Genomic DNA, 65,685 nt, shown 5'->3' with positions numbered 1-65,685 from the left:
ACTGCTCCAGGTCCCTGAGATTTGAAGGGTGCCTTCTCCAAACTGCCATTTTGAGATCTCTCCACAGGTGTTCTATGGGATTCAGGTCTGGACTCATCGCTGGCCACTTTAGAAGTCTCCATTGCTTTCTCTCAAACCATTTTCTAGTGCTTTTTGAAGACTGTTTTGGGTCATTGTCCTGCTGGAAGACCCATGACCTCTGAGGGAGACCCAGCTTTCTCACACTGGGCCCTACATTATGCTGCATTATGCTTTGTTGGTAGTCTTCAGACTTCATAATGCCATGCACATGGTCAAGCAATCTAGTGCCAGAGGCAGCAAAGCAACCCCAAAACATCAGGGAACCTCCGCCGTGTTTGACTGTAGGGACCGTGTTCTTTTCTTTGAAGGCCTCGTTTTTTTTCCTGTAAACTCTATGTTGATGCCTTTTCCCAAAAAGCTCTACTTTTGTCTCATCTGACCAGAGAACATTCTTCCAAAATGTTTTTGGCTTTCTCAGGTAAGTTTTGGCAAACTCCAGCCTGGCTTTTTTATGTCTCTGGGTCAGATGTGGGGTCTTCCTGGGTATCCTACCATAGAGTCCCTTTTCATTCAGACGCCGACGGATAGTACGGGTTGACACTGTTGTACCCTCGGACTGCAGGGCAGCTTGAACTTGTTTGGATGTTAGTCGAGGTTCTTTATCCACCATCCGCACAATCTTTTGTTGAAATCTCTCGTCAATTTTTCTTTCCCGTCCACATCTAGGGAGGTTAGCCACAGTGCCATGGGCTTTAAACTTCGTGAGGGCACTGCGCACGGTAGACACAGGAACATTCAGGTCTTTGGAGATGGACTTGTAGCCTTGAGATTGCCCATGCTTCCTCACAATTTTGCTTCTCAAGTCCTCAGACAGTTCTTTGGTCTTCTTTCTTTTCTCCATGCTCAATGTGGTACACACAAGGACACAGGACAGAGGTTGAGTCAGCTTTAATCCATTTTAACTGGCTGCAAGTGTGATTTAGTTATTGCCACCACCTGTTATGTGCCACAGGTAAGTAACAGGTGCTGTTAATTACATAAATTAGAGAAGCATCACATGATTTTTCAAAGGGTGCCAATACTTTTGTCCACCCTCTTTTTTATGTTTGGTGTGGAATTATATCCAATTTGGCTTTTTGGCAATTCTTTTTGTGGTTTTCCATTGAAGACAAATTAAATGAACATTTTAATATCAAAGCATTTGTGACTGCAATCATTCTCTGGGAGAAATTGAGAATTATCTGACAGAATTGCAGGGGTGTCAATACTTTTGGCCAGCACTGTAGGTTTGAAACTAAAGGGGAGGGGGGCAGAAACCCAATATAATGACAAAATTGAACACTGGGTCCTGTGTTATTTCCCTGCATAAACGTTCATAAACTACTGCCATCGCTTGGTGATCAGGTGGTTGGTGAGTGTAGTGGTTAACACCTCTGCCTTCTATGCTGTAGACTGGGGTTCAATCCCTGCTCGGGCAAGCACCCTACACTATACCAATAAGAGTCCTTGGGCAAGACTCCTAACACCACCTTCACCTATCTGTGTAAAATGATCAAATTTTAAGTCATTCTGGATAAGAGTGTCTGCCAAATGCCATAAATGTGTTTTCTATATTGTCATCATGTTCAACTTTCCTCAGCCTGAATAAACTGTAAAGCTTTGCAGTAATAGAAGAAATAATAAGTATGAAATTAATTTCTTAGAAGAGCTTGACTGTCTTATAAAAGGTGGAATTGAATCCCCCAGTTTAGAAGCAGAATAATATGATATAAAGAGTCACTCTTAAAATACATTTTCTATCATTTAAGGAAGGTGTTTGCAGAAGGTCATTATCTATAAGAAGTCCAGTAAGAAGACCATTACAGTGGTCAACTCTGCTTGTAATAAATGCATGAACGTAAGCCTGTCAACAGAGTCTTCATTTTCAGAGCATATGAAAATGTATGTTTTCTAATGACATCAGCTAGAGGTAACAAGAGAAAAGAAAAGGCCCTAACACTGAACCCTGCAGGACTCTTGTGGAACCGAGCTTAGTTTGGTCTGCTTACATCATCCAGTGGATATTCTATAATTTTTCACAGGTCACAGCTCAGAAAGTTTGCAAACCAGGTAGAAGTGCTTCACATTTACCTTAGCTGTTTAGGGGATTTTATGGAACTGAAAAATATTATGACTTTAAAACAATAATAAAATATGATAATTATGAGTTAGTCCAATGTCTTACAATAATGAGATTTTGTAATATGAAGTTTCTTCTAAATTTGACTTGAATCTCATAACATTATGACCACCTCCTTGTTTCTACACTCATTGTCCATTTTATCAGCTCCACTTACTGTATAGCTGCACTTTGTAGTTCTACAGTTACAGACTGTAGTCCATCTGTTTCTCTGATACTGATAGCCCCTTTTACCCTGTTCTTTAGTGGTCAGGACCCCCATGGACCCTCACAAAGCAGGTATTATTTGGGTATGGGTCACTTAATCTTAATCTTTAAATTGAGATCAGAAGAAAAGCCCTGGTTATTGTCTCACCCAAAGCTCAAAAAGTCTCTGAAGAATTACTAATAAATCTGTGTGACTTTGGCTCCATCTAGTGGAGAGCACCCTTAAAACATCAAAGGAACATCAAAGTCGTAATAATGAATAGTATCAGGTTAACTAACAATTAACTTAACCGATCATGTTGAATATATATGAATCAACAGAAAAATAAATAAATAAATGATTGCAAAAGAGAATTGAAGAGAGGTGAGAACATATCATTTACATATATCAGTTTTAAATGCACAGTAACAAAAACAATTTGGTTCATTCCAAGAGACAAAGAGAAGTTTATAGTTGGTCAGGTGGAAATGTATCCTTTATACTTTTCATGCTTTGTATGTGTCTTCTAAACAAATGTCATAACAGGAAATAAAATATAGGGCCCTTAGGAGTTTTAAGTTAGTTTCAAGTCTTTGCATCATAAGTAATGTAGAAATGATCAATTATGAATTAAACCTTGAAACTATAAATGAAACAAAAAATACAGCTAATGTTGCCTGTAACTGTTGAGGCGTGGAGGCAGGAGGCAAATGCGAGTTGCTGTTATTGAATTTAGGGTCCAAAGTAACAGAGGCTTGGAAAAAAGACGTCAATGACAAAAGCAAACTATAAACTGCAAGAAACCACAAGACAAGGTAACATCCACAATGCAAGACAAAGACTGAACAAACACAGGGGTATAAATACACTGAGGGAAAACAAGAAACAACTGGGACTAATGAGGGGCGGAGCACAGACAGGTGGAGCAGATAACAAGGGGGCGGGACCAGGGAGGAGACACAGAACAACAACAAAAGCACATGGCTACCACAGAGGGGAAGAAACTCTGAGGCACTCAGAGGGACAAAGGATAACCCTTAACAATATGTGTAATCTTACATCTATCACCCAAAATGTTTGATATTTTTCACATTGAATAATGCATTTGGCCAAGATGTATGACGGTATTATATTATATCATTATATCCACAGTTCCACATCAGCAAATTTGTGACACCAACAAACGTGACACGAGAGCCGGCGCTCAGAGTAAAATTAAAGCCAAGTGAACTCCGCGAGATCCATGAATGAGCCGAAGAGTCCGGTGTTCCAGTATCTCCACGCTGGTTGAAATGAGATGCCCCTATTCTTCCTGCAGCAGCTCCGCGTTCTAATTGGCTCGGTGATGTAAGCAACCTATGAGGCGAAATATGGGCAAATAGGTATTAAATACAGCACTTATACTAAAGTGTACATAAGGTTAAATCACACCTACATACGCATGCCATTACAACTGATGTGCCTGTTTTCACAGAGGTTGCTTCATTAAAATAAACTGTCACAGGTTTTTGCCGACACAAGGTTGTATCTTAACCTTTCACAGGGTGTAAAGTTCTGGTACTTGACAATGAACTATGTAGCTCAGTATACTGTTGTGTCAGAATAACATAATGGTGATGGTGTGAGACTGTAAAACTGAACAAATCTGAGCACTTTTGAAAGACACTTTGGCACATAATGGGAACATTGAAATTTACTGTAAAATTTAATGTTGAATACATGAAACTCGATACGAAATACAATATGAATGGTTTAAGATATGAAAAAACACTTCAAATAAAGTGTTACCATTATCATTCATGTAAGTTGTGAAAAGTACTACACGTGGCCAAAAGTATGTGGACATCACTCCTAATTACTGAGCCCAGGTGTTTTAGCCACACCCACTATATCAGGTGTATAAAATCAAGCACATGGCCATGCAATCTCCACAAAAAACTGCCAACAGATTGGGTCATACTGAAGAGCTCAGTGACACTGTCACAGAATGCCACCTTTGCTATAAGTCAGTTCATGAAATTTCTTCCTCGTCAGGCATACCCTGGTCAGCTGTAAGTGTTTTATACTCTGGGCTCGGGAGTAGTGAAAGCATGTTCTCTTGAGTGATCAAGCTGTGCTATTCTGGGTTTGGCAGATGTAAGGAGAATGTTACCTGTCAGAATGCATAATGCCAACAGTAAAGTTTGGTCGAGGAGGGATAATAAGCTGGGGCTGGTTTTTAGGGTTTGAGCCCTTTAGTACCAGTGAAGGGTGATGTTAATGCTACAGCATACAAAGATATTTAAGACAACTATATGTTTCCATGTAGGAATGGTGATTGCAAGCCAGGTCTTCTCATCCAACATCTCACAAATGCTCTTTTGACTGAATGGAGCAAAAATTCCCAGACAGACACTCCAAAATCTTGTGGAAAGTTTTCCCAGAAGAGTGCTGCAACTAGGGGGTCAATTCCAAATGGTTTTGGAACAGGATGTTCAACATTATCATATAGGTGTGATGGTCAGATGTTCACATACTTTTGGCCATATATAGTGTATGAAGAGGAAAATATTACAGAGTTACATTATCTGATTTAATTTATAGGTAATAAGAGAAGCACATGCTATAGCTCCAAAATAAAATTGACATGCAACAATCAAATCTCCAACAACACGACTGACCACCAAGCAATATAAAACATTATAGTGTACCAACTTACACCCCCATACAAACACTAAGGGGTAGTGCAAGGCTGATTCCTGCTTTTACATAGATAAAATAAACTACAGGACAGAAGCACACACACTCACGGAAGAAAGACTGCAGCAATACCTTCATTTTATGTTCAACATGTGCCTTGTGCTTTGTTGTAAAAGTGCCAGAGTTGAAATACAACGATCAGGCATAACCACCTCCTTGTTTCTATGCTCACTGTCCACTTTATCAGCTCCAATTTCTATATACTCTTGCCGGCCACTTTATTAGGTACTGTTCAGTTGCTTGTTAACACAAATAGCTAATCAGCCAATCACAATGCATTTAGGCCTGTAGAGGTGGTCAAGACAACTTGCTGAAGTGCAGACCGAGCATCAGAACGGGGAAGAAAGGGGATTTAAGGGACTTTGAACGTGGCGTGGTTGTTGGTGCCAGACGGGCTGGTCTGAGTATTTCAAAACTGCTGATCTACTGGGATTTTCACGCACAACCATCTCTAGGGTTTACAGAGAACGGTCCGAAAAAGAGGAAATATCCAGTGAGCGGTCAGTTGTGTGGACGAAAATACCTTGTTGATGTGAGAGGTCAGAGGAGAATGGGCAGACTGGTTCCAGATGATAGAAAGGCAACAGGAACTCAAATAACCAACCAGAATCTCTGAGGAACGTTTCCAACATCTTGTTGAAAGTCTGCCACGAAGAATTAAGGCAGTTCTGAAGGCAAAAGGGGGTCCAACCTTTTACTAGTGTACCTAATAAAGTGGCCAGTGAGTGTAGGTGCACTTTGTAGTTCTACAGTTACAGACTGTAGTCCATCTGTTTCTCTGATACTTTGTTAGCCCCCTTTTACCCTGTTCTTCACTGGTCAGGACCCCCATGGACCCTCGCAGAGCAGGTACTATTTGGGTGGTGGGTCATTCTCAGCACTGCAGTAACACTGACATGGTGGTGGTGTGTTAGTGTGTGTTGATACGAGTGGATCAGACACAGCAGTGCTGCTGGAGTTTTTAAACACTGTGTCCACTCACTGTCCACTGTATTAGACACTCCTACCTTGTCAGTCCACTGGGTAGAAGTCAGAGACAGCAGCTCATGTTTGTCAGCACAGTTTGTGTTGGTCATCCTCTACTCCTTCATCCGTGGTCATAGGACGCTGTTGGCTGGAAATTTTCGGTTGGTGGACTACACCATGTCAGTGTTAGCGTAGAAACAAGGAGGTGGTCATAATGTTATGCCTGATTGGTGTATATGGTTAGAAATAGCATCCGTGACCCCGCCCAACTTCAAAAACTGTTTTCAAGGGAGGTCAAGTCTCTATCGGGGAGTTAAAACTCTTCCTGACTCCATAAGATCACCCACCGTTTCAGCCACTGTGTTTGGCGAAACAGAGTCATGAAGGAATTCAACAATGTCTGGGGGGCAAGACCATCAGACCATAGCCCTTGTATTTAGATCACACAAAGACCCAATCACTATGCATGCTTGACTACCTTGGAATCAGGACAACTAGACGCCAACACATTCAAAACACAAAGGCAGAGCTATACTTTAGTCATTTAAATGCATATACAGAAATGTTCAGAATGTACTTTAATACTAATAAAAAAGTATAAACAAGACCCGTGTTTGGTGCATGCAATGTTACCAAGGGGATGGAGTCTGCTTGCTTAATGAAAATCAAAGGCATTTTAGATTTCATGCTATGTAAGAGCAAATATAGTCATGTATGTAGGTTATACATACAGAGTGCACAAGAACAGACCACGACAAAAGCCATTTCAGAAGGTAGGAGAATCAGTCGCAGATCTTCCACTGGGCGTTCACCTTCTCCTAATGAGAGAGAAGAACACAAAAAAACAGAATCACTTGGTCACTACTCAAGATGTGTTTACATGCAAAGATTTCTGCCAATCTTATGGAATACATTTGATAACAGATTAAGACTGAGGTGTTTATTTGCTCACTGTATTCGACAATTTGATGGAAAATCTTTGTTTACATGCTCTCACTATAAGTAAATGACGCATATGCGTGGAGTACTACCTAGAGTAAAGGTCCAGTCAGAGTGAGAGACGTCGTGTTCTGAGACACACAAGCTGGACGTCCGTCCAACTACAGGCTTTTAAAGCTCAGAGTATAAACCTTGTCTCCTCTGTAGACCAGTTTCTCCTCCAGCCATGTTGAACATTATAAACCTTTCGCTATGACGCGACGCGCATGTGCAGAGCGTTCTTACACCTTCAGATTGAAGTGTATTCGGATTCAGGCGTTTACATGGATATTATTCTTCTATTTAACGGATTATTTAGAGGTTTACCCACCTCGTTCAATCGGACAGAAATTGTATTCCGAATGGCCTCCATCGGACTAGTCTATTCCTATTGAGGTACACTTCATCTCCTCTGCAGTCCAGTTTCTGCTCCCGCCATGTTGAACATTATAAATTTTCGCTATCACATGACACGTCATGTTTGAAGCATTTTTACAGGCTGATAGTTCAGAGGAGAGTCGTTTTTCACCTGTTCAGGTGTGTTTGGTTTGTAACTGATGGTTCTGCTGAATGGTTAAGTTACTTGCTCTCCATGCAGGAAAGCAGTGTTCAAGCCCAGTGCTAAGAAGCTCTCTTTAGGCTTCTAACACTGCTTTCCTGCCTATGTAATAATTTTACTTTGACACTGTGCAAGTTCATTTCATCCATTCTGTCATCACAGCCTTTGATAATGTGTTTACTGTGAAAACTTATTCACAATAACAATAAAAATACCATTTATGGTGCAGCCCTAGTGAGCTAGTGGTTACTTGCCTGCTTGGCCGATTAGGCTTACTGTCAGTGTTATAGATTTAATAATGAACAGCACTGCTACTCCAAGTGTAAATGGTTTGTGGTAGTGAAAACATTCTCTGGAGTGATCATGCTTCACTATCTGGCAGTCTGATGGGTCAATCTGAGTTTGGCAGATGTCAGCAGAACATTACCTATCAGAATGCATAGTGTCAACCCTGAAGTTTGGTGGAGGAGAGATAATGGGCTTGGGCTGCTTTTCAGAGTTTGGGCCCTGTAGTTCCAGTGAAGGTTTCAGCATCTTCAAAGATATTTAAGACAATTATATGCTTCCAAGTTTGTGGCAACAGTTTGTTAAAGGCCCTTTCCTGTTCCAATATGACTGCGCCCCCTGTGCACAATGTGAGGTTCATAAAGACATAGTTTGACAAGTCTGGTGTGGAGGAATTTCAGTGGTCTGCACAGAGCCCTGACCTCAACCTCATTGAACACCTTGAGATAATTTGGAATGCTGGATCCAGGTCTTCTTGTGGTTAGTGGTTACTTGCCTGCTTGACTGAGTAGGTCTACTGCCAGTGTCACAGAGTTCACAATAAACAGCACTGCTGCTCCAAGTGTAAATGGTTTGTTGATCTGTTCTGTGATACAAAACCAAGAAAACATTCAAATGCATTGTTTTTTGCTTTATATTTGGCTTTCACATCAAAGCAGTGTCAGGAATCAATCTAAAACTACATTACACAAATGCAGTTCTGCTACCTAACATGGCAAAGCATCATTTTTTACATTTACAGATGTCTGACCAACATGGCAGAGATGAAGATGTTTAGGTGTGTGTAAAAATGCATTTGTCACTGTGATTACATTTAGGAGTCTTGCCCAAGGAGGACTCTTATTGGTGTAATGTAGGGTGCTTTCCCAGGCAGGGAATTGAACCCCACTCTACAGTGTAGAAGGGTTGAGGTGTTACCCGCTACACTATACCAAGCTGCATTATGCTTGTAATTTGAATTTGGATACTGTAGGTAAGCTATTTAGCTAATTTAAAAAGAAAGTAAGATTAAGACCTCTTGTTATCTGTAGTCTAATACCATAAGTTTGCTGTGGTTAAAGTTTTCTTTTGCAAATAAACAGAGCCGTTTCACTCATTTTTGTTCATTTCTGACTTTCTAACAACATAATGAACTTCAGTTTTTAATACTTAATACTGAGTTTTTTACTTACCTGGTCTGTGGTAATTGTCTAAACCTTCTTTGGAAGGAAAACAACTTGTTAGATCATAAACATTCATACTATTCATACACACATATATTCTGTCACTGGATTTACTGAATGGAATGTTAGAATCTGGCCTTTCACATTAGGAAGACATGCAGTGGGAAGATTCAGTTCAAGAGCAGGTAAAGGAATACTTAGAGCTTATATTAGTGAGGACTAATATATTTTCCTACTGTGCAAGCTTTAGGAAATGAAAATTTAGTTTTAAGCAGTGATGGACTAACGAAGTAAATGTAATTTGCTACTGTACAGTAGTTTTTTTGTGTATTTGTACTTTACTGAAGTATTTGCATTTTCATTTGATAGTAAATTTGTTTCAGCTAGTTTATGTTTATGAACAGAGACCTACACACCAATATAGTAAAGGAAAACACATTTGTGAATTTGTGATTAAAGCAAGTTTTTATTAAACCTAAACTTGTAACTAAGTTGCAAATAAATCTTAAATTGAAACTTTGATTGTTTGTAAAAAGTTATTTCAGAACCACTCAGTTCTACCTAATGGACATTGTTTGCCTTCACTGTTTTGTGCTTATGTTCATTTTAATAGATGTCAGACTAATTAATGGCATTCTATTAAAAGACTCTTGTATTAAGAGCGACACTGGAGTATTTTCACCTAAAATGTGTCACGATTGGCCCCTCCCAGTCACCCATATGCTTTTGTTTTGGTTTTGGTCTTGTCTATGTGCTTTTGTTTTGCTTGTTTCCCGGTCCTGCCCCCTTGTTTCCAGACCCTGTCCTTGATTGATGTCACCTGTGACCCTCTTGTTAACCACCTGTGTTTCGTTACCTGTTCCTGTATTTAAGCCCTGTGTTTTCCCTAGTCTCTCGCTGGTCTTTGTTTGAAGTGTTGGATATTGTTTGGTGTTTGTTTCTTCCGGCCTCCGTTGTGTTTATACTGTGTTCCTTGTCATGTCTGTCTCCCGATCTATCTGTATTGGCTCCCTGACCCTGAAAATGGATTTGCCCCCAATAAATCTCTCTTTTCTACACATATGCGTCCGCCTCATCATCGCTCCCCAACGTTGCAAAATGAGTAAATGAAATGAGAGTCTTGTTACAAAAATGATAACAGGACATTAGAGTCATAATTCATCTTTTAGTACTTTTACTTTCGATAGTTAAGTACATTTGAAGGCAAATACTTTTTTATTTTTACTCAAGTAGAGGTCTTAAGGGAGGAACTTCGACTTTTACTGGAGTAATATTTTACCTTGGGGAGCTCTACTTTAACTCAAGTACTTTGTCCACCACTGGTTTTAAGTAATCCTTCCGTTTAAGAGTTGAAAAAGAACACACGGGCCTGTTTTCACAAAGCCTCTAAGAGTAGGAGTGCAGATTTACCATCAGATTCTGTTCTTATTTACTTTGACTTTTCTGTCTGGAACAGATCCTAGATCAGCACTCCTTATCCAAGAACCTTCAGGAATACAGGCCAGTATGTGACAATTTCTCACTACATTGAAGCAGTTTGAAGGAAAATTGTAATTTGATAAGATCAGGATCAAAAGGAACTAAGAGGAAACTTATTCTCTTATTCTAAATGATAAGATCTTACAAAAGAACATAGTAAACAATGAATACTGTACCAGAACATCCAAAGACAATGAACAACAGGATCAGAATGCACATCGAGAGTATAATCAAAAGGATTAGTCCTACATTACCTGTAAAAAGGAACAAGTATATGAACGTCTACGAAAACCCAGAGTAAAACTGCAATTTACAAAAATGGTCATGATCTAAATAATAAAATAATAAATCAGAATTTTCCAGCAGAGGGTATCCGATAGCAAAGAGTACAACTACAGTACAACTACACTAGAAAGATATGCATGTTCAAATGATATTTATATTGAAGAATATAATATACAATAGTCAGTGCAATAGCCCCACAGCACGTCAGTCACATTTTTGTTTGTTGCCTTTTTATGTGATGTTGTAATGTTGATATTTTCCACTTTGTTTCCATATAGCAAGCTGTGCTATGAAAAAGGCTCTATGTAAATGACGAAACTCCTTACATACCATTGGCTTCGAACATTTCAGGAGTTAAAAAAAGGATCAGAAGAACAACAAAACTTGTGAGAACATGAAGAACACCCAGACCACCTGTGAATGGCAAAATGATGAGTTATTTCATATAACAGTGGCAAGGATAACCTTAAACATTCAAACTCTATCAGCAATGAATAACAGAGCCAAGACTAAGTGCATACATTCTATAGTGAGGGTGTTAATACTTTAGGAATTTTATAGGTCATTTTTAAATCTGCTTTAATAAATATTTTACACTGCCTTTGGTTTTGTCAAACACTGGTGTATATTTATCAAAATTAAAGGTGAAATACAAATTTCCCCATGATACTTAAAATTTACTTTTATTGTTACTATGATCTTTGGTCAATGCTTTATTTACTGATGATTTCTAGACACAACTCAAATTGTTACATGAAATAAACCTACTCAGATAGTGATACTGATAATACACAATATTTAGGATTCATTAAGGGTGATTGGCAGAAAAAGCTCCAGATATATTAAACAGATTGTGGATTTCTGCTATATAGATTAGTTAATTAATTAACTAATTAACAGTAGTAACAGAATTTAAATGAAAATTTTTCTAATTCGAAGTTTTTTTGTTTCAGGACACTTTAAAATCTACCTGTTCTGAAAATATATATTGTTCAATTACAGCCATGTTAAATCTATATACATATATTTGGCATCTCTCTGAACATGCCAATTTGACATTAAGATGGTGACATTCAGATGGTCACATGATTAACATAAATATATGAGAATCTGCAGCATTCCAAGAGGTACTTACTCTCGCAGCACAAAATGAGTTTAGAGTCAGTCAATTCCAAAAAAATGTCACCTGAAATTAAGAGAATGAGGAATATCAGTGTAGTTCTGTAGTTCTTATGTCACCAACACACTGGTTTGGTTTTGCTGGATCAGATTCTGTAAACATTCTCCAAAAACTATTTAAGATGATCATCAGGACTGGAATGTAACGGAACAGAAACATTGAGGATATGTATTCAGAATACAGTAATTAAGTATTTGTATTCAATCCATGTTATATTTTGTAAAGCCAGATTTAAAAAGGAGTATACTTTTCAAATACTTAACCACTAAATTCAAAAGCATGCCATTTTCAAAAAATACACCATCAATGCTTGTTTATTAACTATATTTCAATAAGTGCACAGCACTTAGCGAAAACATTCATTAGACATGCTTTTTTTTAAGTCCTTGGTAGACTGATACATCAACGTGATGGTCAGTTATTAATCTCAGTGTTACTGAGCTCTGCTAAAGCCTGAGTAGACTGATAAATCAATGTGATGATTAGTTATTAATGTTAAGTTATTAAGTTATTAATCATGACACAGCAATCAATTTTTACACCGCTGATCTAAACCCAAAGACACCAGCAAACATTTGCACATCATGGAAGGGATTTGGAAAGAAGAAAAATGACCATACTAAATCAAGTTGTTATGGTATAATAACTCAGGGCAATAAAAATTAATTCCTACCTAAAAAGCAGAGAAAATTCATCATCAATGCACATCCAGCATAAACCATCCATCTGTTATTCTGCGTTCGCCAGCCATGCAGTCCTAATACTAGAGGCAAAAAGAAAAAAGAGGGCATAAACACAACTGCATAAACATCAGCTCAGGTGTCAGGAGGCACTTTGACTCAGTCACCCCCAGAGCTCCTTCAGAAGCTCTTCCCCCCCACAAATTGATGGATGCACAGTGCCAAGGCAAATGACCTTCGGCCTAGCAAACTTGTTTTTTTAGGTCTTCATGGCCATGAAACCCTTCGCAAACATTGGACAGAAATTGCACAGTATACCATGACACAAAACATTATAGGGAACAACGGCACAGCAAGTAATGCAACTAACATTAGCTAGGATATGGGTTAGCAAACTGCCTCTACAATTGCTGCTGCAAGAATAACCAGTTATCACAAACATTAGCAAACGAGACAAAACGATACTGACCTGTTGGTTCTGTGAAACAGCAAAAATAAGTTAATGTTACCCACTTGTCAAGAAGAAACAGAGCCACCTCCTCATCCCTTTTCAAGCCTTTCAACTCTCACTTAAACTGGTTTTTCGCCAGCTTCTTGTTCAAATTTTCCCGCTTCACCGTAAATGGTGCAGCAGTTGCAGTGCCTATGGAAACTTTTCAGACCTTTTCACATTTTTCACAATTTGTTATGTTTCAGGCTCATCTTAAAATGGATTCATTTCATTTATTTCCTCATCAGTCGATACAGTAGTCCAGAATGACTAAGCAAAAACATTTAGGGTGAAATGGGAAAACTCTAACCCTAACCCTAACCCTATTTTTAAGTGTTTGACAGCTTCATATAAACTGAATTGAAAAAATAAACTGAATAGACATCTAAAATTACTTTTTGACAAACAGTCTGCAATATTTAAATTTGCACTATGTAAGTTACAACTGTGTATAAGATACTGTTATTTATAGCAGCTTTGGTAGTGGTTTTCCTCTGGTTTCATGTCTTTTATGATGCAATAGAAACTTGTTTTGTTATGTTTGCTATGCATATATGCAAATGTAATCTTGTGTTAATTTGTGTCAATCAGGGGTACTTACCTAAATCAGCAATTACAGACAACGCAAGGTATTCTAATACAGGTGAAGCTGTAATGAGGGAGCGGAGGTTGTCTGTAAAAAATAATGCAGTGAACCTTAATAAATGTGTTTTATGGGAAACTAGCACCTATCATATCTAAAAGTTCTGTCCTACAGAGCTTACACTGGAACACTTACAAACAACACCCCCCCGCCCCCCCCCCCCCACACACACACACACACAAAGACAGAAAATGTAGGTATTACATTAGCTTTATATTTACTACTAAATTACTGAAGTGAAATCTGATGATTGTTTCCTTTTATACAAAAAAGAATCTTTTTCATTTGAAGGCAGCAATGTCCCGCCGCACACAACCACCTTTTAACGTCAATTAGAGGATTTGCACTGATTGGGTATCTCTGCAGCACACCTCACATTGCCTGTTGATAATGTATTCAGTCTAATTCCACCAGTACTTAAAACTATGCCACTATATAATACCAAACACTGCCACACTTACATGTGATTTTGCGCCTTATTTTTATACTTGCACCACAAACCTGAAAAAAGGGCCCTAAATATTGTTTAGTGTATTATCTAGTACAGGGGTCACTATCCAAATGTTAAGAAGAGCTGTTTCGTCCCTTCAACAGAAATCAAACCACCCTGAGGCACATTTTACTTCTGACTGTAAATATGTTCCTGTATGTGCTAATGGACTAGTATAGGCTAAAACGTATAATAGTAAAACAACAACACAAACTTCCTCTGCTCTGCTTTAAGCTTCAGCTCAGCTTTAGCTGCTTTTCTCACATCTCCAGCAGGAAACCTTTCCACAAAAGCAGAATAGTTTCTTCTAAAAGTTTCTGTCACGATTGGCCCCTCCCAGTCCTGTCCATGTGCTCCTGTTTTGTTTACTTCCCAGTCCTGTCCATGTGCTTCTTTGTTTTGGTTTTCAGTCCTGACCTCTTGTTTCGTGACTCCACCCCTGATTGTCTCCACCTGTCCCTCATTGACCCTCATGTATTTAAGCCCTGTTTTCCGCTTTGTTTGGATGTATGTTTGATGTTAGATGTACTGAATGTTTGAATTGTTTGTATGTCCTGTTGGAAGCGTTTGGGTTTCTGTTTTTGTGAGTGTATTCCGTCATGTCGGCCTATTGATCTCTCAGTGTTGGTTATATAAACCTGGACTGTCATGACCACGACCCTGGATTTGCCCTCAGTAAAAGTTGCTTATCTCAGCACATGCGTTCGCATCCTCGCTCTGCGTTACAGTTTCTTGTAAAATGCTCCTGTTCCACCTTAAATGGTGCCTGTGTTTTCAAAATTTATAACCGCTGCACCATTTAAGGTAGAACGGGACAATTCAAACAGTGTTTGACAGTTTCTCTGCAGATTAAACTCAGGAAATCCAGCTGGAGGGACTAGAAATGCAAATAAGTCCCTCCCGAAATTACACAGTGTAATTGAGATTATGACAAGGCACAGTGTCTGAAGTGACTGGCTTTTGTGTTCAGCTACCACAGAGTCTCAGTAAGAGCAGACCCTCGATCACTGCCAGCTTGAGTCGTTTGTTCATTAGCACGGCAGGGTGCACTCAACTTACGTCACATTGTATCAGCTGGTATCAGGTGCACAGTAGGAGTAAATGAGCCCGGTATTGGGCTGATACCTAACACTATTATCAATATGAGTATCAGTCAGAGTGAGTCATCAGTTACTGCGCTGAAATGAATTTAAAACCCAACAAAACCTGTAGAGACGGTCCTTAAATTTAGCCTACAAGAATGCAGCTTTATATTTCACTTTTATAGCGCACTGTGTATAAAGACCCTTACAGAAGTCAGGGGTTAACATAATATAGTAGACACGACAATAAAAATGTATATCACATACAGTGGGTTGCAAAAGTATTCATACCCCTTGAACTTTTCCATATTTTGTCACATTACAACCACAAACATAAATATATTTCACTGGAATTTAATGTGAAAGACCAACACAAAGTGGTATACAATTGTGAAGTGGAAAGAAAATTATACATGAATCAAAACATTTTTTACAAATAAAAAACTAATAAGTGCGACGTGCAAAAGTATTCAGCCCCCCTGAGTCAATACTTTGTGGAGCCACCTTTTGCTGCAATTACAGCTGCAAGTCTTTTAGGGTATGTCTCCACCAGTTTTGCACATCTAGTGACTGAAATTCTTGCCCATTCCTCCTTGCAAAACAGCTCAAGCTCAGTCAGATTGGATGGAGAGCGTTTGTGAACAGCAGTTTTGAGATCTTGCCACAAATTCTCAATTGGGTTTAGGTCTGGACTCTGACTGGGCCATTCTAACACATGAATATTCTTTTTTTTAAACCACTCCATTGTAGCTCTGGCTTTATGTTTAGGGTCGTTGTCCTGCTGGAAGGTGAACCTCCGCCCCAGTCTCAAATCTTTTGCTGACTCCAACAGGTTTTCTTCCAAGATTGCCCTGTATTTGGCTCCATCCATCTTCCCATCAACTTTGACCAACTTCCCGGTCCCTGCTGAAGAGAAGCACCCCCAGAGCATGATGCTGCCACCACCATATTTGACAGTGGGGATGGTGTTTTCAGAGTGATGTGCAGTGTTATTTCTCCGCCACGCATAGCGTTTTGCATTGTGGCCAAAAAGTTCTATTTTGGTCTCGTCTGACCAAAGCACCTTCTTCCACATGTTTGCTGTGTCCTCAACATGGCTTCTGGCAAACTGCAAACGGGACTTCTTATGGTTTTCTTTTAACAATGGCTTTCTCCTTGCCACTCTTCCATAAAGACCACATTTGTGTAGTGCACGACTAATTGTTGTCCTGTGGACAGTTTCCCCCACCTGAGCTGTGGCTCTCTGCATTTCATCCAGAGTCACCATGGGCCTCTTGGCTGCCTCTCTGATCAGTGATCTCCTTGTTCGGCCTGTAAGTTTAGGTGGACGGCCTTGTCTTGGCAGGTTTACTGTGGTGCCATACTCTTTCCATTTCCGGATGATGGATTGAACAGTGCTCCGTGAGATGTTCAAAGCTTGGGAAATCTTTTTATAACCTAAGCCTGCTTTAAACTTCTCCAAAACCATATTCCTAACCTGTCTGGTGTGTTCTTTGGACTTCATGATGCTGTTTGCTCCCCAATATTCTCTTAACCAACATCTGAGGCCGTCACGGAGCAGCTGTATTTGTACTGAGATTAGATTACACACAGGTGGACCCTTTTGAGTCATTAGCAGTCATCAGGCAACTTCTGAATGCAATTGGTTGCACTCAGGGAAAAGGGGGCTGAATACTTTTGCACGTCGCACTTATTAGTTTTTTATTTGTAAAAAATGTTTTGATTCATGTATAATTTTCTTTCCACTTCACAATTGTATACCACTTTGTGTTGGTCTTTCACATTAAATTCCAGTGAAATATATTTATGTTTGTGGTTGTAATGTGACAAAATATGGAAAAGTTCAAGGGGTATGAATACTTTTGCAACCCACTGTATGTATATCAAACATTGTAATATAAAGTTTTTGCCATTGTTTACATACCTTTACAACGATAAACGCATGGACACAAAGGAACCAGGCGAAGAGTCCTTAGAAGATTAATGGTCAAACAAGTGGCAGCTTCACTGAGAAATCCTGAAGAAACATGCATCAGTTTTAATGATGATTCTTCTTACATGAAGTAAACACAGAAAATACAAGTCTCTTTTTTTGGAAAACGTCACTGCAATATGTGTCCTTGAATGGTTTTATTGTTTTTTTCTTGGGTGTGCAATGGTATCACGACCTCTAAGGAAAGCTTCTCTTAACTAATTTCTTAACTTTTTCACAGAATGTATAGAATTTTTTGTTTACTCAAAATTTTGAAATGTAAATACAGTGTATGTGATTGTGGTCAAGTCTCAGGTTCTAAACAAGCCAGTCTGTATTCTTCAGCAAATTTAAGTATACAGAAAATGAGGGTACCAGTAATATAGACTATTGAATGACTGATTAACACGTTATGTGTACATGTCAGGAAAACTATGTTGGATGGTAAATCCCATGGTCTTCATGTGTGTGGCGTATGGGTCATTTCTCTCTCTCTGGTATGGATGCAATCTAAAAGAAGAGCTAAATGAAAAATACTATTGTTGCTACTAATAATAGTTCATAGGATCATTATTGTTATTGCTGAAGGAATCCCATTTGATCAGTGTTTTTGGGCCATAGTGACGGCATTCATGGTTCCAAAACATTGTCATGCTTACACCAGTATTTTATATTAAAATCCAATAACTTTGTTTAGTTGATGCAGAGAGCCACTGAAGAACAGGGTAAAAGGGGGCTAACAAAGTATCAGAGAAACAGATGGACTACAGTCTGTAACTGTAGAACTACAAAGTGCAGCTATACAGTAAGTGGAGCTGATAAAATGGACAATGAGTTTTGAAAGGTGGCCATAATGTTATGCCTGATCGGTGTACACTGAATGACATGTGAACCAAAAAAAGGCTTTTAGGGAATTTTAATGTTTTTTTTTTTGTCTTTGACCCATTTATATCACATGTATTAATCATTTTAAATTTATTCGGCCAAATAAAAGCTAAAGAAAAATGAAAGAATATTATACTCTTAGTTGCAAAAAAAACAACAACCATAAAATACTTACCATTAAGCACACCCCAAAGGACGAAGGCCACAAACATAAGGATGTTTGGACAAAAGACAAGACAGCACTGTGTGATTACTGTGCAGCTGCCTAAAAACATGAAGAACAACTGCATTGGAGTGCTCCACAATTCAAAGAATCCTTAATAACAAAGTCCCAAGCCATAAATTTGTCATTAAAATATTCAAACGAAACTTCACATACCAGGCATTTTACAAATAGTGTAGGGGATGCAGCCAAGCAAAAGTACAGATCCACACACACACGTGAAACCACAGAGGACCAGTATCGCATGATGTATGTAAGAAAAACCTGGAGAGAAAATACAGACGTTGTATCGCTATATATGAAATGCACATACTGAAGATGTCATATTATAAAACAATGGTATGGAGCCACCAGAAGAACAGTGGAGAAAAAGTGCATTTGACCCTGAACTTTTCAAAGCGCTGGGGTGATGCCCGACCACTTCTTCGTTGAGTTCAGGCTACTTATTTGAAGAAAACAAAACATAAAAACAGTCCACTTTCCCAGCTGCACTATAACAATGAAACACCACAGGCCAGACTTATAGAACTTGGCAGTAACAGCGTTATGCCATGTAAAATGTGTGGTACAGTTAATAAGAGCTACTCATACAGTCACCGTGGTGGAGATTAGTGTGCCAGTGTTTTAAGGCAATAGATACGATGAGAGAAGTGAAAACAAAGACACCAAAAAAGACACCAAAATTAAATTAAAATGTGCCAACATGTACATGTCAACTCACTTAAATGTATTTTCACTGTTGTTTGAGCTGAAACCTCCCAATGGCGCACTTCACATCTATACAGGCCTTTGTCCTCCATTCGAAGAGCCTTTAATCTAAGTGGGAAGTTTCCTTTGGAGATTTCTTCTGGACCAAAGAACTCGACTCTGTCTTTGAATCTCTCGTGGGTAAAATCTGTCTGGATCACACCCTTTTGGAGGACCAGCACTGTAATGTTTTGATCCATTTTTGTCCATGAAACTTCTTCAAGCACTTCAGGGGGGATATGGGAGTCAACAGAACAATTCAGAGTGACGTCTTCACGTGCATACGCAGAAACTGCATGGCCTCCGGTCACGATCAAATACTCTGAAAGCAGAATTAGTTGAAATATTACTGTGCAGAAGTCTCAAATCAAATTATACAATATATATCTCATATAAAACTTGTTTGCCAATTGATTCAGCTAATGTTTTTAAAATAGCAAGGCAAGCAGATGTTGGCATGATTATGCCAATATCAAGAGAAAGCAGTGAATTGTAAATTCTGCTTGATCTGTATAAAATTGATAACAGTACAATAAGCACAATGTTGGATGTTTGAACTTATTTTATTTTTTAACTATAAATATATATTAATTCCCAATTTGATGCCTCTAACACGCTTCTAAAAGTTGGAACAGGAGCTTGTCTATCACTGTGTTACATGACCTTTCCTTTAAACAGCACTTAATAAACATTCTGTTTATAACAGAACAAATGTTGGCTGATATTTTTAATACTGTCATTTGCCAATGCTTGAGAATATTTTTTTGTAATTGAATATCAAATGTGAAATGCCTTTCCTTAAGCAAAACTATGTTGTGGTTAACTGAATTTCTGGGCTTTATGTTTGTGGTAATGTAAGTCACTCTCCACATTCTTGACATTGATCATCACCCAGTGTAGAGTAGTAGAAAATAGCAGGAATGGAAACGGGGGGGTTGGTGGAACCAGAATGTGAAATTCCTGAAACTTTTCACATTGATTTATATGAAAAATCTCCTTTTAAGGACTTTACAATCAAAAGTGATTTTTCTGCAGAACACTAAAAAATGAATGCCAAATTTCACCTACCAATGTCAACTGAAGCTTGACCAGTTTCCTGTTGTCTGTAAACGGTACACTTGTAAATTCCTGCATCTTCAGTGGTCAGATTTGTGAGGAGGAGAGAAAAGTTTCCACGTTCGACCTCCTCAGTAAAGAATCTGGCTCTTCCACTGTAGGCCTGGTTCTGAGACTCTGGATGGCTTGCTCTGTCTAGGAACAAATGCACTAAAGTTCCAGAGTCTGCTCTCTTCCACTCCACTTTCAGTGCTTCCAGTGGTATGGGGGCTTCAACATAACAGGGCAGCATCACTGAGCCCCCCAGCTCGACAATCAGAGGACCAGAGTGGCCGAGCACATGGAGCTCTGAAAGAAGTGTAAACACGTTTAGATGAGTAATATTTTTTTACCTTTTCATTTCACAATATACACCACCAGAAAAAAACGTACCCTCGGAAGTAAAATATGGTCCTTAAGGTCCAACTGTTTACATGAACACTACATTCACAATCCCAGGCAAGAGAGGCATGTTTATATTGTTTTATAACAATATTTGTAAGCAGAAAAATAAAAAAGTCTGAAGTTAATACAGGATATAAAGCAGCTTAGTCCTTTAGCTTTAAAATACAGGGCTCACTAGAGTAATGACAGCTCTAGGTCTACTAAAGACACACCCCCATTTTACATTTACGGCATTTGGCAGACGCTCTTATCTAGAGCGACTAACAATTCGATAATTTTTTACACAGGTAGGCAAAGGTGGTGTTAGGAGTCTTGCCCAAGGACTCTTATTGGTGTAGTGTAGGGTGCTTACCCAGGTGGGGACTGAAGCCCAGTCTACAGCATAGAAGGCAGGGGTGTTACCCACTACACTAACCAACCACAGTGTGTATGTTAACTTACCCAAATTTATTTCCATAGTTGTTTGAGCTGAAAACTCCCCAAAGAGCACTTCACATCTATACAGGCCTTTGTCCTCCAATCGAAGATCCTTTAATCTCAGTGAGAAGTTTCCTCTGTGGATTTCTTCTGGACCAAAGAACTCGACTCTCTCTCTGAATCTCTCATGGGTAAAATCCTCCTGGACCTCACCCTCTTGTAAGACCTGCACTATAATGTCTTGATCCACTTTTGTCCATGAGACCTCTTCAAGCAGTTCAGGGGGGATATGGGAGTCTACAGAGCAATTCAGAGTGACGTCTTCACGCGCATACGCAGAAACTGCGTGACCGCCAGTCACGATCAAATACTCTGAAAGAAGAATCAGTCGAAATATTACAGTGTTACCGTTTTCAGCCGGACACATGAAGGGGTACGGGGGTCTGCAACCGGAAGTTGCAAACGGTTGATTAACTGCATTTGTAGGTTTTAAGTGTGTAATAATGTAAGCCACTCAAAGTCATGGGTCACAACAAGAATGCTAGCATGTGCAATGCATTCTTCATATTGATAATCACCCAGAATAGAGTGGGACATGGTGGAAATGGAAACAGGAGGTGGAGCCAGAATGTGAAATTCCTGACACCTAGAAATTCGTAGGAAGTCAGAGTTATTTTTCTGCAGAATACTGGGAAAAAAACAAGGATAAACTTCCACCTACCAATATCGACCGAAGTTTGACCAGTTTCCTGTTGACCGTAAACAAAACAGTTGTAAATTCCTGCATCTTCAGTGGTCAGATTTGTGAGCAGGAGAGAGAAGTTTCCACGCTCGACCTCCTCAGTAAAGAAACTGGCTCTTCCACTGTAGGCCGGATCCCGAGCCTCTGGTTTACCCTCTCCGTCTCGGAACAAATGTACTAAAGCTTCAGAGTCTGCTCTCTTCCACTCCACTTCCAGCACTTCCAGCGGTAAGGGGGCTTGAATATAACAGGGCAGCATCATTGAGCCCCCAAGCTTTGCAATCAGAGGACCAGAGGGGCCTAGAACACGGAGCCCTGGAAGAAGGGCAAACATGTTGAAATGAATAATAGCTCAAAGTGCAAACAATGTAAACGTATAAGGTCCAACTGCTTAAATATACACTACATTCACATTCCCAGTGCAGAGGGACTCAACATTGTTAAGCAGAAAAATAAAACAAAAATCCCAGAGTCCATATGGGATGTATGGAGTCGATGTAACTTAAAAATACAACTGCAACAGAATATGGGACATATTCTCTAACCAAAGGAAACTAAAAACACTTTGGAAATATAAAACACACCTGCAAATGACCTCACTGCTTTCTGTGTTCACAGTATAGACAAATTCACAGGGCACTCGTTTCTCTTTCTAACCTTCTTTAGCACTGAAGAGATCTCAGACCAGTTGTTGTTCACACCACAGCTCCTCTAGAACTCGCACCACATCTAAGAAATGTCTAATTATGGGTTGTTTTTCTGCAGGTTTATGATCTACATTTGACCCCACAGTGAAACTCTCCAGCTTCAATAGTGCTAAACGGGTAAAAAATCATTAAATGATGACCAGCAGTGAGACTAGACTGTACCAACATCTGGGGCTCAGCCCACAGCCCATTTTATATGGTTACATGGTGGTTAAAGAGCCTGTCCTGTAGATTCCAGAGCACCTCCACCGTAGACTGGAAAAAAAAAACAATGTGGCCAGTTACAACGAAATAAATGGCAATACATATATTGCTAGACAATCCTCAACGATGCATCATGATATCAGTGTAGCTTAATATAACTAACATCTGTCAGTAGAGTCACAGAATCAGATTACTGTTATGAATAATACACTATTTTATCTAACTCTATCCCTTACTGCCAGCACCTCCCAATGCTGTGATGCTGACCACATTACCGCAAAACCATGGTCATGTGATGCCTACAGTGGGGTTGAGCTCATTACCATCACGACTGTAGTTTTTCTGGTAAAAGTTGATTCGCCATCGTTAATCACGCCTGGCATCAGTTTACTACCTTACTAACAAAAAAGAGATCTGTTCATCTAATAGACCGACTGCCGTACCCTGTGCAAACCATAAGCCACGTTATCTACTGTGACTTTCTGTGGTTTCAGCGTGGCTTTAACACGTGGCTGGGAATCACAGGGCATCTCACAATATTATTGCAATACGTTGCCCAAGATAATGATATCACAATACTGCGATTCTGTGATACTCAATATATTGCTAGACAATCCTCAACGATGCATCATGATATCAGTGTAGCTTAATAAAATACTACTCATTATGTAATCATTAGACTGCATAGCTTAGCTGCATTAGAATACCCATAAACTGGGAGAAAGGAGAACAGTTTTGGGGTTAAAATATCTAAAGGTGCGTCACAACTGCGCCTCACACTCTTCTATGTCAACTTACAGAAAAAATAAATACATAAATGTAAACAAGAAATATATATTAATGTAAAAATGCTCTCTCAAAATATTGGTAGTTTTTGTGGACGTAAAAGGAAGATTTTCTCTTTAAGAACTGTATTAAATGTAGTTTGACTTTGAGTTGTGGCAACAACTTTTTTGTCAACATCGAGATCAGGGTGATGATGATGATGATGATGATGATGATGATGATGGAGTTGGCTGTGCATGTTCGTTGTCCTTGTATTTTAACAAGACAGTTCCTGCAAAGCGCAGAGTCTTTGTCTATTTTATTTAACCCTTCAAATGCTGAAAAAGCTGTAGTGGGCAAAGACCTTCGACTTGACATGTGCGAAAACAGACCGTGGTACCAGAAATAAGCGAGCAGCATTGCTGCGAGACGGCAGCAAAACACTTTTGGAGTGACAATGAAACCAACTACATGCTAGACCAAATGAAGGATTTAAATGTTCTTCATCTTCTAGATGAAGTATGTTCATAGTTTCAGGTGAAAAAAAGGAAAAGCTGTGGCATGAAGTTTGAGTTTTACATTAGTTACATGTCACGTCTTCTTCTGTGAGCTTATTGTCACGTTGCAAATCAGAAATCGGTTCATTCTCCGACTCATTTAGACGCCAATATCTGATTTCTCAACTGTATGTAAACACGCTGATCAGGCAACTGACAAAATCGGATTTTCTGCAGTTATTGGAATATTAGGTGCATGTAAACGCTCTCAATGAGGAAATGCAATTGCAAATCAGGGCGTGTTACTGTGCATGTAATACGGCAGATGAGTCGGACCATTAAGACAATGAAAACGAAACGTCAAAAGCACTTTACTGTTCCATAAAAACGTCCAGCCATCATGCACAGAAATGCAATTGTAAATACACAACTGAGTCTCCATCAACCAAATCTGCACTTGAATTTGAAAAACAAAAGACTGGAATTATGCTGTCATACATTACAATGGAAATAACTAACTAATGATCCCATACGGTGCCAACATTAAGTTTTCTTCCCTATATTCAGCTTTTCATGCTGGTGTTTTCTTTCTTTCGCCTTTACTTAAAAAGAGACTGACCTGAAACTGCATACAGTAACGTTAGTACAATGAATTCTTACTGACGCCAGAATAAGTTGAAGCTGAATTTGGCTTCTTTTTCAACAGCTTCTTCCCTGTTCCGCCTTTCTGCAGCACCATTTAAGGTGGAATAGATCATTCAAAGAAGCCAACTTCAGCCCTGATAACATAAGCTAGCTAACCAAGCTAACTAACTAGCCTTAGGTACTGTATAGATCTTTTTTTATGGCCAAAAATGAATGAGCTTATGTTCCAACGGTGTATTAACATTAGCGTGTAGCAACATTATGAGTAAAATAATAATTAAGGTTGGTGTCATTTGGGCTTTTTCTACCATAAACAAACGTTAACTTTAGTGAGCCTAACATTAAACCCATCCAAGTTTAATTAGCCTGTGCACCGTTAGTGCTGGTGTAACAAGCTAAGCTAACATTGGCAACTGAGGTCTGACATGGATTTCAGTTCAATTACCTAGCTAAATAAGTTAAGTGATACTTCTTTAATCCCACAAACGGGGAAATTCCACCTCTGCATTTAACCCATCCGTGAAGTGAAACATCACATACACACTAGTGAATACACACACACTAGGGGGCAGTGAGCACACTTGCCCGGAGCGGTGGGCAGCCCTATCCATGGCGCCCAGGGAGCAGTTGGGGGTTAGGTGTCTTGCTCAAGGACACCTCAGTCATGGACTGTCGGCACTGGGGATCAAACTGGCAACCTTCCGGTCACACGGCCAGTTCCCTAACCTCCAGCCCACGACTGCCCCTTAATGTATCTATATCTTTGAATTAAGCTGTAAAACACCACATAAGCATTTAAAAAACACCCAGGGAGAATATCTGGCTTATTTTTTTCATTTCTTTTCAAGCTTTCATCACAACAGCTCTCGGTTGTGCTGTGCTGCCTTGGACTTCATAACTGCGGAACACTTTATAGCACCACATTACTCACCGACAAATAAGGGTTTCATCTAGCTATAAGATATGTATCCATATATCTTCATCCATGCCCCCTGCTGTAATTGTGCCCCCCATAATTTTGGCTCACATGACAACCCCGCTCTTGACCATTACAGAGGATCATATCCGGGTCATACCCAGTGCCAATGTTCTGACGAAGTGTGCTACCTTGTCGAAATGTCCAACCGTACCGCATGTTTGTAGGTATCGCTCTGCATAAAACTGTATGTGGCTAAATTACCCCATGCTACCAGCCCTGAAATCAATAGGTAGGACAATGTTACTGCGCTAGAGTAATGATATGTGTATGCTCAGTAGGACCACTCAATAGAACACGGACCCCATCGTCCTCTGCACTTGTCGCTGAACTCCACGCAGCACAGAAAACACCCTTGTCCCCAGAATGACCAATTGACCTGTAAAATGTGTAGCTGGTACTTTTAATATAGTATGATGATTTATACACCAAGAACATGCAGCGAATCAGAAAGGTTTATTGTGTCATATAAGCAAAATTTTTAAAAAGAAGAAAACACAACAGATTTATATATATATATATATATATATATATATATTTCCAAGAGTATTTGTTCATTTGCTTTCATATGCATATTAAATTAAGTGAGATCCTATTCTTAATCCATAGGGTTTATATGTTGGCCCACCCTTTGCAGCTATAACAGCTCCAACTCTTCTGGGAAGGCTTTTCACAAGGGTTAGGAGTGTGCTGGGAATTTTTGACCGCTCTTCCAGAAGCGCATTAGTGAGGTCAGACAGTGATGTTGGACGAGAAGGCCTGGCTCACAGTCTCCACTCTAATTCATCCCAAAGGTGTTCCATCAGGTTGAGGTCAGGACTCCGGCCAGTCAAGTTCTTCTACACCAAACTCCCTCATCCATGTCTTTATGGACCTGCTTTGTGCACTGGTGCGCAGTCATGTTGGAACAGGAAGGGGCCGTCCCCAAACTGTTCCCACAAAGTTGGGAGCATGAAATCCAAAAACTTTCTTTCTCTTGATGTGAAGTATGAGCGAATGTGAAATGGATGATGAGAATGATGTTCTCATGAATAACATCATGGCTGTGACGATCTACGGGCTGTTATTTCTATTCTATTAGTTCTATTGCTTTTATTCAACAGTTAAATAAATAAAGTAAGAAATTAGTTAACTGGGCCGTGAATGTGGCGTTTAATATGTTTTAATGTCAGCAATTCCTAATCCAAATTATAGTTCCTTAATGAGCAGCCTGTCACTATGTCAGAGTAATTAGCTCTGCCCACTCACTGCACAGCCGGCAGTTCGTTCTCCAGCTCCTTGCACTAAATTCCCAAACTGTCATCACCACTGAGCAGCTTTTCAGCTGGCAGCTGTGACAGAAGAACAACTAAACAACTTGGAATCAGCCAGAAATGAACTGAATACCATTCAACAAACATGTTGTCTGATCTTCAGTGTCTGACCAAATCAGACTGAGCCATAAAACTGCAGCAATATCAAGTTCAGCTCAGTTTTGTCATTTTTGCCAGATCATGGCGAAATCTTGGCGAATGGTATTGGGTTAATTTCTGGCTGATTCCAGGTTGTTTAGCTGTTCTTCTGTCACAGGTGCCGACTGAAAAGCTGCTCAGTGGTGATGACCGTTTGGGATTTTAGCTGGGAAATGTTCTGTTATTGCGAAATAACAGCACAGTTAGAACACTTCTCAACCAATCAGCTTGTGTGGCCCAAACTAACTGCTGTATTTGCTGTAAATTTGAACATCAAATCATGAGTGAACAAAATGACACACACACACCAATGTGTTAACTCACTGTTACATCCTCAGTCAACCTCATCCAGTTTACTCACATTTACACAGTAAAATGATTAAAAGATTATTGGTTTACTGTGGAGTAGATTTGCTTATACTGAGGTTTCAGAAACTCAGGCACTTTTCCCTTGCACTCTTTCTCTCTCTCTCTCTTTTCACCCACTAATCCTGTCTCTATCACGCCGCTTTCTCTCTCTTGCTCTCTCTCTCTCTCTCTCTCTCTCTCTCTCTCTCTATGTGAAGAGTGAGTGAATGTGAAATTAATGACAAGAGTGATATGAATGATATTCAGGTCTACAAGCCCCCGAAGCCCAAGCCAGGAGACGCCCTGCTCACCAGTCTTAGTCCACTACACGGTCAGAATAAAAAGGTACAGCACTTCATTCATCAAGGTACAAACAATGTAAGTGCAAAAAAAGTAAAAGTACATATCCTAACATTTTACATGGGGTGTGGGGAGTCAATACTACTTAGAAAAACATAACTGCAATGGATTATGGTACATTTATGTTCCCTGACAAAAGGAACTGAGGACAGACCCTTGAGAGAACCACCCCAGAGACAAGAGGGGCACCACCCAGTTACAGTTACTACCTTTTTGTCTGAGAGTATAGGGATGCTGAAATGGTCCAACTGTGAAAACAGCCAATAAATCACCCCCCCAGTCTTCTAGCTTTAATATACAGGTTAGTACTGAGTCAGGATGTATTGAATGTGACACATTAATGACCGTTTGCCGTTTACTCACAGGTTATAATGGCTGAAAATTAGCGTTTTGCAGTTAAACCCCTTTTTTTTCTTCAAATATTTGACTCATACACAATTACTGGATTACTTTGTCTTGCATAGAGCATTTAAAATTATGTAAAATAATTTAATATGATAACTGTGTCTCAGAGAGAGCAGGTAAAGCCATGTTTTCAGGAGAGTAGAAGGCACATCATTTATTCATTCATTCATTCATTTAGCATGAATTCTACATTAGACTCTATTCACTGAAGCAGCTCAACAGTAAATATAATCGAAAATGAACAGTATTTAAATCACTGCTTACCGTCACAGATGAACAGAACTCCTGACAGAAAAAGGAAAATAATGAATCCCATCTTCACATCTGAGAGGATTACCTGCGGTTCTGTGTGAAACCATTTCACTTTCACTTCTCAAGCTCTGGCGGTGGGCAGGACAAAGGGTTGCTGTCAATCACATGGCGACTCGAACCAATCACGTAACAGCTACCAAACTCTAATGAGCCAATCACCAACAGGAATACAGCACTAAAGCTGGAGTAGAACAGTTCTATTAGCACAGGAATTGCTTAGTTATGTTGATTTTAGATAAACACTGAACTGCATTTCTACAGCTATACTCAAACTGCAGTGCTGCACATATTTAGATGTATCAGTGCTTAGTTTTTTTGTGCTGCAATATTCTGTTCTATACAATCTATTCCTTTTCAAATCACGTTTATTGTCACATCACATTTACACAGGTGGAAAGTGAGTGAAAATCTTCTATCTTGTTACTTGAAGCTGCATTATTATTGTTTTAGTTGCGGCATCAGTTCAATTTGCATCAAGTGCATAAATTAACAACCATTTTAGTTCTTTATGAATGGAGCTGGTTGTGCCAGGAGTTTGGATGTTCTGTGTAGAACTAATAGGGCAGCAGGGGCTCTGTAGCACACTGTGTATTGTATACTGCCCATGTGTCAAACACAAGGCCTGCAGGCCAGATCAAGCCCACAACACAATCCTATCTGGCCCATCAAAGTATAATTTTCTATTACAACCCCATTTCCAAAAAAGGTTTGGACCCTGTGTAGAATGCAAATAAAAACAAAATACAATGATATGCAAATCACATAAACCATATTCTTGAAGGAAAATACTACAGACAACATATCAAGTGTTAAAAGTTAGAAATTTTATTGTTTTGAAAAATATATGCCCATTTTGAATTTGATGCTAACAACACATTCTAAAAAGGTTTGAAACTGTGTTTCATCACATCTGTAAGGGTTTGGGAATTGAGGAGAACCAATTGCTGTAATTTTGAAAGTGAAATGTTTTCCTGTTCTTGTTTGATACAGGATTTCAGCTGCTCAACGGTTCGGAGTTTCCTTATTAATATTTTTCATTTCATAATGCACCAAATGTTATCAGTGGTGACAGGTCTGGACTACAGGCAGGTCAGTTTAGCACCCAAACTCTTTATACACAGACCAGTGTTGTTGTAATACATGCAGAATGTGGTTTGACATTGTCTTGCTGAAATAAACAAGTTCTTCCCCGAAAAAGACGTCATCTGGATGGCAACAAATGTTGCCAAAACATCTTTCAGCATTAATGATGCCTTCACAGATGTGCATGTCTCACATGCCATGTGCACTAATGCACCCCTATACCATGAATACTGGCTTTTGAACTATGCACTAATACCAAGTGGAGTGGTCTTTATCCTGCAGGACACAGTGGCCATGATTTCCAAAAAGAATTTCAAATGTTTATTTGATCGGACCATAAGACAGTTTTCCACTTCCCCTCAGTCCATTTTAAATGAGCTCAGGCCCAGAGAAGGTGGCAGTGTTTCTGAATCCTGTTTATGTACAGTTTCTTCGTTGTGTTTTAGAGTTTTAACTTGCATTTGTGGATGCAGCGCCAAACTGTTTTCACAGACAGTGTTTTTCAGAAGTGTTCCTGAGCCCCTGCAATGATTTCCACTACAGAATCAGGTCTGTTTTTAATGCAGTGTCACATGAGGGCCCAAGACCATGGCCAGAAACTACTGGTTTTCAGCTTTGTCCCTTACATACAGAAATTTCTCCAGATTCTCTGAATCTTTTAATGTTATTATGTACCATAGATGATGAAAAGCAAATGTTCTTTGCTATTTTATGTAGAGAAACATTATTTTAAATGATTGCACTATTTGATCATGTAGTCATTCACAGAGTGATGACCTCCTCCTCATCTTTACTATATAAACTATGATTTTGCTCAAATGTTCCATATTAACCCATTCATTTGGGACTTGCTCAAGAATGTCCTCTAGCATTTGAGAAACCTGGAAGACAAGTGTGGTCTTTTTTTTTTTTTGGTCTTTTTATTTATAAAGAATTTAACAAAACTAACTCTGTGTTTGCGTCTTCTATTTTTTTTGTAAATAGCGTCTTTTTACCCACTGAACCAAGGGTGCTGAAACTGTGTGCAGAGCAGGTTTGTGGAATTCTTCAGCACATCCACAATCTGAGCTGCAGTCTGAAGAAAGTCCCAGTTATGTGGAAAACATCTTGTGTGGTTCCTGTCCCCAAGAAAAGGCAACCAATAGGACTGAATGATTATCGAATGGTTGCACTGACATCCCACTTTATGAAGACACTTGAAAGGCTGATGCTAGCTCATCTGAGACCTCTGGTAAAAAACAGTTCTTGACTCTCTGCAGTTTGCATAACAGGACAGCATTGGAGTGGATGGTGCAGTTATTTATCTGCTGGACAGAACATCCTCTCACCTGGACACATCAGGCAGCACTGTGAGGATAATGTTCTTCGATTTCTCCAGTGCATTCAACATCATACAGCCTGTACTGTTAGGGGAGAAACTACGGTTGATTCAGGTGGATGAATCCATCATCTCATGGACAATGGACGACCTCAGTATGTGTGAATGCAGGGCTGGGTCTCAGACAAGGCTGGGTGCAGTGTTGGGGTACACGATGGGACTGTGTTAGCTCAATGCCTGTTCAACCTGTACACCTCTGGCTTCAGGTACTATGCAGAATCGTGTCATCTGCAGAAATTCTCAGATAACACGGCCATTGTGGGGTGCACAAGGAATGGACAGGAGGAGGAACACAAGAAGCTGGTGAAGGAGTTTGTTGACTGGTGTAAGCAGAACCAGCTACAGCTAAACATCAGTAAGACTAAGGAGATGGTGTTGGACTTTAGGAAGTCCAAACCTGTCTTGTCAGTAGTCACTATTGATGGTGTTGATGTGGAGGTGGTTGGGACATACACATATCTGGGTGTGCACTTTAACAACAAGCTTGACAGGAGCTGTAACACTCTCGCGGTGTACAAGAGAGGCCAAAGCTGTCTCTTCTTCCTGAGGAGGCTGAGGTCTTTTGGTGTGTGCACTAGGCTCCTATGGACATTCTACCAGTCTGTTGTAGCAAGTGCTCTATTCGAGGCTGTTATGTTCTGGGGCGGCAGCATTAACAAAAGTGCTCTGAACAAAATTAACAAACTTATTAGGAAGGCTGGCTCTGTTGTAGAAGTCAAGCTGGACTCTTTGGAGGTTGTAGCAGAACAGAGGACGCTCAACAAGCTGCTAGCCATCTTGGACAACACCTCACACCCTTTGCATGCTACACTGGATGAACAGAGAAGCACATTCAGTGGCGTCTGTTACAGCTGCACTGTGTTAAACAGCGCTGTATGAGATCTTTCTTACCTATTGCTATAAGGTTCTACAATCACAAGTGAAGTTGGGACGTTGTGTAAAACATAAATAAAAACAGAATGCAATGATTTGCAAATCTTTTTCAATCTATATTCAATTGAATACACTACAAAGACAAGATATTTAATGTTCAAACAGATAAACTTTATTGTTTTTTGCAAATATTCACTCATTTTGAATTTGATGCCTGCAACACGTTGCAAAGAAGTTGGGACAGGGGCAACAAATGACTGGGAAAGTTGAGGAATGCTCAAAAAACACCTGTTTGGAACATTCCACAGGTGAGCAGGTTAATTGGAAACAGGTGAGTGTCATGATTGGGTATAAAGGGAGCATCCCTGAAAGGCTCAGTCGTTCACAAGCAAGGACGGGGCGAGGTTCACCACTTTGTGAACAACATTGTTGAGAACAATGTTTCTCAACATGCAATTGCAAGGAATCTAGGGGTTTCATCATCTACAGTCCATAATATCATCAAAAGATTCAGAGAATCTGAAGAAAAAGAAGTAAGCAGCAAGGCAGAAAACCAACATTGAATGCCTGTGACCTTCGATCCCTCAGGCGTCACTGCTTTAAAAACCGACATCGTTCTGTAATGGATATTCCCACATGGGCTCAGGAACACTTCAGAAAACCACTGTCAGTGAACACAGTTCGTCTACAAGTGCAAGTTAAAACTCTGCCATGCAAAGCGAAAGCCATATATCAACAACGCCCAGACGCTTCTCTGGGCCCGAGCTCATCTGAGTTGGACTGATGCAAAGTGGAAAAGTGTCGAGTGGTCTGACAAGTCCACCTTTCAAATTGTTTTTGGAAATCATGGACATCGTGTCCTCCGGGACAAAGAGGAAATGGACTGTCCAGATTGTTCTCAGCGCAAAGTTCAAAAGCCAGCGTCTCTGATGGGGGGGGGGGTAACTTGCACATCTGTGAAGGCCCCATTAATGCTGAAAGGTACATACAGGTTTTGGAGCAACAGCTGCCGCCATCCAAGCAACGTCTTTCTCAGGGACGTCCTGCTTATTTCATTCTGCACATTACAACAGCATGGCTCCATAGTAAAAGAGTGATAAACTGGTCTCCATGCAGTCCAGACTTGTCACCCACTGAAAGTATTTAATGCATTACGAAAACAAAAAAAGAAAGAAAAAAAAAAAAAAAAAAGTACAGTAAAGGAGATCCTGAACTGTTGAGCAGCTGAAGTCTTATATCAAGCATGAATGTGAAAACATTTCACTTCCAAAACTACAGCAATTGGTCTCCTTAGTTCCTAACTTTTTTTTTTTTTAAACATGTTGCTGGCATCAAACTCAAAATGGACAATAAAATCTCAATTTCAACATTTGACACGCTGTACTATTTTAATTTAAATATAGGATTAACATGATTTGCACTTTGTGCAGTGTCTGAATATTTTTGCAAATGGGGTTGTATAATATGTAGGACAATTATTAACTTCAAACACTGTAGTACAAAGTAGTACACTGTAGTCCCCCTGTGTACAAAGTGAGCTCCATTTCATGTGGAGGAACTCCAAAGGCCTGAATGGTGCTCTGAACCCAACCCCACTAAACACCTTTGAGGTAGACTGGAACATCAAATATGAGCTAGACATTCTCATCCAACTTTAATGCCTGACCTCACAAATGCTATTTTGACCGAATGGACAATTTCCCACAGATATACTCCAAAATCTTGTGGAAACCCTCCCCAGAAGAGCAGAGGCAGTTATAGCCACAAAGGTGGGTCAACTCCGTATTAATGCCTATGGTTTTGGAATATGATATCCAACAAACTTATCGAGGGGTGTGTTGGCCAGGTGTAAATATACTTTTGTATATACAGTGTATGTATGTACAGTTTTAAGTACAGAGTTATTTTATTTGACTCACTATACAGGTTGCATACTTGACTACCTCAAAATCAGGACAGCTAGATGCCAATACGTTCCAAACACAGCGGCAGTTACACTTGTCATTTAAATGCATATATAGAAATCATTTAGATACAGTATAAATAATGTATAAGTATAAAAAAAATGTTTTCTTGGTGCCTGCAAAACTATCATGGAGATTGAATCTGTTTGCTTAATGTCCATCCATCCATCAATTTTCTAAGCTGCTTCTCCATCAGGGTCGTGGGGGGGTGCTGGAACCGATCCCAGCGGTCATCAGGCGAAAGGCAGCATACACCCTGGACAGGTCACCAGTCCATCGCAGGACAGACAGACACAGACACAGACAGTCACTCACACACTCACACACAGGGGCAATTTAGCATGTCCAACTGGCCTGACTGCATGTCTTTGGACTGTGGGAGGAAACTGGAAAACCCGGAGGAAACCCACTCAGACACGGGGAGGACATGCAAACTGTGTGGAGTTTGCATGTTCTCCCCATGTCTGAGTGGGTTTCCTCCGGGTTTGCTTAATGTAAATCAGACAATTTAGATTTCATGTTATGCAAGAGCACACAGTCATGTGAGTAGGTTATACTTACAGCTGACAAAACAGCCAATGACAAAGGCCATTTCAAACGGCAGGAGAATTACACGCAGATCATCCACTGCACGTTCACCAACTAATGTAAAAGAAGAATGCAAGAAAAATGGAATCAAATTGTCATTAATCAAGATCACTGTAATTATAGAAAACAGACTCTTGTCAAAAACAGACTCAGAGAAAATGTGATGTTTTGTAATTCTAAAGGCACAACTTAAACTGATAACACTGATCCTATTCTACTGTTTTGAATATTCCAGTTTTCCTTCATTATGAATTGAAATGGTTAATAGTTTAAAAATGTGTTACGTAAGCTATTGGGCTTTATTATTTGATTAAAATATGTTCCATAAAGCTGTTGGATATCACAATGATGGTGTGATACCATCAGGCAACAGAAGAATAATCAGGGGATGCCATGATTCTACTCAGAAAGCTCTTTTTATTCAAACAGGCAGAAAAAGCCAAATAACATGAGGAGGTCGACCATCTCAGTGACACACTTTGCTCAAACCAAGTTCTTTAAAATGTTCCAGAAGGCATTGCCCCCACTGCCATTTGGAATGCCGATTGTTGGTGTACCACCAACCTTCACCGCTGTCATCATTAATGTTGCTGCTTTGATGTCTAGCGGTGATTATTGGTTCTGTACTGTGTCTGTTGTGGGGAGGTCTGGGGGAATGTCCTGGGCTTTTTGAACATAAGAACTATGTTTTTTGCATTATGCTTGTTAATAAAGTATTTATCACAAAAAGAATGCCCACTGTACTGACCAGCACAACCACCAGGGAGGACATGCCTCTTGACCCTGGCTCATTCTCAGGGCAGCTTGGGACAGTGCTCCTTCCTGTGGCCACAGACACTTGTGCTCCAGACAACAGCAGTTACAGGGGCCATATTCCTATTTATGGCAAGTATTGGCCTCATCCTGATAACAGTGGTGAAGACAGTTGTGGAGCTCCTTGGCATACTGTGCTCAAGCGTTGCTGCTCTTGTTTGACCCTGGTGCACAACTTAAGACCAAATTTGTGGATGTCCTGAGCTTCAGCCCAAACTTAAGGAGAACCGGAGTGAGCCTAGACGACCGCTGCACAGAAAAATGGCAATCCAGCAGGACCTGGGGCAATATTGATCCCAATCGCACTGTTGCTGGTCATTGATTATGGCCAACTGAGCAGTGAGATGAGCATTCAGTTAAAATGTTCCATGAGACCATCACTCTGAGGGTGGATCACTGTGGAGCTCCTCTGGCACGCCACTCTGCCATTATGCATGAAAAAATGGTCCAAGGTTCAGGTTCCTGGCCTCCGTGGTACAAAAGGATCCCAGGATATCCATGAAAATTCTTTCCATCAGGACACTGGAATAGAAGGACTGCAACAGTTGTCAGCCCTTTCTTGGATGAACACAAGTCACAGCAATGCACATACAGCTCCATGTCCTAATGGCAGCCCAGCCAGCAAAAACCCTGTTGCAGCTGCTTCAAAGTCTTGTCCACCCCAAAATGCCCCATGCCAACTGCCCCAGGAGATGCACCCAGCATCACTTTTTTCACTTCATCCCCACCAATGTACAACAGCCCCTCTCATAACCAGAGGCACTCCCAACCCACTCAGAGCACCTTGGCAGTGGGCCCTTATGGTGTTGTATCTGTCCATTCTGCCTGGAGCCTAACTCACACCTAGGAGAGGTCAGTATCTTCCTCCTGTGCACAGGTAAAATAAGTTGTACTCCTGCAACGCCATGATCTACCTTTTCACCAGGTCCTTACACTCTTTGAACTCTACATGTCAGGTCAAAAAGGCATGATCAGTGCGCAGAATAAAGGAAATGCTGCTCATGGTAGGACCAGGACTGGCATGGCCCCACCACAACAGCCAGCAATTCTTCATATTACACAGTAACTGCATTCTTGGTTACTCAACCACCAGCTGTAATATACAAATGCCACCTGCCAATGCACATTGAGCAGGTCCAGTGAACTGAACCATGCGGATCCAACAAGCCAGGCAAAGGCATCATCAATGTTGCAAAAATGTAGTGCTGCACAAAATCGGTCTAAATACAATCTTCTGCACTAGCCATGAAAATGGCACTATAACAACTCAAACATCCACTGTATTCACTGCTACCTTTGCCCACCTCCATACTGTCCTTTGCTTCTGTTGTTCAATGCACCATTGACCTTGCTGGAACTGTTGCTCATGTGCGCTGCCCACAATCCTCAAGATCTGACCAAAGACTCTAGTGCTGCATGTTCAGATCTTCTAGTGCCATAGGCTTCACCCACAAAAAAAAAAAAAAAAAAATTGCGTTTCCCTTGACCTGACAGTGCACCCGCCCCCAGAGATGGTGGTGGGGAAGCATGCCCAGTTGTGGCAGATAGATTGTAGAGCCAATGCTGATCAATATGGTGAGAGGTTCAACATTAATGCTGCACTCCACCCACAGCCTGCAGCAGTGATTACTCTTTCTGGCAGAGGTGGTGACAACACTGGGCAGCCCTCTGAGAGAGTAACCCTCATTCTCATTTCTTGAAGACTCAGGCTTGTGGAATTGGCAAGCGCAATGTCTCTTGCTTCCACACTGCCAACATACTATCCACACTGCCACTGCTCTTGCACAGGGGAGCAACACCTACCACTCCTCAGCACACTATCACATAGCACAATGTTACTTATTTTGAAGCCCCATCATTGAAAATGAGCCTGACTGCTTCAGCTCTAGTGGCAGCAGCTTGGAGACCATTCCACGGTCAACAGCATGTTTAGGAAATACTACAATGCTAACTTTTCCTCAAGTGCTTTCTCAAATGTGGGATAAGCCTGCCAGATCATGGTGCCCAGCTTTGCTACCAGTATTTCACACTCTGTTCTCCGCAGTCAACACTGTGACTTAAACATTTAGAGTGCTTTTCCCTCCAGGGCCAAGCACAGCTGGATTGTGGTGACCACCCCAATATAGCTGCAAAGCCGGTCAACCATCTACAGCTGAGTAGGGTCCTTCCCCATTAAAGCACGTAGTGGAATATGTGCTGGCTCTACCTTGCTTTTCCAAAACTGGATACCACTGGCCGATCCAGTTTCACTTTTTGTATGTTTCTCTTTCACCAGCTTCTTCTTTACCATCTCTGTTGCAAGCCATTGTATGCTAGTCTGCTCCCCATCCTTTCCACTGCTATCCACATTGTCTTCCTTTGTATTCACCAGCCACCATCATTTTCCTCAATCAGCTGGTCTTTTCTTTTCTGCTGCTTGGTTAGAAGCTCACTGAAGCACCGCTCCACCATTTCTGACATTCTGAAAATCTAGCAGCAGACAAAGCTTTTTTATTAAAACAGGCAGAAGAGACATAACAGGAAAACCGTGTGGGGAAGGTCACCACCAGCCATACGGTGAACTATCACTTCATACTAACAGACACCAAACCCCAAGCCCACAAACCCAAACCCAAATAACTAAACGTGCCAACAAGAGTCAGACGCTTGCAGTTAGAAAACACAACTGAAGCTTTACTGTTAGAATCAGAATCCAAGTTCTGTGTCACAAAACAGACAGGGGTCAATTCCAAAAGGAGCAGCAAATACAAACAGACAGACAATCATAACCAAGGGCAAACAATCCAAGAGGGTTAAGCAAAATGGCAGTGTAGAAGAAAACAGGCAAAAAGGTCAAAAACAGGAGTCAAACAAGAAAGGCAAACAGTCCAAAATGAAAAGGTAAAAGGCAGAGTTAATAAATGGAAAGCAATGGTCATAAACAGTACACAGGCAAATAGAAGAACACTCAGTAGATCACAAATGATACAATACCTCACAAATAGCTATGGGTAAAGCCCAGGCTTATAAACTAAACTAAGAAGTTCATATGACATGAGGCACAGGTGAAGAGAATCAGTATTCAGGAGATCTAGAGCGCTGATTAGAGCATTAAGAAAGGTCAGGAGTCATGTTATCTCCCAGAGGGTTCTGGGAGATGGAGTCTGAGTGAAACTCTGTGTGAGGGAAGCTCCAGAGTCATGTGATCTCCCAGAGGATTCTGGGAAATGTAGTCTAGGTTCGTCCTGGAACTTGACGGATGTGTGACAATAATACACACACACACACACCCAAACTCAAGAACAACATCCGCAACACAAAACTTCCTTTTGCTAGCAGAACACCACAATATGATAAGCGATAAACTATTATTAAAATAGCATGTATCTCACAGGATCTGCTGCAAGTCCAGACTTTTTGTGTAAAAAAAAAAAAAAGAATCTAAAAAAATAACTGAAAGAAATTAACCTCTCATTTAAGCAAATCACAAAAGCACCATTAGCTGATATACAAAATAACTTTTTTGATTTGAGTTAGCAGTCAGGCTATAAATACCACAAATATGTATATTTTTTATTTTTAATGTAGGCCTAAAAAGCAAATAAACATATATGTAGTTTATTAAACAGGCAGATTTGTTGTGGTATTAATGCTTCATCCGTTTTACCATAACGTCTAAATACTGTATTTCAGTTTAGCTGAACATTTAAAGTGCTTGACGTCCATACAGGAAAGCAATGTTCAAGTCCTGAGAAGCACTTATAGGCTTCTAACGCCACTTTTCTGCCAATGTAATAATGTTTCTTTTATGCCATAGGAAGGAATTTTCTGTCATCACAGCCCTTTTTTTGTGGAAACTCATTTGTGATAAAAAAAATAAATAAGTAAATACAATTAATCACATAGCCCTTGTAATCTAGATGTTACTTACCTGCTTGGCTGATGAGATCTACTGCCAGTGCCACAGAGTTCACTATAAACAAGACTCCTACTCCAAGCGTATATAGTTTTAGGGTCAGCTCTGTAATACAAAACCAAACAAAACATTTAATTGCTATTTTTTTCTTCAGATTTGGCCTTCACCTCATAGCAGCGTCAGAAATCAATCAAGATAAACTTGTGCATGAATAATGGGAAGAGAAGAGAAAGGACAAGGGATAGAACTGCTCATGATCTAAGGAATTCACCTTGTCTGTCAAGCATGGTGGAGGTAGTGTTATGGTGTGGGCATGTATAGCTGCCAATGGAACTGGTTCCCTTTTATTTACTGATGATGTAACTGCTGACAAAAGCAGCAGGATGAAGTGTAAAAGACTATCTTATCTAGTCTGCCAGATGCTTCAAAACATAATAGACAGTGCTTATTTGTGCAGAAGGAAAATGACACCATATCTGTCATCTGACCTAAATCCAATCCAGCATGTATTTCACTAGCTAATGGCAGAAATGAAGACAAAATGCCTCAAGACCAAGCAAAATTGAAGACAGCTGCAAAGCTGTAAAGGTCTGGAAGTGTATCAGCAAGGAGAAAACTGTGTCTGGTGATGTCTATGAATTCCAGACTTCAGGCAGTCATTGACTGCCAAGATTTTGCAACCAGGTAATAGAGGTGACAATTTTATTTATGACCATTTTAGCTCGTCTGATTACTTTTGACCGCATAAAAGGCTATATATGAAATTGGTTATACTTCCTATATCATTCACCTGATTTAGATATAAATACTTTCAAGTTAAAGTTGAGAGTCCACACTTTGAACTCATATGCATTATTTAATCTCAGCTCCAATATGCTATATTGGTTTACAGTCCATATGTCCAAAAATCCAAATATGGACCAGACTATAAAGGTGATAGAACTTCTCAATCCCATTTCATTGATTAACTCCTGACTCCAATTAGCTTTTGTTGAAGCCATAAGCCTAGGGATTCACATACTTTTCCCAACCTACACTGTGAATAGTTGAATGATGTATTCAACATGGACAACATGCCTAGGTTATAAGTTTTTTTTTCTGTGTGAATGAATAAGAAAGTGGGCCTTTTGTGACAGTGCATAATGGCCAGTGCTAAAATGGCCAAGTAGGCTAAACTCTTGGAGTTTGTGGATCCAAATTATCATTGGGTATCCAAATGATAGACAGCCAGCTATGCAGTACTGAACAACTAGTTTTCAGGATGCTAAAAATATACAGTTACAATGCTGCCATACATCTTGCTTTCAACTGCAATGATATACTGACATTCATAGGTCAAAACCCCTAAATTTCTATCCAATTAATTCTATAAAAATATATTCTGGACCTATGGAAGAGCTCAGCTCATGTTGGTAGACTTAAGTCATGCCATGTTTTGTTTTTTGTGCATGGATATGCCCTTATCAATACAATTGCTGAGTTTATCAGCTTTCAAAATCTAGAAGCTTTCAGTTTGATTACATAGTGCTTAAGTAAAAATAATGGAATTAACCATCATTTTGTTCATACTGGTTTAAGTTAGGGTTGGTAAGATGGAAAACAGGAAAACTCAGCTCTACTTTTGTTAAACCAATTCATTTTGAACTGTTTTCCAGTTAGAAAACCATTACTGTAAACTCCTATTGAAGGGGACAAGATTCCACATCATAGAAATATTTTGCAGCTTACTCTATGGAGTCAGGCAGCTATTAAACTCAATGCTTGGGGAGCTGTTCTGCAGGAGGAGCCAACTTAATGGGAATAATTGGATATTATTCTGTTTCTAATAAGAAAAACGGGGTACTGGAGCTAACTTGGCATGTTATCTGGAGTAGCCCCCCTGTCACTTAAAAAATATTCTAAACTTATGCATATGCTAAGGGCCACAAAACATCTTTATTTGCTTATCTTGAAAAGGGAGAAAAACCCAGATCCAAATAGTACATTTGTAGTTCTGTAGTGCATAGCTGTGCCAGTTGTGTCCCATTTGTCATTTTGGCAAACAATGGGGTGCTCAGAAGTGCCTTCTATGTGCCCTTACTGTTTGTCTAAATTAGTAAACTAAAAAAGAGAAAGACCAAGACGTGTGATTTTCTGTTGTGTGATAGAGTAAGTTTGCTAACAATGAGCTATGTCAGTTTTTTCAGTGTTAACCCTGTTTTTCACTTACCTGGTGGTTTGTACAAATTATTCAGATCTGTTTGTAAGGAAAACAACTCAAGTTAGATTATAAAAGTTTCTAGCACATTACACATGTAAATTCATAGTAGAAATGTATTCAACATGCACTCTGGATTTAGTGAATGGAATGAGAAGAGCCAATATGTGAAAATGTCTTGAGCAATCACTATAGAGTGTGAAGGGAAAATATAATTCCATAATAAAATTAAGACCAGGAGGAACAAAGAATATCTGTTCATTTACATTCTAGATAATAAGATCCTGAAAACAAAAAAAGAACAGTAAACAATGAATACTATACCAGAAAATGTAATGACAGAGATTACCAGGATCAGAATGCACATCGAGAGCATAATCAGAAGGATTAGTCCTACATTACCTGTAAAAATGAAAGGATACATGAACATCTATGAAAATCCCAAATAAAAATGTACAAAAACAAGGTTACAATCCACACACACACCACATATGGATTTACAGTTCCTGTAGAAAGAATTAAAATTTAGAACCACTGGCTAACAATGTTTGCACATAGAGCAATTAGACCTCCGCATTTTAACCCATCCATGCAGTGAAACACCACACACACACACTAGTGAACACGCACACTAGGGGGCAGTGAGCAGCCCTATCTACAGTACGCTGGGAGCAGTTGGGGGTTAGATGTCTTGCCATCGCGCCCCTAATGGTAACAATTGATGGGAAAGGCAAAAGGGATAATAGAAAGTACTTCTGAATATTTAAACAGAAATTGTGAAAAAAGGAATTGCAAGTTAAGATTCATTTCATGCAAATTCATTACTCGATAGAGTTTTATGGTTTTATATTGAGGAACCATGAGCTGTCTGAATTCTATACTCCACCAGGGTATTGTGTAGAGCCTGTGTTTGGTGTAATTTCTTATTTGTCCAAGGAAAGAAGCACTGAAATACTACTGAAGCCGGTTACACATGAGAAGCTCTGCAGTGCTCAGAAGCGGCACTATAGCACTGGAAATCAGAAAATGCAGAGTGCAATATAAGAAGCATCACAGAAAATCATGACATTTTTAAAAGCCCCGGTTTTGTTTACATCCTACTCGTAAAGATTTAATGGAGTAAAATTTTCATTATCATTTAATTACTCGTTCTTTATGGTCTCACTGGTTTCAAACGAAAAAGTATCTCGCGAAATATGATGTGCCTGGGCTAGTAACCCCCGCGACCCTGATGGAGAAGCGGCTTGGAAAATGGATGGATGGGCTAGTAACACAAGGTGAAAACAGACGATTAACATTTGTCTGTTTATCTTTAAGAATATAGACTCACTATTCTCAGCCTCCGTCGTGTGTTTAGTCTGTGTTCCTTTTTGTCATGTCTGTCCCTCGATCTCTTGGTGTTGGCTCGTTGACCCTGGACTGTTTATACCCTGATTATGGATTTGCCCCTAATAAATCTCACTTCTCTCAGCAAATGCGTTTGCCTCATCATCACTCCCCCGCGTTACAGAAAGAGCAGCCTACCAAGGACGCAGTGAGAGTGCGAGACTCTGATATGTGGTTTTTCCGTTGGGATGAAACTCCTACTGTTTCGATACCGCCCGAGTTAGCCAGGTCTCCACGTCACCAATCCGAAGACAGCAAATCCCCTGGCGCTGTGGGTACACAGGTATCTCGTCATTCCCATAGAAGAAAGATCCCGCCTTGGGTCTACCCGTCCTGATCAACATTGCAGGGAGGAGCATCCTGTAGCGCAAGATGAGGTTAGATGAAAGGAACATTCAGGAAACCCATTCTATGGCACTCGGCTCCCTCTCAAGTGCCACTGCGAGCTTCCCATAGCTCAGGTGAGCCTGGGGAGCGGCCCGAGAGGGTTCCTTTTCTGTACGTTCCACCCGTTTGTCACATGTGCCATGTGTGGACACCGCCCGAGTTCCTGATAAAAATGCCGCACCCTGCGGCACACCTATTCCTGTGGCCGCAACCCACGGCACACCCACACCCCCGGACCTGCTGCTACCAGTACCACCGCCTGTCGCCACGCCTCCAGACCCATCGCCTGTCACCGCGCCTCCGGACTGACCAATCTCGCCTTCGCCTGTGTCTGTTGCTCCCCGTGGGCCTCCTGTTCCGCCTGTGTCTGCTGCTGTGTTGGTTCCTGTGCCTCTGTCTGTTCATGTTCCTGTTCCGTTGTCTTTTGCCTGGTCTGTGTTGCTTTTTTGTTTTCTTCCTCCTGTTGTACCTTAGGTTTTCCATCGTTTGCTATCATTTTCTGTTGTGCCTCCTCGTCCTCCCTCTCGGCCCTTGTTTCGTCCTCAGTCTGTTCTTCATGTTTCTTCAGTTCCTGGGTCTTGTGCTGTCTCTCCTGTTTCTGCTCTGGTTTCTGTGCCTGTGCCCTTGGCTCCTGTTGTTCCATTCTCTGCTTCTGTGTCTGATCCTCATCCTGCCTTGTCTCCTGTCTCAGCCTCTGCCCTTGTTTCCTTGCCTGCCCTGTTTCCTGTGCCTGCCCTATCTTCTGTTCCTCGTGTCCCGTGTCTTGTCCCTCCTAGTTCTGTCTCTGGTTTTGGTCCCTTGTGTGGTTTTGTGTTTGGTTTTGTTCACACGCTTCAGTGCTGCACGCCTTGGGGTGTGTGGGTACTGTCACGATTGGCCCCTCCCAGTCTTCCATGTGCTTGCTTGTTTTGATTCTTTGGTTCTGCCCCCTTGTTTCTAGACTCCGCCTTTGATTGTTTTCACCTTTTTCTTCTTAACCCTCATTGTTCCTGTATTTAAACCCTGTGTTTTCCCCTGTTAGTTTGCTGGGCTTTTTGTCTGTTGCCTTTCTGTGTGGTTATGTAATGTTGTTCATTTTCATTTCTTTTCTATAAAGCAAGCTTTGCCATGAAAAAGGTTCTATGTATATTATTATTATTATTATTATTATTATTATTATTATTATGAAATGTTTTACATACCACTGGCTTCAATCACTTCAGGAGTTAAAAAAACCATTAGAAGAACAATAAAGGTTGTGAGGCCATGAAGAACACCTGGAACATCTGTGAATGACAAAATGATAAAAGGTTATTTCACATAATATTGCCAAGTGTTACGTTAAACAGTAACACTCTATCAGCAATGTTAAAACTTTGATATATCTTCTATTGCGGCAACATTAAAACTGGCTCATGTGTTGCAAACAGTGTCACTGAAGTGCTGAGATGTGTGTGTGTGTGTGTGTGTGTGTGTGTGTGTGTGTGTATATATATATATATATATATATATATATATATATATATATATATATATATATACATACATACATACATATAAATAATAAATAATAATATTATAAATTAATAATATTATTAAACACTCACCGGCCACTTTATTAAAGTAGTAAAAGGTTTGCATTATTTCTTCGTGCATACTTTCAACAAGGTGTTATTTAGTTATTTGAGTTACTGTTGCCTTTCTATCATCTCGAACAAGTCTGCCCATTCTCCTTTGATCTCTCAACAAAGCATTTTTATCCACACATCTGCCGCTCACTGGATATTTTCTCTTTTTTGGACCATTCTCTGTAAACCATAGAGATGGTTGTGATCCCAGTAGATCAGCAGTTTCTGAAATATTCAGACCAGCCCGTCTGGCAACAACAACCACACCACGTTCAAAGCCACTTAAATCACCATTCTTTCCCATTCTGATGCTCGGTCTGCACTTCAGCAAGTTGTCTTGACCACCTCTACATGCCTAAATGCATTGAGTTGCGGCCGTATGATTGGCTGATTAGCTTTTTGTGTTAACAACAGAAGTGGCTGGTGAGTGTTTGTATCTGTGTGTGTCTATGTGTGTGTGTGTGTGTGTGTGTATATATATATACACAACCCCAATTCCAATGAAGTTGGGACGTTGTGTAAAACATGAATAAAAACAAAATACGATGATTAGCAAATCCTTTTCAACCTATATTCAATTGAATACACTACAAAGACAAGATATTTAAATGTTCAAACTTTATTGTTTTTTGCAAATATTCATTAATTTTGAATTTGATGCCTGCAACACGTCCCAAAGAAGTTGGGACAGGGGCAACAAAAGATTGGGAAAGTTGAGGTGAACAGGTTAATTGGAAACTGTCAGTGTCATGATTGAATATAAAGGGACCCTGAAAGGCTCAGTTGTTCACAAGCAAGGATGGGGCGAGGTTCACTTTTGAACAACTCTGTGAGCAAATAGTCCAACAGTTTAAGAGCAACGTTTCTCAATGTGCATTTCATCATCTACAGTCCATAATATCATCAAAAGATTCAGAGAATCTGGAGAAATCCACATTTCAAATTGTTTTTGGAAATCATGGATGTTGTGTCCTCCAGGCCAAAAAGGAAAAGGACTGTCCGGATTGTTATCAGTACAAAGTTCAAAAGCCAGTATCTCTGATGGTGTGGGGATGTGTTAGTGCCCATGGCATGGGTAACTTGCACATCTGTGAAGTCACCATTAATACGACAACGGAAACCCCAGACTGTTGCGCAACTGAAGTTGTACATCAAGCAAGAATGGGAAAGAATTCCACCAACAAAGCTCCAACAATTAGTGTCCTCAGTTCCCAAACGCTTATTGAGTGTTGTTAAAAGGAAAAGTGATGTAACACAGTGGTAAACACGCCCCTGTCCCAACTTCTTTGGAACGTGTTGCAGGCATCAAATTCAAAATGAGTGAATATTTGCAAAAAACAATAAAGTTTATCCGTTTGAACATTAAATATCTTGTCTTTGTAGTGTATTCAATTGAATATAGGTTGAAAAGGGTTTGCAATGCATTGTATTTTGTTTTTATTTATGTTTTACACAACGTCCCAACTTCATTGGAATTGGGGTTGTATATAAATAATGGACCAAAATGACTTGGAAAAAAATCTGGTTCCATCAACTTGAAAGTAAAGTTGGTTTCTTGTAAAGTTACCATTTGACAACAATGATATACACATATAATAGTAAATATACAGGAATCTGTGGCATTTCATGTGGTACTTACACTTGGTTAGACGTTTAGACCGAAATTCAACCAAGATGGCAACTGAAATTCAGAGAAAGAGGAATATCAGTGTAGTTATTTTTGCTGGACCAGCAAAAAGAACTGCTCAAATTATTTGTGGTCACTATTTTCTTAAATTCATTTTGCATTTATTTAACAATAACATAGTTAATGAATGTAGTTAATATGAAATCTTACATAAACAGGGACACCTGTGTTCAAAAATTTTAACTCGGAAATGTGCAGAATACAAAAAGCCTATGCAGTGAACAACAAAGTGTTATGCAGGTGTGGTGTGCATCACATTTAGCTCATATTTTGAAATGCATTAAGTTGTTCTTCTCAAAAATTATAATAAAGTTCAGTTCAAATTGAAATGAATAAATAACAAGTAAAGAATATTTCTTTCCGCCCAATGACAGCTGGGATAGGCTCCAGCACCCCTCCGCGACCCTGATTGAGAAGCGGCTTAGAAAATGGATGAATGGATGGAAGTAAAGAATATGGACGTATTGACGAAAATGGCTACAATATACTTTCAAAAACATAAATTTTAAGACAAAAAAATTTACAACCTTAATTCAAAACATTTGGGACACTGTGTAAAATGCAAATAAATGTAAAATAAAGACAGAGCGCAATTATTTGCAAAATCTCAAAGACCAATGGTTTATTCACAATAGGATATAGAACACATATCAGATGTTGAAAGTTCATCCATCCATCCATCCATCCATCCATCCATCTATCCATCATCATTCGCTTATCCATGTCCGGGTCACAGGGGCAGCAGCCTAAGCAAAGAGGCCCAGGCCTCCCTCTCCCCCGCCACCCCCTCCAGCTCTTCCAGAGGGATACTGAGGCGGTCTCAAGACAGTCGAGAGATATAATCCCCCAAACGTGTCCTGGGTCTTCCCCGGGGTCTCCTCCCCGTCAGACATGTCTGGGACAACTCCCTAGGGAGGCATCCAGAGGCCATCCTTACCAGATGCCCGAACCACCTCAACTGGCTTCTCTTAACATGGAGGAGCAGGGGCTCTACTCCGAGCCTCTCTGGACAGAGCATTCCACCCTTTTCTGACTGAGGACCATGGTGTTAGATTTAGAGGTGTTGATTTTCATCCCAGCTTCTCCTTGGATCACCACGTTACTGTGGTGGAAAGATTTGCATGCCTACATGGTCCTAGGAGCTATGTTGTCAGGGGTAAAAGCTCCTGGTAGGGTATCCCAAGGCAAACAGGTCCTAGATGATGGGCCAGACAAAGGGTGATCCAAAAACTCCATATGATGGAGACCGAAAGCGTTCCGATCCTCCTACTGAAACCGGCTCTCAGAACATGGAACGTGACCTCTCTGGCAGGGAAAGAGCCTGAGCTAGTGTATGAGGCTGAGAGATACCAAATAGATATAGTTGGGCTCACCTCAACACATGGTGGGGGCTCTGGAACAGACTATCTTGAAAGGGGTTGGACTTTATTCCATTCTGGAGTTGTCCAGGGTGATAGGCGTTGGGCAGGAGTGGGCTTACTCATAGCTCCCTGGCTCAGCACCTGTACGTTGGGGTTTTCTCCAGTGGACGAGAGGGTTGTTGCCTTGCACCTTCGGGGTTGGGGAACGGGCTCTGACTGTTGTCTGTGCTTATGCATCGAACAGCAGTTCGGAGTACCCAGCCTTCTTGGAGACCGTGGAGGGGGTACTGGAAAGGGGACTCCATTGTATTGCTGGGTGACTTCAACGCTCACGTGGGCAATGACAGTGAGACCTGGAAGGGCGTGATTGGGAGGAACGGCCTCTCCGATCTGAACCCGAGTGGTGTTTTGTTATTGGAGTTCTGTGCTCACCACAGTCTGTCCATAACAAACACCATGTTTGAACACAAAGGTTTGCATAAGTGCACATGGCATCAGGACACCTTAGGCCGCAGTTCATTGATTGACTTCATAGTTGTGTCACCGGATTTGTGACCATGTGTTTTGGACACCCAGGTGAAGAGAGGAGCGGAGCTGTCGAACGATCACCACCTAGTGGTAAGTTGGATCAGATAGTGGGTGAAAATACCAGACAGACCTGGCAAATCCAAACAGGTTGTGAGGGTTTGATGGGAATGTCTGGCAGAGGAACCTACCAGAAAGATCTTCAACTCCCACATCTGACAAAGCTTCAACCACATACCGTGTCAGGCCAGTGACATCAAGTCAGAGTGGGCCCTATTCTGTGCCTCCATTGTCGATGCAGCGGATTGGAGCTGTGGCCGCAAAGTTGTAGGTACCTGTCATGGCAGCAATTACCCGTTGGTGGACACCTTGGGTAAAGGAAGCCATCAAGCTGAAGAAAGAGTCCTACTGGGCCTGGTTGGCTTGTGGGTCTCTGGAGGCAAAAGATGGGTACCAAAGGGTCAAGTGGGTTGCGGCTTTGGCGGTTGCTGAGGCAAAAACTCGGGTGTGGGAGAAGTTTGGTGAGGCCATGCAGAAAGACTATCAACAGGCACTGAGAAGGTTCTGGCAAACAGTCAGGCACCTCAGGAGAGGAAAGCGTTTCCCAACCAACACTCTATACAGTGGGGCTAGGGGCTGCTGACTTTGACTGGGGACATAATTGGACAGTGGAAGGAATACTTCAAGGATTTTCTCAATCCCACCAACAATCCTTCCCTAGAGGAGGCAGAGCTTGGAGATCCGAGTGAGGGTCCGTCCATCACTCAGTCTGAGGTAGCCAAGGTGGTTGGAAAACTCCTTGGTGGCAGAGCAGCAGAGGTGGATGAGATCTGCCTGGAATTCCTGAGGGTTCTGGATGTTGTAGGGCTGTCTTGGCTGACACACCTTTGCAACATTGTGTGGACATCTGGGGCGGTCTCCCTGGAATGGCAGACTGGGGTGGTGGTCCCTCTTTTTGAGAAAGGGGACCAGAGGGTATGTTCCAACTATCGGGGGATCACACTTCTCAGCCTACGAAGTAAGGTCTATGCATGGGTACTGGAGACCAGAGTCCGACCGATAGTCGAATCTCAGCTACAAGAGGAACAATGCGAGTTTCACCGTGGTCGTGGAACACTGGACCAGCTTTTTATCCTCACCAGGGTCCTGAAGGGTGCATGGGAATTTGCCCAACCAGTCCACATGTGTTTTGTGAATTTGGAGAATGCCACTGTGTAGCATCCCCTCTTCTTTTAGTAACAGTCTGTAAATGTCTGGGAAACTCCACTTGCTGGAGTTTCGGGAGAGGAATGTTGTACTATTCTTGTCTGATGTAGGATTCTAGTTGCTCAACAGTCCTGGGTCTGCTTTGCTGGATTTTTTGTTTCATGATGCATCAAATGTTTTCTATTGGTGAAAGGTCTGGACTACAGACAGGCCAGTTCTGTAAGGGTCCAGCCATATGAGAAAAGAAAGGAGATCAGTGAGGGACAGACAGCATCCCCTTTATCTGCCCTTTCCCGCCATTTTTTCCATTCTCAATCATCGAATGTTTAAATGTGTCGCATCTCAGGCCATTCTTTTCTTGGGACTTGGTCCTCAGCACCACATCTTGTTGCCGGCTCCCCAGCATATAACACTCCAGCGCTTCTTGGACTCTTGCTGTGTGCAGGGTAGCATCCAGTACCTGGTGGACTGTGAAAATAGGGAACCAGTTCAGGGAACACCAATTCCCAGAAGCCCGGGAGCTGATTAGGACTAATCTGGCACAAATGTGGGGCTCTCTACTTAAGGCTGTGGCAAATAATAGCGCTTTGTCACAACTTTGTAGAGGGGTGATCGGTATGAGTGACCATTTCCTATCAAAAGTAAAAGAAAAGAGTGCTTGACAGGAAAAGCCACTCAGTTGAGAAAAAAAAAAAACTATGAGAAAATCAAGGAGAGCTGTGAGGGACAGACAGTTCCTACGTTAAAAGGAAAAGAAAAGAGAGTTATAAATTGATCCTGTTCTTCCTGTCGTAACGTGAAAGCTAGCTTTACTTTTTGGCTTTTTATCTTCTCGTTTCTATCTCAGCCTTTGCTTGAGCATGCTGCTCCCAGTGTTCCCTTTGTCTGCCCTTTCCCGCCATTGGTGGTTCGATCCTGGCTCTGAGCCACTTCAACCCCAACATGCATAATCACTCCATATGGACTCCATCACCTCATTAGTTCTTTTAAGATCCTTTCTCACAGGTGTTTCTCTCTGCATTTGGGTCTGCCTTCCTGAGGTCCCAGCACAAATTCAGCACCAGGACTTTACAGAAGAAGTGCAACCCTGTACCATCTAATGCAACCCCGTACCATTAGATGCAGGCATTTGAACTGTGCACCGGTAAGCTTGATGGTCGCTCTTGAGTCTGCAGTACATGGCGTCCATGGTTTCCAAAATGAATTTCAAATTTTGATTAATCTGACTACAGAACTGTGTTCACAGACAATGATTTCTGGAAGTGTTCCTGAGCCCATGCAGTGATTTACAGTGCAGAATCATGCCTGTTATTAATGCCGTGCTGCCTGAGGGCCCAAAGATCACAAGCACCCAATACTGACAACCTTGTCCCTTGTGTTCAGGGATTTCTCCAGATTCTCTGAACTTTCTGATGATGTTATGTCCTGTAGATGGTGGGATATCCAAAGTCTTCGCAATTTTACGTTTTTGCAGATTGGTGAAACTCTGCCCATCTGTGCTTCCGAGACACTCTGCCGCTCTAAAATGCTGTTTGTTTTTTTTATTAGTACCACTTTTCCAGCCTTTTGTTGCCCTGTCACAACTTTTTTGAGATATGTTGCTGCCATCAAGCTTTAAATGTGTTTTATTTACATTTATTTACATATTTATATATTTAGATAGCGTCCCAACATTTTTGAAATTGGGGTTGTATTTTTAAAGGTCAATAGTATGAGCTTGACATACAGCTTAAACAAACATCACAAAATCAATGCAGTTGAATTATCACCATCACAAGCACTATGACACAAAAAGGTATTTGTACACCAGCACATCATGGCAGGTATTTGGAAAGAAGAAAAATATGACTGGTTCAATAAGCAAGTTCCATAAGCAATCACTTTGAAGTTAGTATAATAGCTCACAATAAAAAAAGTCATTCCTACCTAAAAAGCTGAGAATATTCAACACCAGTACAGCTCCAGCAAAACCCATCCATCCTTCATTCTGTGTTCGCCAGCCATGTAGTCCAAACACTAGAGTAAAAAGACAAAAAATATGGAGTTCATTTTGTGCCAAAGGTTTCCAATAAAATAATAAAATCCCAAGCAAAATATTGAGCATGAAAATGTGTAAAATACACTGTAAACACAAAGAGTTAAATCAAACTTAATTTTTCAAAAAGATTTCTATTCATTTTCTCTCATTTTTCTATAAATATATTACTAATTTTGCCAGTTTTTGCGATAATTTTTTTTTCTATTTGCTGATTTTGCTGATATATTTTTTGCTTCTGAAATCACTCATTTGCTTTTGATGTCTTTCTTTTGTTTCTGACTTTCAGCACTTTTTAACAGGGGGTGGGTCTTACAGGAGGGCATTCACTTTTATTTTCTGTTGGTCAACTGATTTGGAGTGACAGCTCTTCTGAACACATAAATGTTCATGTCATGTCTGACCTCATGAGCAGAGTTTGACATATTTACTAATGTAACATTGTCACGTCTTCTGCCGAGGATGCCTCCTCCACCTGCTCCTTTTTACTCCGATCACTTGAGTCCTTGAACGACCCAGAGGACTCCAATTCCCATGAACCAGTGGGAGACCACGTGACTTCTACTCCACCACCATCAACCAATGAATATTCATTTCAGCATTCAGCCTCACCAGAATTCTAAACTGTCACACATGTTTTTCATTACAGCTAATTAGTCAGTTAGTATATAAGGCCTGGGCTTTAGCTTAGAATTTTGTGAAGTTTTGCCAACCTTTTTTGTTGCATACTGAGCATTCTTTGCTTGTAGAGTTCTTTCATGTATGACCTGTTTTTTGTATTTCTGACCTGCCTTTTTGTCATTGCCTTTTTTGGTTTGTTCGCTGTATTCTGTAGGAGAGTTTGTTTTTGAACTCAGACTGGTTTTTGGCTACTCTCTGGATGTCCTGTTTATTTTGGTTTCCTTGCTCTCTGGGTCTGACCCTCGTCTGTTCTGACTACGTGCTCTGTACATCCAACAAAACCTCAAGTAAACGTCAACCTTGTCCTTTTATCTGCGAGCATCTGATCTGTGTTGACATTGTAACAAACATATATTCAGGATCTTGTGAAAAGATGTGTAAACTATGTAGCTATATATTTTGAAAGTTGAAGTATATTTCCACAAGATGCCTTGTTATCAGTGCACAGTTCAGACGCCAATATCCATTATGGTATGGGGGTGCATTAGTGCACATGGCATGGGCGACATGCACATCTATACACCATTAATGCTGAACAATACAGAAATATTGGAGCAACATATCTGCCATCCAGATGATGTCTTTTTCAGTGAAGGCCTTGCTTATTTCAGCAAGACAGTGTCAAACTACATTCTAGATGCTAAACCAGCCTGCTTGCAGTCCAGACCTGTCACCCATTGAAAACATCTGGGTAGATATGAAACAAGAAATGATAAAGGAGACACTGTTGAGCAGCTAAAGTCTGGTGTCAAGCAAGAATGGAAAAATATTTCACTTTCAAAACTACGGCAGTGTCCTGTCAGTTCCCAAACACTTACAGAGTGTTAAAAGAAGAGGTTATAAAACACAGTGGTAAACATGGCCCTGTCCCAACTTTTTTGGAACGTGTTGCTGGCATCAAATTCAAAATGGGCATATATTTTTCAAAAAACAACACAATTTCTCAGTTTCAGTATCTGATATGTTTTTGTACTGTTTTCAATTAAATATAGGGTTTAAATGCACATAATTTGCACAGTCTGTTTTTATGTGCATTTTGCACAGCGTCCCAACATTTTTGGAAACGGGGTTGTACGTTTTTGAAACAACTGTTTTCATTTTAGAAAATCAAGAAAAAAAATCATACAAAGTTATGAAAGGAATGATACAGGCCATTTAAGCTTTTGCTAAAAGGAAATGTGAACAGCATAAAATATCCCATTTTCTTGGGTCGGCAGTTAAGCCGCACCTTGGCGTAATACTCATCTAATAATAATATCTAATAATCGAATAAACATCTAAAATTACCTTTTGGCAAAAAGTTATTTTATAATATTTTTATACCACCACTGTGTAAGTTATGTTATTTTAAGTGTATAAAATAAAATATGTTACTTTAGAGCAGCACTGTCACTGGTTTTAGAAGTGCATCAGTGGGCTAACAACCGAGTTGAAAACATTATTAGTAATTCTTGTCTGGAAGTGTGTACACATGTATGAAAACATCTCATTTAATATCCCTGCAACAGTAGTTTTGATGTTGCTTTGACAACTGTTATTTATGTGCATATGTGATTGTTAATATGTAACAATCATGTGTACTTACCTAAATCAGCAATTACAGACAATGCAAGGTATTCAATTAGAGGTGAAATCTTGATTAGAACTTGAAGATTTGTATCTGTAAAAGATAATGCATGGGACCTTAATATATATGCTTCATTAGAAATGTATAAAAATAAAAGCCAATATAAAAGTTCCATCTGTGAGTGCTCACGTTTGAACCCTCAAAAACGGAACAACCTACACAAGATGAAACATGTAGTAATAATATCAGCTTTATATTTCGCTGCTGTCAGAACAAAACCTTGTATCCCCATTTTTGTAATTTTTCAGTTTTTGACAATCTGAACTCGCCTATTGCCTTTTACATTGTGTGTAAATTTCATGATAAATGGGCCAAAAGAAATGGCCCAAAATTATGTGAAAAGATGTCTGGTTCCATTGACTTACATTAAAAATATAGTAGGTTTTTTCCTTCTCCTGTAAAGTTACTAATTTGGAGATACAAGGTTTTCTTCCAACAGCAGCGATTTATTACTAAACTATTGAAGTGAAATCTATAAGATCATTTTTTCCTCTAGGCAAAACAGAAATGCATTCTGTCTTTTTCATTTGAAAGCAACAGAGTCCTCAGATCAGCAAAATAGCACCATGCTACCGCACAGAAGACACATAATCGGCTTTTTTGCTTCCGGTTTTTGTAGTGAAGTATCTGTGTCTTCATGTGAAATCTAGTGTTTAGCTTGAAGCCTCATATAATCCAGCTGTGTGGATCTGAAATTTCATATGAAATGTTATGAGGTTGGGGCCCTGGTCTACAGCCCAAGGTCCCATGGGAGGTGGGCCCTCTCTCTCCTTCTCTCTCTCAGTTTCAAACAGATGAGATCATTTCAAATAAGTTCCATATGTTTACCTCAGTTGTGCAAAAACAACCATGCTCCCTATATATAATAGGTGTGTGACGGGGAGCAAGGAGGCGGATGCACGTGCTGAGATAAGCGAGTTTTATTATGGGCAAATCCAGGGTCATAGTCAAAACGGTCCAGGTTCAAATAGGAGAGCAGGAGAGACAGACACAACAAAATGAACACAGGCATAAACATTCAAACAACACACAGTAACCAGAACAACCAACAAAGACCAGCAAACACAAGGGGCAAACACAGGGCTTAAATACACAGGGAAAATGAGGGACAGGTAGAAAACAGGTGGAGACTATCAGCAGTGGAGTCATGAAACGAGGGGGCTAAACCAAAACAAACGCACATGGGCTAAACCAAAACACAAACACATGGACAGGACTGGGAGGGGCCAATGATGACAAGGTAGTTACAGTTGGAGCCCAGAGATGTGTTTGGCTTTCATTCTCTCTCTCTCTTTATATGCAAATAAATTCTTTTTATGCAAGACGGTGTCAACGAAGATTCCTTCATCACCTTCACATCATTGCTATTTGAATAAACAACAGTAGCCTATGTGTCTCCACCCATTTTGGGGGCAGTGGTTGTGATTTGTGTTTGTGTGTGTTTAAAAATGGGCTAATATCACACTGTGTATACCTGGTGGAAGTACGCCTAGGCATATTGTTCGAAGTGACCGGCTTTGCCTCCAACCGCCTCGACGTCAGTAACACTTCTCTGTGTAATCTGACTCTCGATCACTGTCAGATTGAGTCATTGTTCATTAGTGTGGCAGTACACTCAGCTTACGTCACGTGGTATTAGCCGGTATCAGACGATAGTATTGGTGCATTTGTAGAAGTGAGCTTGGTATCGGAAAGATATTGGTATCAGTATCAACGCATTCTTAGTCATCAGTCAACTGAACTGTTATGTCATCACAGCTTCTTTGCCTGCTCCAGTCATTCAAACATTTTGGGCACCTTTTCATAACCTAATGTTTTAAAATGTATTTTTAAAAAAGCCTGGAATTACGGGCGTTTGAAGTCAATGTAACTTAAAAACATACAGTACTGTGCGAAAGTCTTAGGCACCCAGGACACATTTTCAAAGTCTATTTATTTGTGTAAAATGTGTTTATTTGCTAAGAAAAGTGTTAATATCGGAATAAACAAAATGTATAGAATATTAATTATTAATGATATATATATATATATATATATATATATATTCAGTAAATTGTGCTCATGATGTAATTAATGATATTAACAAGTCTCTGTGGTGGCTGTGAAGGTGTCAAGAAAAAAATATGGACCCAATAAATTCTTGTTACTTTTTAATGTATATTTTAATTTTTAATATTACTTTTTTTCTAATGTATATTGTGATAAAGTCACTGCTGAGGTCAATTGTTTAAAGATTTGCTTAGATGCCTAAAACCTTCGCACAGTACTGTATAACTGCAATGGATTATGATACAGTTTAGCACCTTTTCATTTGAGAGTGCCATATCACCATGAACTACAGGACCACCTCAGGATAAAAGCTGAAATTATTTGCGATCTTCCTGCCAAAAATGTTCTGATTCATTGTAAACTGCGCTGAAATCTATTCAAAACCCAAACAAAATCTGTAGACATGATTCTGAAATTAAGCATACATGAATGCTGCATTTGTTTGACACAGAGCACAGTTAAGACAGTGATTAAAGTGACACCAAACAATAAAAATGTCACAAATGCATTATCAAACAGCAATATTAAATTCTTGCCATTGTCTGCCTACCTTTACAATCATAGACACGTGGAGAACATATAAGTAGGCGAAGAATCCTCAGAAGATTAATAATTAAACAAGTTACTGCCTCACTGAAGAAACCTGAAGAAACATGAGACCAGTTTTAATGAGAATTTTTTTATGTCAAGGAAAAACACACAATACAAATATTCAGTGAGTTTAAAACTGTTTGGACAGCTTCACTTTGGTTTTGTGCACACAGAAGTAAAAGTACCAAATCTTTTTCTTTGTGTTGTCTTTATGGCAGTGAGAGCAGCAAAAAACATAGAATCTGACATTTTCATATGTGGTACTGAAATCTGATGTGTATCTAATATGAAGCAGTGAGACTCAATCTAAATAACCAGATCGGAATTCATGAAACTTTCACGTCAATTACGTCAAATGTGATTTCAGGCTGCTAAGAGCTCAAACGTTTGGGGTGACGTTTCTGTACAAACCAAATTAGAAGACACGTATCCACATCACTCTGTTTTTAAAGGGATGTTTGTAGGGAAATGACCAAATGTGGCCATAGGCCAGTAAGAGTAATTACGCAAGAGGAATTTAAGCAGTAATTAATGATTAAGTAAGAAGAATAAGAAGTAATTAATGATTAAGTAAGAGGAATTTAAGAAGTAATTAATGGTCAAAATGATCTAATGACCATGGTCAAAAAGATCTAATGACCATTAATCATCAAAGTTGCATAAAAAAGAAAATGTTTTATTGCCTTTTATATGGTATGCTCTGCGTCTGATTATTAACAAATTTGTACGATGTGGAAACCAGTGGAGATTTGAGCATAAATGATGTATCAGCTTCAGTGCATAAAACCAGCCTACCAGCACCTCATTTACATATCATTTACATGAAGCACACACTAATTCATGCAGATGTTTCAGTAGCCAGCCAATAAAACGGCAGTGTGTGGCATGAAAGCTAATGGCTGTACTTGTGGGTGGGGTTTGATGCCCAGCAGTGAGTGCACTCCTCCCCTGCTGACCAATTACAACAAATGGAAAAAAATGCAATGTGAAATAAACAAAATATTCTCTGTGTTGTTAACATAGTAGAATGATTGTTTAATGTAATTAATTCCCTATAAATGCTGTATTATTGCAGTGTGTGACACGAGCTGTGTGTATGAAACAAAAACAAAAGCAAAAGTCTTTAAACTGAACATGAAATAGTTGCAGCATTTGTTTATATCAAGTACATCCACTTTTGTAGTGAACTGTCATGCACACAAATTAGTATTATTGATATTTTCTTTTGTTGTTTCTATTTTTGCTATTTATGTTGATAATAGCTTTGGTTAGTTAGCCACATCCAGCTTTTATGCCCAAATTTACATGCACTCCTACCAAATATGAGTTAGTTTGTGCAGATATGCCAAAGATGAACGTGATGAATAACAAAACCATCTGTGAGCCAGATAAGATGACCATAAGCATCTTTAATGAACAAGAACCAATGAGAATACTGAATATACGGTGGTGATGGAAACTTAATTAATGAGACTAACATAAATGCTAGTAAGTTATCATGTTACTTCTTTATAACATTAAAATTGCTTATTAGTCCATTAACAATGTAATACGCAACAGTTAGTACACCGATGATGAGTAAATAGGTCATAAACTAACTACAAACTAACTTATCAACTAACAGTGTACTCAATTACTAATTGATAAGTGCTTAATCAGTTACTAAGTAACAGCTAATACTTAATGAAGAGTTAATGAATAACTAAATAATAGGAAATTAATAGTTGATTATTCTTTAATTAATGATTAATTAGCGACCCTTAATGTAAAGTGTTACCGTTTTTGTGATGTGCCGTCACAGACTGTCAGGGCGCTGCACTTAGGATGTAAAAAAATCATCTTTTGACATTGGTGAATTGATTCAGAATCGTTCACGACCACATCGCTAAGCATCTAAGAATTTTTCCCACACCTCAAATGAATATTGTAATCTTGGTTGTAGAAAAACACTGATATAATACTTACCATTAAGCATACCCCAAAGGACGAAGGCCACAAACATAAGAATGTTTGGACAAAAGACAAGAACATACAGTATGATAACTGTGCAACTGCCTAAAAAGATAAAGAACAACTGCATTTGAGTGGTCCACAATTCAGTAACAAATTCCATAAATTCATAAATTTCTCATAAATGTGTTCAAATGAAGACTTTACATACCAGGCTCTTTACAGAAAGTGTATATGATGCCTCCAACCAAAAGTACAGATCCACACAAACAAGTAAAACTGCAGAGCGATAGTATTGCAGTGTGTATGTGGGAAAAACCTGAGGAGAAATTACAAGAGTTGTGTTACTATATGTGAAACGCAGAACAACTCAAAGTATCATATTATAAAGCAGTGGTGTACAGCCATCAGAATAACAGGGGTGAAAAGCACATTTGATCCTGAACACTGCAAAGTGCTGGGGTGGTGTCCTACCTTTCAGTTCATGCTGCTTATTTCAAGGAAACAAAAAATTATTGGCCAGTTTCATAAAACTAGCAGGTAACAGCGCTATGCCATGTAAAACGTGTTGTAGAGTAAATAAGCCCTACTCATAAAGTCACCATTGCAGTGATTAGCCAAAATGAATATGGTGAAAGAAGCAGAAACAAAGTTAAAAAGAAACCAAAATTCATGTAGCATGTAGTGCTAATTATTTTCAGATCAGAGACACAGGTGTGCCAGCAACAGCTGCAATGTATATAACAAGGTATCTTATAGAGCTCTTCAGACCAGAATTTGCAGAAGACAGAGCATTTCAGACCAAGGTCTGCAGGCTGGGGTGTGGCATATTGACTGAAGAAGAACCCTGCAGACAGAAAGATCATGACAGAGCATTGTTTGAGCACAGACTGGGCCGTCACAGCAGAACTACATGATTGTATCTGATCTCCTGACTCTCTTTGCTAGCTCAGAAAGGAATTTACATGAACTGTTTGCCATAATGTTCAGTCTATATACTGTAGATCAAAACATGTGTTTTAAGTTGTTATTTAGTCAGCGGAGTGGGTAAATGTGTAATTTGCTAATTACTCGCATGTGTGACCAAGCATTCACATCAATGAGGACAATTACCACTGGAGAGTATCATGGGAACAGCATTTGGAATGTAACAGGAGATAATGTATCATATGAGGAGATAAGTGACGTTTATTATGGGCAAATCCAGGGTCATCGTTTAAACGGTCCAGGGTCATAGAGCCAACACAGTTCCCTTGGAAAGTGATTGTATTGTATCTTTAAAACTCAAAAACTCACTTGAAGTACATTGTTTGACCTAAAGGGTGGTACGGTCGACCAGGGTCCTTTCTGTGTAGCGTCTGCATGTTCTCCCAGTGTCTGTGTGGGTTTCCACCCACAATCCAAAGACATGCAGCCAGGCTGATTGGACATGCTAAATTGCCCCTAGGTGTGAATGTGTATGTCTGTCTGTCTGCCCTGTGATGGACTGGCGACCTGTCCATGATGTATCTTGCCTTCTGCTCAATGACAGCTGGGATAGGGTTCAGCAACCCAGGGATGAGGGGTTTAGATGGTGTGTGTGTGTGTGTTGTTTGACTTTAAAGGCCATGTTGTACCTTTGATGCTACATTTACTTTGTTTGTACCTTGTAGGACAAAATGTACCTGAACAGAACCTCTTTTGACAGCGTATTCCAAAACACCTGAACAAGCACATGAAGAGCTTGTTAATCTGATTTCTGTGAGGTGTGCCAGATGAGGGAAAGTACACAAAGGAGCATGAGAATTGGGACTGAGAACCCATATCTTGAATATAATTTGAATATAATTTGATATATATATATATATCAAATTTTATCCCATCACTTCCCAGAGTGATGACACTCTGATTAATAGCACTGGGCACTCTAACAACATTCATAATGTCCAGTTTATTGCAATTCAAATAAACTGGCATACATTTTATTAGACAGACTGTTGTAGATTAGTCATGGGAACTGAGAACTGTGTGAATTCTTCTTTTGTATCAAGAAGCAAAACAGCTGTAGCATGATTTCATTTTCCTTATATCGCACACCCGTGGATGTGCCTATTGTGCATTGGCATATTGTGTTGACGACGCTGAAACAATATATTATGAAGCCCAATTTGACATAACAGAAAAAAATACAAATCTAGCTATTAGAGAAATAAATACATAGTACACAGTATAATTTGTAGTCCAAACAGACAATTATCAGCAATTATATGGCTCACTGGAGCTATGATAGGCTCTATTTCTTGTAAAGACATTTCACCATGTACATGTTAACTTACCCAAATGTATTTCCACCGTTGTTTGAGCTGAAAACTCCCCAGAGAGCACTTCACATCTATACAGGCCTTTGTCCTCCATTCGGAGATACTTCAATCTCAGTGAGAAGTTTCCTTTGTGGATTTCTTCAGGACCAAAGAACTCGACTCTGTCTCTGAATCTCTCATGGCTAAAATCTGTCAGGACCTCACCCTCTTGGAAGACCAGCACTGTAATGTCTTGATCCACTTTTGTCCATGAGACCCTTTCAAGCTCTTTAGGTGACATATGGGAGTCTACAGAGCAATTCAAAGTGACATCTTCACGTGCATACGCAGATACTGCATGACCTCCAGTCACAACCAAAAACTCTGAAAGAATAATCAAATAATTTAAATATTACAGGGCAGAAGTCTCAAATCAAATTATACAGTTTCATAGTATCTCTCTAATAAAGCTTGTTTAGCAATTGATTGAGCTAATTTTGACAAAAAGTAAGGCAAGTGGGTGTTGTTGTGAATACAAATCTTATTAAAATAAAATTAAGCACAGAGCGTGTGTATATATTTGTCATTTAGTTTCTATGATCTGGACCAGGGCAGAAGATGATGCATTATTGTATTGTAGTTTTGGTTAGCATAGTGTTCACACTGACCTAATTGACAATGAAACATGAGATACAAACAAAAGTCATAAGGATAACAAGCCATTACTAACTGAGCAGATTTATGACATAAATTTGGCAATTACAATATCCACTGAATTTTCAGAACCATAAATGTGTAAAAAGTAGTGACAAATCTGAACTTTTTAACAGTTGTTAAATTTGAAAATATTAGAATGTTTGAAATTTCCTTTAATGTTATTTGTTCTCATATTTAAGAACTATGACATATCTAAACTCCACACTCTACCAGAGGTCAGTGCAGATGATGTGTATTACGTTTTGGTCACAGGTGTTAATCTGTTTATCCCAGCGTCTAAAAGCTACTGTGCACCAGATGAGAAAAAACAGGGCAGCCTAAAGGACAGTTATAGCTTATAGAAAAGTACAGATAAACACCAAGCTCCAGCTCTAAACGTTTAACATCATTTGACACAAAGACATTTTATATACAAATCCACTTCCAAAATGATTGGGACAGTATTATGTCAATAAAAAAAGAATACAGTGAATAGAAAATTCTGTGTTATCTGTACTAAAAACTGAAACCAGTAGAATAAATACAATATTGATTATTTAAATTATGAATTTTATTTTTTATATATAAATACATGGACGTCTCTGATAAAGACAGCATCTAAAAGGCAGCATAAGTTGCTCCAAAATGTGTTTAGCATTAATGATGAATCCCATGACAGACCGTGGAGTTTGAACTTCACACTGACAACAATCTAGATGGTCCTTTTGTTCTTTAGCTGGAGAACATGACGTCCATTATTTCCATAAACATCTGAATCTTTGACTAATCAGACCACGGTACATGTTTCAACTAGATGAGCTCGAGCCCAGAGAAGTTGGCAGCATTTCTGGAAGTTGGTACAGTATATAACTTTAACTGTTCATAATACAGTCTTCACTTGCAAATGTGGATGCAGTGACAAACAGCATTTATTGACAATGGTTTTGCCTATATGGCCTATATGCTGATGGATTTTTTGGTGAGCCTATCATTTTTTGCAATTGAGTTTTAATATACATTTCATCTACTGTGACTTTTTTGGAATTATGATGTATTATTTATTATGTTATTATTCATGTAATTTATTTCCCTTCTTATTTAACTTTTTATTCATTTAAAAAACATTGTGAATTTACACATATTGCAATACCTGTGCCACCAGCCTCTCCTCCTCACCCTGCCTCTTCTAAAAACATTTCTCAAAACTCATCTGTTAGGTAAAAATGACATACAGAAGTAATGTAACAACAGCTAGGCACTCTAAGAGAAAGCCAATTCTACTTTACAGCTAATTCTACTTTAAAGGAGTTTTGTTACTTATATGTAGTAGCTAGTCTCCTTCACTTTCCTGAACCAAACTGCATTCATAAAGCCACCAAAGTGATAATAAAGTGCAATGTCTTTTATTAAAACACATCATGACAAATGCTAAGTATTTTTCAATGAGTCACAATATATTTTGAATATTTTTCAAATAACGCCTTAGAAACTTGAATTTCAAATTTGACTTAACTAATTTGACTTAACTGTCCATCCTTAGTTAGTATAGTACATTAATAGTAAAATATTATATTCATAAACATAATAATATTTGTTTATACTGTGTCATTTGACTACACTTGAGTGCTTGTTTGGAATTTAATATCAAATAAGAAATGCCCATCCATAGGCAAAATTATGTTGTGGTTAACTGCATTTGTAGGATTTATTTGTGGTAATGTAAGTCACTTAAAGTCACTTGTACAAGAATGAGTGTTCTTTAGATTATTGGTATGAAGAATTATTTTTCTGCAGAACACTGTAAAAAATGAGTGCTAACTTTCACCTACCAATGTCAACCAACGTTTGACCAGTTGCCTGTTGACTGTAAACAGAACAGTTGTAAATTCCTGCATCTTCAGTGGTCAGATTTGTGAGGAGGAGAGAGAAGTTTCCACGCTCGACCTCCTCAGTAAAGAAACGGGCTCTTCCACTGTAGGCCTGGTCTTGAGCCTCTGGTTTACCCTCTCCATCTTGGAATAAATGGACTAAAGCTTCAGAGTCTGTTCTCTTCCACTCCACTTCCAGAACTTCCAGCGGTAAGGGGGCTTGAATATAACAGGGCAGCATCACTGACCCCCCCAGCTTCACAATCAGAGGATCAGAAGGGCCTAGAACACGGAGCCCTGAAAGAAGAGCAAACACATTGAGATGAGTAATATTTTACTTTTTTTTTTTAATTATTTCTATACAATTCCAGAGAAAAGAGCACTGTTAAGGTAAATTTTAGTACCTCATAGTGTAAACAATGTAAATGTACTCTCAGAGGTATAATATGGTTCTTAAGGTGCAACTGTTTACATGTACACTACATTCACATTCCCAGGGAAGAGGGCCATGTTTATATTGTGTAGTACGGCGGAATGCTTAAATGTTTAACATTTTAATATTAAAGTGAACACTTACGTTGTAAGATCAGTGCATTGATGGTGAAAGAAACCATTAATAAGGAACACACCCACTGTGTGGTGGTTGGAGCGCGGGTAGGCGGCATACTGATTTCCAGGGAAAGATAAAAGGGGAGCAGTTGTTGGAAGAACTCTGTCTGTGTATGTGTGTCAGCGGGGGTAGCCAACCAGGCGAGAACCAGAGAAGGGCACGTAGCATACTCAGCGGCTGGCGTGCTTTGGTGTCAACTGTGGACTAATTGGTGCTGGTCTAACGCTGTCTGCATATTTATTAGCGATGGAGCAAGTATGCTGAGCAAGCAATTGTATTGACGTCAGTAGTGCCCGTTACCTGGAGTGGGATCGCAGCCGGGGCGCTTGCGGGCCACTGTTTCTTCCCTCAACAATGTTCTTTTTTATATTATTGTGTGCCTTTGCAAATGGTATAGGTGCCACATGTAGCTACTTTTGTGGATTGAAGTTTTTCTAGGATGCGGTGTTGGGATTGAGGTTTTAGGTATTACAGTTGTTACTTATGAAAACTTGTAATAGCATATCACAGGTTGTTTGTGCATGGTTGCACCCTGGAAGGTGTCTATTTTTTATTCTTTTCTTTGTTTTGTGGTCAAGGGGTGGGCTGCTCCGGTGCTCTGGTTGCACCATTTTTGGGTGTCTTATTTGTTGGTTGTGTAGTCTTGCCGTGGGTGATCTTTATTTGGTGAGCTTGGTTTTGTGTGGTTATTGGTCGTTGATTTAGTAGTACTGTTGGGAGAAGAGCACCGTGGGCTTGGGCACCTCCTTGGCCACATTTGTTTATTTGGACCTGTGCTACGCTAATTACTTCTGGTAATTAGCCTAAATCCCACACAGTTATTAATATTAACTCTAATCTTAAAGATTCTTTGTTCTTAATGTTTTTTTATAACTTTAAAATAAAATATGTACTGCAACTTTATACTCTGATTGATGCAGGTGTATTCTTGGCGGGCTCTAAACACTCTTTTAGCTGAGTGGCCTGTAGAGGGGATCCCCTTCCCCATAATATAGGGGTGGCATAGTCAAAGCTCTATTTATTTTAGGTGTCTGCATACGTACAAGGTTGGGTGCTTTCATTGTACCGATATTGCACCCAGTACCAGTGGCAGAAAAAGAAAATAAAAAGTCTGAAGTCAGTGCAGGATATATGACTTCAGAAGAATATGATACAATTATGTCCCTTAACTAAAAATACTGAAGATGTGTCCCCCCTCTGCCCCACATAGTGCCTTTTAATTTTTAATGCAAAATCTGAAGGATTGAGTTTGTATATGTACAGTGAGCCTCAAGGTCTTTACCAGAAAGCCAAACACAAAGAGGACTGGGGCTTTTTTCCACAATGTACAAAACAACCTGACCACAAAATGAACTTCAAACGAACCATACTCACACCACCTCAGACCAGTTCTTTTTTGAGGCTGTTTAGAGGATCTGAGGTCATTTGACATGTTTATGTATGTACACAAAACCACAAGTCCACAATGCTGAAAAGGTCCAAGTGTGATCACCCCATAAAAAGCAGCTTAGTCCTTTAGCCTTGATATACCTGGCTCACTAGAGTAAAGACAGCTCTAGCTCTACTAAAGACACACCACCATGTTCATGTTAACTTACCCAAATGTATTTCCACAGTTGTTTGAGCTGAAAACTCCCCAGAGAGCACTTCACATCTATACAGGCCTTTGTCCTCCATTCGGAGATCCTTTAATCTCAGTGAGAAATTTCCTTTGTGGAATTCTTCAGGACTAAAGAACTCGACTCTCTCTCTGAATCTCTGGGGGGTAAAATCTGTCTGGATCACAC

At 39.8% G+C, this 65,685-nt stretch overlaps 2 protein-coding genes and 1 long non-coding RNA gene across 3 annotated transcripts; all 3 read right to left on the bottom strand.

Annotated features, from left to right (window-relative positions):
- Positions 1–6,874: 6,874 nt before the first annotated feature.
- On the bottom strand, positions 6,875–22,226 carry LOC119265009 (butyrophilin-like protein 8). Its single transcript, XM_037544268.1, has 4 exons — positions 21,872–22,226; positions 21,175–21,522; positions 20,534–20,637; positions 6,875–6,910 (listed from the first exon to the last, which is right to left on the bottom strand). Exons 1-4 carry the CDS (start codon positions 22,224–22,226, stop codon positions 6,875–6,877), a joined length of 843 nt encoding a protein of 280 aa, XP_037400165.1.
- An 11,849-nt stretch (positions 22,227–34,075) lies between these two features.
- LOC108431377 lies at positions 34,076–38,306 on the bottom strand. Its single transcript, XR_001858150.1, has 3 exons — positions 38,235–38,306; positions 34,422–34,502; positions 34,076–34,116 (listed from the first exon to the last, which is right to left on the bottom strand). It is a non-coding gene; the product is annotated as an uncharacterized LOC108431377 (long non-coding RNA).
- A 10,273-nt stretch (positions 38,307–48,579) lies between these two features.
- On the bottom strand, positions 48,580–63,589 carry LOC108431368 (the record flags this gene model as incomplete). Its single annotated transcript, XM_037544267.1, has 6 exons — positions 48,580–48,674; positions 56,455–56,547; positions 58,461–58,550; positions 58,657–58,764; positions 60,761–61,108; positions 63,250–63,589. Coding segments are annotated over 6 exons (1,074 nt in total), but the record flags the coding sequence as incomplete, so codon positions are not given.
- Between the last annotated feature and the right edge of the window lie 2,096 nt (positions 63,590–65,685).

This window comes from Pygocentrus nattereri, chromosome 13 (genome assembly GCF_015220715.1).
Source record: "Pygocentrus nattereri isolate fPygNat1 chromosome 13, fPygNat1.pri, whole genome shotgun sequence".
Taxonomy (NCBI): Eukaryota; Metazoa; Chordata; class Actinopteri; order Characiformes; family Serrasalmidae; genus Pygocentrus; species Pygocentrus nattereri.
Note: the sequence above shows the minus strand (reverse complement) of the source record. Positions and strands in the feature narration are given on the sequence as shown.

Coding starts and splice junctions, on each gene's coding strand:
- LOC119265009 (XM_037544268.1), bottom strand. CDS start 22,226: ATGTTTGCCCTTCTTCCAGGGCTCCGTGTTCTAGGCCCCTCTGGTCCT. Junction 21,523..21,871: donor TCAAACTTCGGTCGATATTG/GTAGGTGGAAGT, acceptor TTCTTCTTTCAG/AGTATTTGATCGTGACTGGC. Junction 20,638..21,174: donor AACTATGGAAATAAATTTGG/GTAAGTTAACAT, acceptor CACTTCTTTCAG/AGCTCCATGTGCTCGGCCAC.